This window comes from Coffea arabica, chromosome 11c (genome assembly GCF_036785885.1).
Source record: "Coffea arabica cultivar ET-39 chromosome 11c, Coffea Arabica ET-39 HiFi, whole genome shotgun sequence".
NCBI lineage: Eukaryota > Viridiplantae > Streptophyta > Magnoliopsida > Gentianales > Rubiaceae > Coffea > Coffea arabica.
This window is the reverse complement of record NC_092330.1, coordinates 38,478,673-38,547,726: the sequence shown is the minus strand read 5'-3', so window position 1 is coordinate 38,547,726 and position 69,054 is coordinate 38,478,673. Positions and strand designations below refer to the sequence as shown.

General features: G+C 35.3%; 9 protein-coding genes across 29 annotated transcripts in view; 8 read left to right on the top strand and 1 right to left on the bottom strand.

Moving 5' to 3' along the window:
• The window catches only part of LOC113716191 (calcineurin B-like protein 3), a 6,054-nt gene extending 1,627 nt beyond the window's left edge, over nt 1-4,427 (top strand). For 2 of the 19 annotated variants that reach the window (XM_072070909.1, XM_072070910.1), the window contains 4 exons: nt 1,742-2,012; nt 2,445-2,533; nt 2,704-2,763; nt 2,945-3,328. In XM_072070909.1, coding sequence (XP_071927010.1) covers nt 1,967-2,012; nt 2,445-2,533; nt 2,704-2,763; nt 2,945-3,202 — 453 coding nt within the window. In that variant the 5' untranslated portion in view covers nt 1,742-1,966 and the 3' untranslated portion in view covers nt 3,203-3,328. The other 17 variants (XM_072070904.1, XM_072070905.1, XM_072070913.1 and 14 more) reach the window with 16 other exon arrangements.
• Nucleotides 4,428-11,999: 7,572 nt separating this feature from the next.
• On the top strand, nt 12,000-14,664 carry LOC113715698 (isoeugenol synthase 1). The gene is made up of 5 exons (XM_027239986.2): nt 12,000-12,280; nt 12,743-12,877; nt 13,057-13,285; nt 13,751-13,954; nt 14,239-14,664. Exons 1-5 carry the CDS (start codon nt 12,092-12,094, stop codon nt 14,436-14,438), a joined length of 957 nt encoding a protein of 318 aa, XP_027095787.1. The 5' UTR covers nt 12,000-12,091; the 3' UTR covers nt 14,439-14,664.
• Nucleotides 14,665-15,969: 1,305 nt separating this feature from the next.
• Nucleotides 15,970-17,073, bottom strand: LOC113716190 (putative fasciclin-like arabinogalactan protein 20). The gene has a single exon (XM_027240484.1). The coding sequence runs from the start codon at nt 17,071-17,073 to the stop codon at nt 15,970-15,972; it is 1,104 nt and encodes a 367-aa protein (XP_027096285.1).
• A 1,446-nt stretch (nt 17,074-18,519) lies between these two features.
• On the top strand, nt 18,520-18,912 carry LOC113716189 (NAC domain-containing protein 30-like). Its single transcript, XM_027240483.1, has one exon. It carries the CDS (start codon nt 18,520-18,522, stop codon nt 18,910-18,912), a length of 393 nt encoding a protein of 130 aa, XP_027096284.1.
• A 917-nt stretch (nt 18,913-19,829) lies between these two features.
• LOC113716378 (uncharacterized) lies at nt 19,830-24,222 on the top strand. 2 transcript variants are annotated; one of them, XM_027240678.2, is made up of 5 exons: nt 19,830-19,972; nt 20,160-20,379; nt 20,890-20,984; nt 22,208-22,482; nt 23,080-24,222. In XM_027240678.2, exons 2-5 carry the CDS (start codon nt 20,350-20,352, stop codon nt 23,889-23,891), a joined length of 1,212 nt encoding a protein of 403 aa, XP_027096479.1. In that variant the 5' UTR covers nt 19,830-19,972; nt 20,160-20,349; the 3' UTR covers nt 23,892-24,222. The 2 variants fall into 2 exon arrangements, with proteins under 2 accessions (XP_027096479.1, XP_071927510.1); XM_072071409.1 differs by lacking the exon at nt 19,830-19,972 and having other exon boundaries at nt 19,994-20,379.
• Nucleotides 24,223-32,702: 8,480 nt separating this feature from the next.
• Nucleotides 32,703-34,538, top strand: LOC113715357 (heavy metal-associated isoprenylated plant protein 21). Its single transcript, XM_027239543.2, has 3 exons — nt 32,703-32,926; nt 33,112-33,187; nt 33,830-34,538. The coding sequence occupies exons 1-3, from the start codon at nt 32,837-32,839 to the stop codon at nt 34,120-34,122; spliced, it is 459 nt and encodes a 152-aa protein (XP_027095344.1). The 5' UTR covers nt 32,703-32,836; the 3' UTR covers nt 34,123-34,538.
• An 11,236-nt stretch (nt 34,539-45,774) lies between these two features.
• LOC113715395 (heavy metal-associated isoprenylated plant protein 37) lies at nt 45,775-48,291 on the top strand. The gene is made up of 4 exons (XM_027239576.2): nt 45,775-46,045; nt 46,144-46,217; nt 46,364-46,439; nt 46,856-48,291. Exons 2-4 carry the CDS (start codon nt 46,179-46,181, stop codon nt 47,989-47,991), a joined length of 1,251 nt encoding a protein of 416 aa, XP_027095377.1. The 5' UTR covers nt 45,775-46,045; nt 46,144-46,178; the 3' UTR covers nt 47,992-48,291.
• A 6,326-nt stretch (nt 48,292-54,617) lies between these two features.
• Nucleotides 54,618-60,257, top strand: LOC113717117 (multicopper oxidase LPR2). Its single transcript, XM_027241776.2, has 4 exons — nt 54,618-55,036; nt 57,134-58,600; nt 59,595-59,661; nt 59,873-60,257. Exons 1-3 carry the CDS (start codon nt 54,827-54,829, stop codon nt 59,646-59,648), a joined length of 1,731 nt encoding a protein of 576 aa, XP_027097577.1. The 5' UTR covers nt 54,618-54,826; the 3' UTR covers nt 59,649-59,661; nt 59,873-60,257.
• A 1,244-nt stretch (nt 60,258-61,501) lies between these two features.
• Nucleotides 61,502-68,018, top strand: LOC113716445 (uncharacterized). 2 transcript variants are annotated; one of them, XM_027240774.2, is made up of 9 exons: nt 61,502-61,803; nt 61,987-62,121; nt 62,860-62,976; nt 63,143-63,271; nt 63,771-63,947; nt 64,553-64,693; nt 65,986-66,171; nt 67,034-67,105; nt 67,620-68,018. In XM_027240774.2, exons 1-9 carry the CDS (start codon nt 61,645-61,647, stop codon nt 67,770-67,772), a joined length of 1,269 nt encoding a protein of 422 aa, XP_027096575.1. In that variant the 5' UTR covers nt 61,502-61,644; the 3' UTR covers nt 67,773-68,018. The 2 variants fall into 2 exon arrangements, with proteins under 2 accessions (XP_027096575.1, XP_027096576.1); XM_027240775.2 differs by having other exon boundaries at nt 61,982-62,121.
• The last annotated feature ends 1,036 nt before the right edge of the window (nt 68,019-69,054 follow it).

Below are 69,054 nucleotides of genomic sequence, written 5' to 3'. Positions count from 1 at the left end.
GTCCTTGATGATTGATGTGATAATTTGGTTTCCCTTTCTTTCCCTTTAGTTGACTGTCAGTTAAAATTTGCAGCAGTGTGGCCGCAAATTAAAATAATCTCTAATTTTGTTGCTTTGTTACCTGGCATTTGCTTGCAGTCTATGCCAGTGTCAGGGCTTTTGTTTTTCTTAATCTAAATCTTCTTTTCTGTGTTATAAATGTTGAAAAAATTATGGGATATTACTAATGTGATATTTTCTCGAACTGTTGGGGTTTTTCCATATTGGATCAGCATCGAGGATTGTGGGGTACAAACCGGGTTTGGTGGTTAAGGGCTTCCTTACAAGCATTGGTTTTGGACTATTGAGCTGATCATTATTTGTTGACTGGCAGGAGCACAGCCGTGTAAAAAAAGGAATTTTATGTTCTGTTTCTTCTTCTTCTTTTCTTTTTTTCTTCTCCTGGCAGGGGAGGGTTGGAATTTAGGAAGCAGGATAGGGGAAGGGGGATTTGACCCGGGACCTCTAGATCCTGGGGTCTCAGCATCTGTTCTCTTTCAGAAAGTCCAGACTTTTGGGAATGTTATGTTCGTATGAGCTACTTTGAATTACATAAATGTTAAACTGAAATAATTGATTATCTGGTGGCCATGGTGTCGTTTTTCGTCTGGCTGTTGTAGTCAGTTCACTTTTTTGGTTTCTGTTCTTCATTATTGACTCCAAGTATGCTTGATTTCTGCTTTTCTAACATTGGGTGTGCTATGGTGGATTCTATCCTTTCTTTTTTCTATCGCTCAGCCATACACATCAGCTATTAATTCAATGAGGAGATTAATAAATAAGTTGGTTTTAAGTTCAATTTGTATGCATTATCAGGTTTTAAACATCAGCGTTTGTAGTTCAAAAATTCTGGAACATATCTTTGTATGTTATTTTTTTTTTACTGACATATAAGCACACGAGGATATCATGTTTACTAAGATACTGATTCAATATTGCTATCATCAGTAAACAATTCAACTGTGTTCGTGCTACTGTATGGCCAAATACTTTTATTTCTATTCAAAAAAAGAAAAAAGAAACTATGTTGTGCAAGTATATCAAAAGTATGGAAAACACATTAATGAATTAAAAGGTGATGTCTTCAGTTAAAGACAAAAGTGTATGGACAAGTTACACCTTCAATTGTTTGCAATTACCTATTCTTTTGCAGTCCATTCTTTTGGGTTTTTTTTACTGTTATCTCATTGATTTGTATTCCTTTTAAGTATATCCTATTCTTTGACATATCATTGGATGTTTTTTCACTAATTCAAGCATCAACACTTTTTTCTGAAATGATAGGTCAAAAATTTTGTAACATTTAATTTACAGGTATGGAGTGTTTTGGTTTCTGTAAGATATCATGTTGCGTTGCTTAGACGGTGTGAAGCATTTACTTGCTGTTGTTGTCAATTGCTGTGATTCTGAAATTTATAAGCAACCCCGAGGATTAGAAAATCCTGAAGCTCTTGCAAGGGAGACTATCTGTATGTCACTCAAGACTGATTTCTAGCATTGTACTAAGAGCCTATGTTATGTCACTTGCATTTCTTTTTTCATACTGAAGGAAACGAAACTGTTACTTAGATCACGTAGCCGTATTTTCATTGAATGGCACGTGCTTCATCAACATAATTGTTGCGCAAATTGAGAAATTAATTTTACTTAGTTGAACTTCTGGCATCTGACTGGACTGAAATTTCTACTGCTGATTGGCCAGGGGTGATTTAAATTAACAAAGACTGCAGTATTTGCTCTATGCTATTCTTTTCACAGTGCATTTAAGCTCTGAGTTAAAGCTGCATGAGGCAAAAATAAGTTACCAGTGTCCATATAAATTCTCAAAGACCGAAGGAGTTTCTCTAGCACTTGGTGACTCCTCCTTCCATGTCAATATCAAGTGCCATGTCTTAACTTGATGCAAGCTCAGGCCACAGATTGAACCATGGCTTCTTTTGGAGAATTGGTGTCATATCTAAGGAAAGGCAAAGGTATACAAGAAAGTAGTGGCGTAGAAGATATTAATCATGAAGAGACCACACTTATTTTAAGCACATGTAGATGATTTAAATAGTCTTGAAGATAGTAGACATGATCATCTAGCTGGTTCTTACTTCGCATATCTCCTATGTGATAAATGGTCTAACAAAGATGTTGAGGTTTGCAGACCTTACAAGTGTTTTTTGAAAATGTGGTGCATTTTCTTAGTAGTAGATTGCCTAAAATGGGGCCATCTGGAGAGTTTGTCTTCTTTGTACCGTGCTCAGCTCATTTTCCTTGACTAAATGGAATTTCTAATATTCAGAGCTTACTTCATTTTCGTGCTGATAAGAATTTTTTTTATATCAGTTGTCTACCAGTTGTTCTGATTTGGAAATTTTGCTGTTATTTTTTTTTCTTTTCCCCATTTTTGGAAAATCTAGCTGCAGTCAGTGTCAGTGAGATAGAGGCACTGTATGAATTATTTAAGAAGATCAGCAGTGCTGTGATTGATGATAGGCTTATCAACAAGGTAATAGATTTCACTGTAAGTGGTACAAGTGCTATTCAAACATAGCCATACTGTCAATGTAGTGACTTGTACTTTTTCTGTCTCAGTTACATCCCTCATGTTTTTGTTTTTCTATATTTTGTAGTTGATTTATGTTTTTTCCTTAATTATGCTAATTAATTGCTTTGCAGGAAGAGTTTCAACTTGCACTATTTAAGACAAATAAAAAGGAGAGCTTGTTTGCTGATCGGGTACTTTCTGCAAATGTTGAACAATAGAATTGATATGTTTGATTCATGTCTGTCTCCATTAGGAGTATATAGCTTTTCTGAGCTGTTTTCCGATGCCCCCTGTTCTCTTTGTGCGGAAAGTATTCAAATTTAGTCACCTTCCCTTTTGATAATCGATGACAAAATCATTAAAAATTCCCAGGTATTTGACTTGTTTGACACAAAGCATAATGGGATATTAGATTTTGAGGAGTTTGCACGCTCTCTTTCAGTCTTTCACCCAAATGCTCCGATTGATGATAAGATTGAATGTAACCATCTTTCTTTTTACTTCTTATTTCTTCTTTACGCCGTTGTTTCATGCATATACTCCCTGGTATATCAATATATCTCTTTCAGTTCAGTAAAAGATTCTTATTTTTCTATTCTGTGCTCCTTTTTCATTTTATTTACCTATTAGTTGACATTTAATTATTGTGGCCTGTGGTCGAACTTGCCTTAATTTGAATGCGGATTTTGTTGTTCATACCTTCTCCTCCTTTTCTTTTCACCAAGTCTTCTGAATCTCTTTAGTTGCTCTTTATTGTTTTAGGTTTTGCTTTGCGGTAGAAAACAGTTGATTCTACAACAGATGAAGAGCAAAATAAAGGCTTTTTTAGAGCTGCATATGTAACTTCTTCCTGTATCTATATTTCAACAAGTTATAATTTTGCATATCCTTGCATTCAACTTGAACAGTAGTCTTCAGGTCATTTCAGGGATCCTGCTGGTGCCATTGACTCTCGCGCTGACCATCTTTATGTTTTGGCGTGTTTATCTTATTATGCAAAACAAGACCACAATAGAGGTTTGCATTGGTGGTGATAGTATTTTTTTTTCATCTATCTGGCATCTGATCAAGTCTGATGACCACTTCCTACCTTTTTTACCGTACAGTACCATGAAGGTGTGAGAGTTATGTGGCTTACTGAAAAAGGAGGTTATCTGTATTCACATCCATATGATCTTGGTACTTATGAGAATATGATATCAGTAAGTCGTTTCTCTCTTCTCTTGTTCTTAGTAGCAAATAAGAGAGCCTAGAGTAGGCACTTCATTTGGCTGATCAAATTAGGCTTCTTGTGCATAGAAGTTTACTAACTAATACTGTAGATATCATGGTACAACATGCTCTCCGAGATATGGTCTTAGCTTTCTAGGCATTTATACATGATTTACTTGACTTGCAGGTTTTAGGTCCAAATATCTTTTGCTGGGTATGTCCCACCTCAGAGCAGATTGGTTCTGGCCTTCGTTTCCGCACCAACAATCTGATGGTCCTATATCATTTATTGATGGCAATCAAATTATGGTGTCCGCATGCTTTCTTTTTGGAAATACAGCCATTAAAAAAGTGTCTTGTGTAGCTCCTCCTTACATCCACGTTGTTGCAGAAGTAGTCAAAGTTGACTGGACTTCTGAAGCAGTCAGATGTAAAATAGGACCCTCCTTCTCATGCCTTTTTTTTTTTCTTTTCAAAAGTACCATCCTCATACAATCATGTACAAATGACAGAGTTCCAGGCTAACTCACAGCAACTTCAAGTAGAAGAGATAGGCCAAAAATTGTAACTTAAAGATGTTGTAATGTTGTGACTCTCAGGGAGTGTATGAACCATAATTCATTTAGTTGATGTTTTGATTGAATTTGTTGCAAAATTTAGGTCCCGACTCTGAAATTGGAGAGTTTTATATGGGGCTTCTATTTTCCTTTGTTTGATGAGTATTTGAAATGTGATTGATGAAAGCATTATTACTAGGAGCCATAAACCGCGTGATGTGCATTGGAATGAATAAAAAACATGCCTAATTAAACATAGGTTCATGAAATAAGAATGTTTGGTGGATAATAACCGTTATAGTTTATCAAGAATAAATATTCTTTAGGAGACTTGAGATCCTTGGTCACATATTTGTCTTCAGCTAGCATTTTATCTAGAAGAGATGACATTTTATCTAGAAAAGATGACCGCTGGCGAGTATTCTTCTCAGAAGTTGTCATGGCGGCAACAACAGGATAGTTTATCAAAAAGGGCCTTATCAAAAAGAGCAGCCTTTATGGGTGAAGCCAATGCCTTTAACTACTTTTCAGTCCTACAATTTTCCAGTTTAAAATAGTTTCTTGGCACCCCGCCAGCTTTTCTAAAGCTACTACAATCTCCCAGTCCTGCAAATACAAAGCAACAAAGGAAATTCATAAATCATGATATTTTCCAGTTTATTAGTAGGAGAGAAATGATTGTTAGTAAAGGATTATGTCACCATCAATGAATTACGGAAAGATCTGAAAACAGTTCAACAATCTTAGAACTCTTTGCGTTAGCGAGATATTTCTTTATATTTCACAATTTTAGAACTCTTTTATTGTTAGCCAATTCAACTAAAGAGGAATTCAAAAACTGTACCCATTTCATTTTTATTTCATTGATCAACTCGATTAACTCATAGTCAACTAATATGAGAATTCCATCACTTTTTTTTTCAAACTACTATAATCACAATTGGATCAGTATTGCTATATATAATGAAAATGCCTTCAAATTTAGCTTAGTATTTCCCTTTTTTGTCCTATGAAGCATAATATATACTTGTGGTCACACTCTATGTTTCTACACTTCATGAAAAATAGTAAACTTGATTCTCATGTTAAACAAGAAATGAAGTGAGATAAAAGAAGAATTTCCCAAGTTCCAACGAAAGTAGTTCTATATCTCGACAGTACTTTTTCTCTCTTATAAAGTATGATATATTCAGATCATCACATCCTATGCTTCTGCACTTCATGAAAAATGCTGAACTTTATTCTCATGCTAAACGAGTAATAAAGTAAGATAGGAGAAGAATTCACCAAATTTTAACTAAAAAAATATTAACTTTAAATCCTAGCAGTACCGCTCTATAAATCTAAATAAATATTCGTACTATTTTTATAAAACGATTTTGCCGTCTACTTATTCATGTATATTTATGCTTAGCTGTGTACACATTATTAACCAACAAACATTTTTGTTCCATGAATCCACATGCTTAAGGGGGCATATTTTATGTTTATCCCAACGCGCAACGCGCGTTATATGCCTCCTAGTATAAAAGAATTTCTTAATCATGTATGGTACAGTTTCCAAAACCCACCATTTACACAAAAAGGGAAACAACGAAGCCTTCTTATGCCATTTTCTCAGTTTCGCCAATATTGAAGAGAGTAGCGAAAACCTAGGTACAATTGTTCTCTTCCCTCCTTCTACTCGTAGTTATATTTTTTTACTTGGAATCATTTTCCCTTTTGTCAAAAAGGCGCGCCTGTTGTTCTTATAAATCACCATCAATGATTTATATTTTTTTTTTCTAATTTTTAGATTTGTCTGCATCAAGGTAGAGATTTGAGTTTCAAAGTGATTTAACAAGGTTTGGCTTATTGCATTAAATTTAAGTACTATTATGTGTATGATTTTATGCCTGAAAGAATAAGTGAGATGGTAGTTTTTTGGATTAGGTTATATCTATCTTTTAGATCAAGGATAACACTTACAATTCTTTTCTATACCTGATAGGAAAAGACTCATGCTTATCACTTTGTACAATGAATTTGAACATGATGAAGGAAGCAAAATAGCAAACATGATTAACACTGCCCCCCTAATCATAGTTATGCACATCAAAGTAACTACATTCAATAGTAAAACTTTCTCTATGCATTATAATTGTTTACTAATAGACTTCTAAATGCTTCATATATTCTCTTACTAAAAACTTTCATGATTTCTGTAGTTCTGTCTTACTAAAAATTTTCATGATTTCTGCAGTTTTGTCATTCACTACAAGATAGTCGTCTGATATTCTAATAAATCCTCTACTGCCAGGTGAACTCTTTTTGAGGCAATGGTAAATTTAATCTTCTTTTTACTTTTGACTATAAAATATCAATGCACTCCCATGGTGATTTCTCTATCTGTATTCTGACTATAATCATTTAGGTGTACTTTGAACAAGAAAGAAATCAAGAATTTGCTTGTATATGTACAAGCAGAAGAGTGAAAAGAAGCCATGGCTTTCTAGAAAGTCCATCGCGGAATGAAAATTTACCAGCAAAAACACCATGCAAACATCCAACAGAGACTACTCAGCAGTCTACTAAAGAAACAGCTCAATAGAACACTCCGCCTAGCAATATCTAAGATAGTCCAGCAAAGAAAGTTAAAGCCAAGCAGGTCTGAAATTGCCTAAATTTGTACTTTTGTTAAGTCTTTTGTTAACTAGCTGAATGACTGCCTCCATTGCTTAGACAATCTTTTTTGAATTATGTTACGATCCATTATTCTTTTCACTCAAGAAATAATAGATCCCAATATAACTATTAATAGTTTAGTTAGCAATGCAACACTTCCGTAAGCAATGAATCTTACTTAGAGCTGCTACTATGTAGTGGCTAGCACTAAAGTACATGTCCTGCTAAAACATGAATGGCTTGGTTTATGTAATCTATGGTTGTGATTTGCATATGATTTACCCCTTGAACTGACAAATACATTATGAAGTTTGAGCAAATTATCCTCATTACTACAGCAGACACAAACAACAAAAGAGCTAAATAGACAGCAAAAATTTTTTGGCCCACAATTTAGTTAATGATATTACTGGGCAGGCCGGTGCATGGCACGGCCAGACCCATGCTAGTAAACAAACAAGTGGCGGCGCTGCTTAAAGAAAGAAACGAAGAAAAACAAAAATTTCAGCAGGCAAACTTCTCAATTCTTCATGTCTCACAACCTCTCGTCAATTCTTTATATCTCACAAACTCTCGGCACTTTCTCTTCGTGTTTTTTTTTTTTTTTGGGTGGGGGGGTGGGTTGGGTTTGCATTAGACATGACCACAATGAAGATTTTAGTTTGACAATGGCAATGACGGAATTAAACTAAACCATTCTATTTGCTTATTTCCTAATTCTTTTTTTTTTTTGGTTGTGGTTCCTATTTGTTTAGATTCCATATTAGAGTAGGAAATCTCAAATCAATTCCAAATAAGTTTTGGTTTGCAATTGTGTTTGTTTAGGAAATTTTGCAATCTATAAATACTAGTAGTGTAGTGAGTCGTTATTTGAAAAATTGAATCGAGTCGAGTCTTGAAAAGTAGGTACGAGAGAAAGTCTCTAAGTTGAGATTTGTGAGTTATGAAAAGTTACGACTTAATATTTTTATTATTGAGTACTAAATTTATAAAATTGTTGAGTATTTATTGTACATTTATTTTCTTTCTCTTCCCATACTTCTCATATAATTTTTAATATGTAATGAAATAACTTTTGCTGTGCGCATTTTTTTTTGTACCAACAGTCTGTATGTGACATCTTCGCCTTCCCCTAAGGCGAACCAAAGGGTTCGGCGGATCGCCTGTCCAGCTCTCGCCAGGACTACGGAGTGGAACCACACAAATCCTATATTACGCGCGATAGGACCCAAAAAGAATTGAACGATTGAAGACCGCCAAGCTTACAAGTAACTTACCAAAATCACATGGAGAAAACACTTTCATATATACATGTCGCTAGGTTTACAATACAAGTGGAACCAGTGAAATGAAATACATTTGGAGTTTGCTCACTCTCGAGGAGCTATACAAAAGAACAAAAGATTATCTAACTAGCTCAACTCGCTTCTCAAAATCATGATTTCCAAAAGAGGTTCCTGTAAGGAAAACAAAAATAACGAGGAGGGGGTGAGCTTACGCCCAATGAGGTACCAAACATGTAGCAGAAAAATCATGGCATTTCACGATATACAAATCAGATACACATGCTCGCTATAAAGTAAGACAGGTAAACACAAGAACTCAAATAGGGAGGATACAGGTGGCTCTCAGGAGCCAGTTTTCCAGCGCAGTACTTGATCCAAGCCGGTTGACTCTCCGTCAATGTATATAGAACCAACGCGTCCGTAGACCCCACTTTACATCAAATTCCGTCCACCAAACACCCCTTTACCGGGCCCGCTCACCTCAACAAAAACAGAAATGATAATACTCGAGTATACCCGGAATCAAGGGTTTCAATACCCAAAAATTCCAAAACAGACTACCGTGGTTCGTTATCTAATCGATCAGGCCCTTGCCGACTCGACTCGAGTAACTTGCCACAGGGGTTGAGCTCAGAGGTCACAGAAAGGTCGTTGGATACAAACTTCCAAACGACGTTCGAACAGATACAGATACAGATACAGATAACAGATAACAGATTCAGATTTGTACCAAAATTGACATATAAACAGACAAGAGAACGAGTGTGATAAAGTACACTCTCGTCTCAAACAAAATAAACAGATAGTTCAGACGTTCATATCACAGATTGTATGTTCAGAAACCGAGTTAAACAACAAGTGAGGGGAGTGGTACACTCACCGGTTCAAGTACAGACACTTCAAAAGTTTTCACTTCAGATTGGCTTTAATCGCCAAGAAACCCTAAAATCATCAAAGTAAACCAATTGAAGGTTTCACATCCAAAATCGAGTAAACAGAATGCACATGTGAGGCTCGACTACTAGTCGTATGCCTCGCCAAATAACTACTAATGCAATGGTGTAAAACATGATTTTTTTGGGAACGAAAGGTAATATGAAGGCCTAGGCTCAAACAACCCAAAAGCCGTTCATTTCTATCAAAAGTCAATTCAAATTTAAAGGAACCAAACGGCCTAGAAAATTGGACAGCATTTCCCCTAAATTTGCTTACTTTTCCAGTCGTCATGGCTTCATTATTGTTCTCAGCCAGTCCCAAAGTCACACATAACCTAAGTTCATTCAATAGCCGTTTAGTAGGCTCCAAGTAGAACAAGTACAACTCAAGTTAGGGAAAAGTCCGGAAATGAAAGTCAAGCCCTAAAATATTCAAATAAGCACAATAAGACTCAATTACAAGTCATAAACTAATGCCAAATACTACCGAAATAGGGTTCCAACGTACCTACTAGGGCTGGAGCTAAACCAAATAGCTCGGCTCGAACTCGCGAGCTACTTGGTCAGCAGCTCGAGCTCGAGCTCAGTTGACCAAGCTCGAGCTCGAACTCGAGCTGCTCGTTAGAGCAATCGAGTCGAGCTCGAGTTTGGAAATATAATACTCGAGAGTTCGACGAGTTCTATCGAGTTTTTTATAATATATATTTTAATTTTTATTATTGTGAAATGTCAATAATATCATTTATTTAAAATTATATATAAAATATTAATTTTTATTACTTGAACTTGATTAGGCTTGATTGAGCTCGAATAAGCTCGATTGAACTTGATTTGAATTAATTACATTTAATTAAACTCGAGCTCGAGTTCCATAAATTGATGTAGAGCTCGAGCTCGAATTTTAAAAGCTTGACGAGTTCGAGCTCGAGCTCGAGCTTAGTTATTTTGCCTCGAGTCGAGCTCGAGTACTCGAGTTCGACTCGACAACACCCCTAGTACCTACCATCCTCTATTCTTCATAATATTATCATCATCAAAGGTGATCAAGTGAGTTTTAAGTTAAAAACTGATGATTTGGCAGTATTCAAGCTCTGTCATGATCACAAGTTGGCTGCATTTTTTTTCGCAACAATAGAATTCCTATAATTTAATTAACCTAATTTAAGGGAGAGGCAGAGGGGGAGGGGGATTCGATGTGAGTACAGACTCCATCGAAGGAAACTAATTAAGGCCGTCACATATTGTGGCAAATTTTAGTGGGAGGTCAAGGTTTTCACCAAGTTGGTGGTGACCACTAGGCCTTTAATTTGCCTAGCTAGAATTCACTGTATCCTAATCTTTAATTTGATAGTTCTTTTTTTAGCTTTGCTTATTTGTTCTTCTTTTTCCTTATTTATGCTAAGTAATTATTTGGTATCAGATTTGTCTCATGATAGAGGGCATTGAATACGAAAGTAGAATTTGTACACAAATTATGTATTCAGTCGCTTTTTCTATTTTATTTGCTTTTGATTTATGGTGGTTGAAACGCAATAAAGATAGTCATATGTGTAATGGTACAAGCCTAGTCTTGTTTTCAAAGCTTATGATAATGGAAGTAACGAGAAGAGAAGAGGGGGAGGGGGGATGGTGGATGGCAACATCACGGTCAAAACCTCAAAACCTTATCCTCGATGTCGGTAAACATAATTGTCAGCAAACACAAGCTGAGTAAGATCCAAGAAATTCAGTGCAATTTTTATTCCACTTACAATTATATAGAGTCAGAAGAAGAACACGTTTAGTTGCATGACTAATAAATAAGAACAAAAACATAAGTGAAAAATTCTTCCTTTGGATAATTACTTTTACTAGTTTCGATTATGGACAGTCTTTTGGCAATGGCTACTAGAGAAGAAATATCGAGGAAATCCACTTGAGGGTTGATTTGATAATTAACGTACCATAATAGGATTCTAGATCCTTTTTTTTTTTTTTTTGTCGACGGAGTGGGTGTCCGGGTCAAGTCCCTAAAGGCGGCCCGACTAATTCCACTCCGGTTCGGTCCAGCGCCCCAACCAGACCTAGCACGTTAGATGCACGGAGAAATCGATATTTCTGCGAAGGTTCGATCCCAGGACCTGACAGTCCCGAGGAAAAGACGCCAACCACCAGCCCATTCACGTGGGGGCAATTCTAGATCCTTTATTGACCTCCACTTCTTGACTCCACATTAAAAATACTCGTCATAGCGTAGACTCTTCAACAGATAATAATGACATTGAAAAAGATTATATTACACTTAACTCCTTCGAAGTCCACTAGAATTATGAGTTGGTTACACAAATATTCTTAAATACAAATTTCCTCCCACATATTACAAGTAATATATCATAAACTTAAATCATGTAACAAGATATTGTATATAACTACTCCTTGTAACTGCCCTTTTGATATCATAGATAGAGAAGAGTCATTATGATTGAAGTATAAGAGCAAAAATGAAAGCTTAAAAAGGCTGACAAGTCAGATCAATGTGATTTTAAGAGTTGGAGGGTAAGAAAGATGAATTATAATCAGGAGGTTTTGACTTCAACACCCCCACACTTACCAAAAAAAAAAAAAGTGATTTTAAAAGTTAAGGGTGCATTAATTAAATATGAAATCATGGAGTAGGTAAGTATAATTTCCTGAATAGGAAGTGTCAGAGACTTGTTATCACAGCCACCACACAATGTAACATATTCAGCCAACCAGTCTTGGATGAGCAGTGGAGTCAACAAACTGTTGGTTATAAAAGGGCTTATGCTCTGAAGATTGAAGAGCAACGCAAGATACTACTTGGTAGCGAGGAAGGAAAAGCAGAGGAAAGATCTTTTAGAGAAAATGGCTCCAACGAAGAGCAAGATATTGATATTTGCAGCCACAGGTTACCTTGGAAAATATATGGTGGACGCAAGCGTTTCTCTTGGCCATCCAACCTATGTCTATATCCGTCCACTCAAGCCGACTACTGATTCTACAAAGCTTCAACTGCTCAAAGAATTCGAATCAATGGGAGTCACCATTTTCCAAGTAATTGAATTTATCGTCTTGAATTTTCAGTGTTATTGTAGACAAAAAAAAAAAAAAAAACTGTATCTTTATTTGCATATCAAACTTACGTGCATCAACAATTAGTAGTAATTTCTGTTTGAGGAGTTCTTTTGCCTTTTTTTAAAACCAACTATCAAAATGAATTTTTTTTTTTAAATGTGTTCCACTTAAAAAGAAAGCGCCCTTAAGGACTATTTCTTGATTTCTATTGCAGTCTCCAGCTTCTCAAAAGATTAACAACTGATCAATAGACAACAAGACATTACCTCTGTTGTGCAAAAATTTGATGGATTATGACCTTATTTTGTTGTTATCTTTACTTGTATTCTTCCACACAATTTACTTGCAACCGTACACTTGGCCGTAGGATGAGTGGCTCTCTTCCACATGCTACAGCGATTCAACAAAACCATGCACTGATCAATTGCTTTTGGGATATAGGGAGAACTTGATGAACATGAGAAGCTGGTTTCTGTGCTTCGACAAGTAGATGTGGTCATATCAACTCTAGCCGTCCCACAGCATCTTGAACAATTCAAAATCATTAATGCCATGAAAGAGGCAGGCAACATCAAGGTAAAACTCACTGAGTTTCCATGCTAAACCAAATGGGTTCAAAGAGGAAAGATTTGTTTAATTTGGTGGCTCGTGCTACTAGTTAGTTAGTACCATCTACATACGTTTACAATAGATATAACTATTATGATATTTTCCTAGAATTAGGCATTGTGCGATTTCTCTTGTTTGGGTTTCAGAGATTTGTTCCTTCAGAATTTGGAAATGAAGTTGATAGAGTGAGTGGACTTCCACCGTTTGAAGCTTTACTTGATAACAAGAGGAAGGTGAGGAGGGCAATTGAAGCAGCTGGAATTCCATTTACATACGTGTCTGCAAATTCATTTGCAGCTTACTTCGTAGATTACTTGCTTCATCCACATCAAAAGACAGATGAAGTTACTGTATATGGGAGCGGTGAAGCCAAGGGTACGTGCCCTAAGATGATAATATTTTACATTTCAAGAAAATATGCACAATTTTTTTTTCCAATGAACGAGTACCCAAGAGGTATCAGTAATATAGATAGTTTATGATTTACTTAAAGAATGCTATATACCAATTGAACTTCCCTGGTTCAACATTAAAGAATGATTAATGAACAAATTGTTGAGAGTAAATTGGATGACTTTGGCCAATTGAAAAATGAATCTTCCCTAACACATGCACGCGAGGCCACATTCACAGCATGCAGCAGACAAGATGAATTAAAGATGCCATCGCTATGGTAGTTGCCAAATTGAATGTGCAGAAATGCTAAGCTCATTACTGGAATAATTAATTCACTGAAAAGCAAATGACTACTGCACTTACTAATTGCCTAATCAAATAAACATTAGCTCGGATACTTATTCTCAATTATGTTTGTGATCGCAAGTTTCTTATTGGATGCAGCCGTGTTGAACTACGAGGAGGACGTTGCAATCTATACAATCAGGGCAGCAACAGATCCAAGAGTAGAAAAGCGTGTCATCATCTACAGACCTCCTAAAAATATTGTCTCGCAGCTGGATCTGATTTCTTCATGGGAGAAAAAGACTGGACGTACAATGAAAATAACCCATCTTCCCGAGGAAGAAGTGGTCAAGCTCACTGAAAGTAAGAATACTATTTTCATCTTTTTTTTCTCACGAAAAAACCCTCTCAAGTGTGACAAAATTTAGTTGAAGTTTTAACGTTTTCTAACAATTCAATCTACTAATTCTTGTATGAGTTTTTGTTCATCATGCATATTAGAGATAGGAAAGAAACGTTATGCCAAATGTGTGTTTTCATAGCTATAGATGGACAGAAAAGTTAGGCATTGATTTGATCCCTTCATCGTTATGACACAATTTCATGCACTAAATGAGTAACATCAGAGACTGTTGGTTTTTCTGCAGCGTTGCCTGTTCCAGACAATATTTCAGTGGCCATTCTTCATAATATATACATCAAAGGTGATCAAACGAGCTTTGAGTTAACAGAGAATGACTTGGAAGCCTCCAAGCTTTATCCTGATCACAACTACACCTCAGTTGATGATCTTCTCAACCGGTGTCTGGTTGACCCTCCCAAACCCAAGTTGGCTGCATTTGTTTAAACTGCTTTTTCTAATCCCATTTGTCCAATTTGGTGTTTCCTTTAGCTTTGTTTTCTTCCTCTCTCTCTCTCTCTCTTTTATCCTCTTTTAATCGTTTTCTCATGATTATCTGGTGCTACTTGTATTTCTAAGTCTATTATCTATGACTTGCACGAAAGGTACTAATATGTTATCCCGACTTCTGGCCCTTGTATTAAAAACTTCTTCTCTACTTCATTTTCAGCAATTCACAGCTTCTACTATTTCTTTGAACTTTATTCTCAATACAAGAATGCTACTTCCATCAGTTGGAATTTTTAACGGAAACAAAAATCAAGGTTGAGGGCATCAAAATCTTGAGAAGCATCAAACACAATGAGTAGTCCACACATTACTCGCTCAAATATCAACGTTTGATCCAACTGCATATCAGAAAAAAGATCACAGACCAAGAAAATGAAATCATCAAGACCAAAAATCTCAAGATTCAGAGCAGAAACTCGGGCATTTCGGCGAACACAAGACAGCTGAGAGCATCACGGTTAAAGAAAATATGCACACTTTAAAACAGGGAGAATTGCAGAAAAGTGCTCAACCTTTTAAAACCTGATTCTGCATTATTATTCCTGTTTAGAACCAGTTCAACCCTCAGTTGGCCGGAGTTTAGATATTTATGTGCCTATGCTCAATTATGAAGTCGACAGAATCAAGCTCTTAAGTCAAACCATTATAAAATTTTGAAAGCATTAATATGGGATGCTCGACAAGTACAGTTAAGAATATACTATACATTTGTTTGCACATATACTCAAAGTCAATAAGAATATATATACACTTAATTTGCTTATTTATTCAAAATAAAAAAAAAATAGAAATTATCCTTAATGCAATTTCTGCGAAAGAGTCGGTATCTCAGCCCACTCAATTCTCAAAACTTTACCCAAAGCCAAAAAGCCTTTGTAAGACCCTTTACTAAACAACTTAAGCCCACTAATCAACACCAATGCCCGATCTTCTCCAACCCAAAGTCCCACCCACTTTTCTATTCTTTTGACCTTTTTGGGGAGACAAGTTTGGCCTAAAGATTATAAGGAAATTCATTTATTTATTCTTGGTGCATTTTTCTTACATTGATTTTATCCAAGTGATTTTATTTATCAAAATTTTGGGATATTCATAGTATAGCATCTAAAGCTCCACCTCAATCTAACTACAGATCAACGAGAATTTCATTCAAAAATTTACTTATCTAAACAGCAGCCAACTTCAAGAAATTCAATCAAGAAGAAAACACTGACAAAAAGATTTACGTTTCATATCCTGATTAATCCTTTCAAATTTTACAGCACAAAACTCTCCAGTTCCCTTTTGATATCATGATTGATCCTTTCAACTTTTACAGTAGAAGCTCTTCATTTTCACAAATATTGAATACAAAAAAAAAAAAAATCAATCAAAAGTAATAAGGGAAAGCGAGGAAGTCTATGCCAATCTTTCAACACCCATCCTGCTGAATATACAATCGACAAGAAGAAACAGAAAAACAGAGAGCTCAGAATTCACTACGATCGGGGGAAGGACAATTTCCCTCAACTTTCTTCTTCTCAAATTTCATGAAAGATGTCTCTGCAGTATCCTCATCTGCACCGTCCAATACTGGTATCATCTCCCTCACACCGTGAATTGCAATCCCTTCATTCTCGTATAATCCTGGAGCAGTAATCTCAACCCCATTAATCATCACTTTATCACCAGATTTCTGGATTTTCATGCTAAGCTCCTCAACATAGTTTCTGAAAACAGTCTCATTTGCAATCCCATTGAGCTCATTCCAATTAAGCTTACAGGGTAACAAATGCCTCAAGAAAATGGATGAATACAGAAGAAAATTCCCGGAATCCCCAATCAAAGCCTCATCCACAGGGGCAAAAATAGTCAGTTTTGTCTCATTCTCAGAAGGGATTTTATCGGAATCCACAAAGCCCATCAATTGCAAGTCCAGAAAAGTGGCAAAAATTGAATAACCCCTTGATTTTAGTACCCCTGATGCCTCCTTATACCGTGAAAAGGTACTGAATTTCACGCATTCTGGGTTGGAGTTTATGACTGACTGAGGAGCGGGAAGAGCGAAATTAGGCTCAAAGAAATTTTCCACTGCAAAAACCACAACAGAGCCATCATCATAGACGGGTGAGCCGGAAATTTCAACATTGTTGATGGAAATTTTGGTGGGGTTTTCGAATGAGGTGGTGATAAAGACGGAAGCATGGGTTTTTGACAGGGTTGGGATGGGGGAAGAAAATGGCAGAGAACTGAGTGATTCGAGGGAAAGAGAAAGTGGCGAGAAGTGGAGGAGGAGCAGGGAGAGTGAAGGCTGGCCTGCAGCAGCAAAGGCGGAATCAGGCGGAGTAAATATGGTCAGCGAAGATGGAAAGCTGATGAAACGGGGTTGATCAAGGAGGAGATTTAAAGTGAGGGACATGGCATTGTAGCCTGAATTCGATAGGGTCTCTGCTGCATTCAAAAGAGACTGTGGCGGCGACGGTGGTGGAGGCTGTGGTTGTGGGGAAGTTGATGGCGGCGGGGATTGGAGTTGGGCGAGGGAGAGGAGGGAAAAGAGAGTGAGGAGAGAGAGGAAAACACTGAGGGAAGCCATGCTTTCTCGACTGTGTGAGTGTGTGTTCTGCGTGTAGGGAGGGACGACAAATGCAACTGTTTACGGTTTGGTGATGGTTTTATTCAGGCTCGTTGGGCGGCGGAGGGGATTTGGAGGGAAAATATTGTGGGGACACGTGTTCAAAGGCTATTGAGTCTGTTACTGGTTAGTTACCTTTTTTTTTTTGACAAATTATTTTTCTTCACATTGAATAGTTACCCATGCATTTTCACCACTTTTTTTTTGGGCAAATATAGGATTTGTCCATGTAATAGTTTCATTTTTTTTCTTTCTTGAAATGAGCTTTAGAATTAGTTATCTTGGATATATTTTTGAGAAAATGACATCAATTTTTTCTCACATTTTATCTATGTTAAAATTTAGTTTCTCACATACAAAATAAAGCATATTATCCTCTCACAAATCCAATATATATATATATATATATATATATCTTTGAGCACATATTCGCTGTAAAAATCGTGTGTATCGGATTTTAGGAATTTAAAGGGCAAAATTAGAACTTAATCAGATTCTCTCTCTCTCTCTCTCTCTCTCTCTCTACTAGTCTATGACTTCTTTAAGCCATTTTTACCATTATTTTTTCCTCATAAAAATTTAAAAATCCTCATGATATTGAAGAAAACCTCTACAGTCCAAATATTTGTCAAACAAACCAAAACCTTGATAAGAAGAAATATGAATATGATAATTGGTATAGTAGTTGAATATTTAGAGTCCAAATAGTTTCTAAAATAAATATGAATTTGTAATGCTTAGTGAACCTATACAAGTAAATAGTTATTAAATAAATAATAATCTATAGTTCCTTCTTCTTTCTTTTATATTTACCATCACACGAATTTAGTAATCATGAGTAACAAATAAATAGTTTTTCCATTTTTGATCCTTAAGTACTTTTCACTGCTATGCACCGCCTTAGTGTTTTTGTTACTCCACTGATATGCTGATCATTCTCTTCTTATCAGTTATTACTCCTACACTTATCAACTCATTCCGTAAACTGCATGGTTTTGTATAGAGTTACTATAAATCCATGCAAAGAAACTTACTACTACTAGTTCTTAAGTCCCAAACAAACATCTTTACTAAGCTGAACTACCAAACAGCGTTGTAGTTAAGCACTCTAATCCTTCGCGAATGCTTCCACTTTCCAAATCTCTAATAGGTTTCCCAGATCTGTAGCATAACCACCACTATTTATAGTCATGTAGATTAATGCCCTAACCTTACATATTTTCTTCCGCCATTCAAAACTTCAGGTATTTATCTAAGTGCTCTCGTTCTTTCTTTCTTTTTTCCCCTTTTTCCAAGTTCTTCAGCTAGGATTACTAGTGCTAGATTCAATATATTTGAATAAGATATCGATTGGTAAACTTTAGATATTTATTGGATTTGCAGCAAGATATTGGTAGTGGTTGATATATGGTTCGAGATTGTCCATTAGGGTTTCGTTTTAGGCCAACAGAGGAAGAATTAATAACCCTCCTCTGGTTCAAGGCTACAAACCAGCAGCAGCATATCACGGATGCTGTCCCCAAGAAGAAACTTTACGGTGTTGATGCCTTGCCCTGGAATATTTTTGCCGAAGATGATGTTCGCTGGGAATTGTCTGATGACAGTGGAAAGAAGCGTACGAAAAGGGTGACATATGCGGTTACTAAGCTATCCAAGATAAGTCCTAACAAGGTTGCAAGAACTGCTGGAAGCGGGATGTGGGAGGGCCAATCTAAGGGCAAAGATGTTCTTAACTCTAGAGGAGAGACCATCGGTTCGATTAAGATGTTGAGCTATGTCCTGAATTCTGGTTCTCCTTGAGAAGGCGGATGGATCATGCATGAATATTCACTCACTGACTCTCTGTTGGATCATATAGGCGGCATCGGTTATGTTGTTTGCAGGATCACAAAAGATGATGAAAAATACACGAGCAATTTACCCAAGTGATTTCAAAGAAAGGGAGGAAGCAGCTTTCAAAAAAAATAAAACAATACAAACACGTCAAGATGTTAAACCAAATTCCCATGCTCGCTCACAATCCCACAAATGTGGGGCAACCTCACGTGGATGATTTCATTCGATTTATCTGTTATGTATTTGAATCGTAGATTTTTCCATATGTTTGATCCATAGTTGTCTTTTTTTTTTTTTATTCAACAGAGGTCAGGTTTGACCTTCCTCTAACTCGATGTACTCTTTTTCGATATAAATAAATTCAGTTGCATCTAAAAAAAAAAAAAACCTGGAGGTAAAATTAGATGCTTTGCATTTACAAAGAACAGAAAAGGTTGTAAGTTTACTTATCCTAAGGATACTGTCCGATCCGTTCGTGGTTAGCTGTACTTTTATGATGCCATTCTTTTTCTTAAGTAATTTGTATTGACTGGTTAATTACCAATGCATTTTCATGTTATTTTTTCTTCCTTTCTTTTTTGGTAAGTATAGGATACTTTCGATTTTTTTCTTGAAAATTTTAAAATAAGTTGTCTTGGGTATATTCTTCTGTTTTGTTAGTATTATTCTTTTTAGAAGTCCGTTATTGGGTTTAGTGATGGGTTAATGGCCATAAATTCTGGTTTCAAGAGAGAATATGATTTCAGCCAAAAAGAAAAGGTGGTAACAAACTAAGAATATTGGGTATCCTCAAGTGTTGTGCCAAAAGCTAATGCTGTGCCACGTTAAGTTACAATAATTTCTTTTTATCCCCACTCCACTAAATATATTGTAGTGTGTCAATAACGAAAAATTGTTAACTTACAAGTTGATTTATATTCCTGATTTGTGTGCCAATAAAATTGTTTCAGTTAGTAAGGAGGACTGCTTCTTCTTTATAGAAGATGGTGTATTCGAATTCTGTTGTCGTGGATATGAGAATTATGTAATCTATTAGAACTTCTGTTTCAATTTTGTTGATTGTCGGATGCAAAAATTGTGTTATGGAAATTATATTGATGCATGATTTATAAAAACCTGATAAAAGACCAATAATTTGTAGTGGTAATTTTCTCTTGCCAAAAAATTAAAATTACAAAATTTTACGCTCACAGCTTATAGTAACAAATCAGCAGGTTTTGCAAACTCCAAACTGATGAGCGCCCAAAAACAAGCGGAAGCTGACCCCTTCAGTGATCTCCTTTTGAATCATTTCTAACCTTCACAAATTGTCTGCACCAGTGACAAAATGTCTACACCGGTGTAGTCACGTGCTGCAAGATTTCAACTTGAGCAAAAAGAAATAGCTAACTCTTCTCTCCCATGGCCTTCCTATTTCAGAAGTTTCAGGAGGTATACTTTCTGTGGCTCTCTCGCTCGACGGTCTAATACAGAAAACACTAGATTCCTGTTATGGCTCATCCATGATTTCTACATTTAGTGTTAGTATTCAACCTCGTAGGTCAATGGCCATCACCTGTTTGACGGAATGCCCGTATGAAACTGGTATTCATGAGGTTGTTAGTTAATTTCAGAATACAAAAGTAGATTCGGATGCTGCTTTTGGGATTTCTTCAGACTGTTAATGAAAAACAAAAAGGGTTTTCCTTGTCAAGCTTCTATTAATGTCTAACACTGGTAAATGAGCATCATTATGACTTGAACTTCGGCCCTTTGATAGTTTCCACATTGTCACTTTAACTTGCTGACTAGATTCTTTACTTTCTTCAGAATGAATTCACTGATGAATTTCATAGCTTTTGTTAAATTTAGTGTCCTTTCTTTTCTTCTTCTCTTAGGCACTGAAGTAACTAATTGTATTATGCAATTTCCATATTGTTGGAATGCTAATTCTGCTTCTAGGCTGTGAAAGTTCTCGCTAGAAGTCCCACATTTGCTAGGGAGCCAAGGCACCTTCAATTTGAAGCGGATATAAACCGCCTCTTCCTTTACACGAGGTGAGGAACTTTTTGAGCATTGCTGAGTTAAAATTTCATATTTTTTTGAATAAAAGCAAATGTGCAGATCATTTGCAATACATGATGAACGTTTCGTGCTTTTGTCAAGTTATTTTTGTCATGTGAAATATCACAATGATGTTCGGCCAACTTGATGTGGTTGCTATGGCACCGTCAATTTTTGTTGACAATATCCTTGCTCCGCACATATTCCTCCTATGGGTTTCATTACTTCGTGAATTCTGTTGATTCTTTCTGCTCCTTGCTTTTGATTGTCCATGACCATAGATAGTCATAGTCATGGGATGCATCCAATCTTTAATCATCAATGGACTTGGATATTTTTACCCTGCTTTTGTTGTGGTACCACTATGTGGTATAAAAGTGTCAATTCTGTTTGAGATGTCATCTTCATTGATATTCCTTTGTTTCAGTTGGATTTGACTCAGTTTATGAGATTTAGATCTCTAGTTTTATTGCTTTTGTCTCCTGGGTTGATGCTGTATGGAACCCATGGAAAGAACAAGCAAAGTGAAAAATCAGATGAAGTATATTATTCAAAGAATGGGCCGATATAATAAGGTAAAGTTTCAAGGATATGACTTTGTTGTTAGGTGTTATCACGCAAGGTTTGTAAAGTTTGTTCTAATTAACTAGAGTAAAGGCTGTAGATAACTTGAGTTATGCCTTCTAAGCTAGACTGAGTGAATATTGTGTGATGAGAACACGACATTGCAGCATGCATTTTACACCAAAAACTATATAATGATTATATAGTGACAATTGAAAAGTCTGGAGCACTCCACAAGGTTGTAGTGAAACAGCTCTGTTTAGTTTTTAGTTGTACAGTTTTATATGTTTGGGTATTTCAAGATTGAGTATGCTGTAAATGAGAAATTGATGTTGAACAGGGTTGTCTGTTTTCACTTCTGTATTTTTTATGATAGTAGGGAAGTTGCTAAATCTTTTAGTTACTATGTTACTTAGCAGAAATAAGTGGACCTTTGAATTGCAAACTGCGTTAACATCAAAATGGTTGAAAGTTGCATTCAAAGATGAAAGTTTCTATCAGAGGAAACAACTTATCTTTGTTGCAAGAGAGAGAACAGTATCTTGTACCTTGCCTTTTATTTTCATATTGTGGATTTGAAACAATTAATTCACTTTCTCTGGTTGTTACTGTAATTCAGTTTTGAACTTCTTAAAAAATCTTCTATTTTCAGCTACAAGCTTTTGGGAAAGGATGCTGATGAAGCAGATGCCGAGGAGATCATTGACATGGCTAGTAAAGCATCACTTACCGATCAGCAAAAGCAGGTCCAAGAAAATATCCATTCTCAAATAGAAACCTTCTGCACAACTATGGATGATATTGTCCTTCCAAATTTGCAAAGTACAGAGAAGGCACATGAACCGATTGAGGAAAAGAATATTACTTCTCGACGAAGTGGCCTTAGTCTTGCTGTTGGTCGGAGTAGTCCACTGAACGAACATCTTGGTAAGGAGCAAGGGCCCATGAGGCTCAAGTACTTGAGAAATGTTTAGATTTTGTCATATCAACTTCATGTTACTGATAAAATGTATGACATGTCACATGGATAAAACTTGAAATGATACCCCACTTTTACTCTGTCCAGCTCTGGAGTTTTTCATAATCAAGTAAGTCTTAAAAGTTTCAGGAAAGACTTCAGAAACTTATTGGAGTTTAAACTTACCTGACCAATTGACGAGATATGAACTGATTTTACAACTACAATGCAAAGCGTGAAAGTACTAATAGTCTGTTTGACATGTTATGTGTAACATGACAAATGCTGACTAACGGGCTCTTGCCCTTTAACTAATTAACAGGTCACAAGTCCTAAATATGTCAGATGACCATTCTGGCTCCATTTGTATAGAACTCTCTCTTTGATTTTTTTCCCCTTTTTGGTTTGGTTTTTGTCCAAAATATGTGGTTTAGATTGAAATGATAACTTTGTTTTGAAGTCTTTTAATCTGCTGCATTAGAAGCTGATTAAGGTTAATTTATTCTTTTCACCAATTCAAGATAGTGTATGTTCTGAAATCTGATTTCCGATAATTTTTCTAACAGTTGGTTCAGAAACAAAGCCATTAAGCCAATTGGAGGTGTCACAAAGGTTGAAGGACCTCAGGGGTTACACCCTTGAGATCAAGCCATCTGAAATTCCACACAAGGATGCTGGAAAAGGCTTATTCTTAAATGGTGAAGCTGATGTAGGCACTGTTATAGCATTTTATCCTGGTGTAGTGTACTCGCCAGCATATTACCAGTATATTCCTGGCTATCCAAGAGTTGATGCACAAAATTCTTACTTGATCACTAGGTATGATGGCACTATAATTAATGCTCAGCCATGGGGTGCTGGGGGTGAATCTCGTGAAGTGTGGAATGGCTCTTGTGTTTCTGAATCTAGGCCTAAAGTTGAAGTTACTGGAAAGGGTTCAGATAGAATGTGGCAGTTGCTTAGTAAACCTATGGATGGTTCCAAGATAGGCATGAAGGGTGAAATCTTGGAAAGGAGGAATCCTCTGGCCTTTGCTCATTATGCCAATCACCCAGCTAAGGATATGGTTCCCAATGTAATGGTCAGCCCCTATGACTTTCCACTTACTGAGAAGAACCTGAGAGTGTATATACCTAATATCTCATTTGGAAATGGAGAGGAAGTGAACATGAAAAGGTTTGGCAGTTTTTGGTTCAAATCTTGGAAATCGGGTAGCCATGTATCTGATGTACCTATTTTGAAGACTCTTGTACTTGTGGCCACTAGACCGCTCTGTGATGAAGAGTTGCTCTTGAACTACAGGCTGAGCAACTCAAAACAACGGCCATCATGGTATACTCCTGTGGATGAGGAAGAGGATCGAAGAAGGTGGAGCTAACGTTTGGACCAATTTTGCTGCAAGCGTCTTCACCAAAAAATATTTTTCTCTTTATGGTTCAAGTTCACTTCATAGGTTTGAACACTAATCTTGTGACCTGATACTCCTTCTAAATTTACCGGTATAGTTTTTTTCCCCTATTTTCAGTATGCTTAGACTACGATATGCAGTTTTATTTAGCTGACTCTTGTGAAGAATGTCTCCTTCTCGGGTCATTGAAAGGTGTTTCGAGAGCACAAATAAAAGAACGGAGAGCATTGTTGTAAAATGGATGTACGTTTAGTGAGATCGATTAATGGAATTGTCATATTCAATCTCTCTCGTAGGTAAACTGAAGTTTCATCTACCATATGTTTATTCATTAAAAATGCATCTCAACCTATCGATTTATTTTTTCTTTTCAGGTCAGTTATGTATTACAACTCAGGGATCAATGGAAAAAATTAGGCATTGATTTTTCCCATCAAAATCAAAAAAGCAATATGAAGTTTAGGCCTATGTAGTTCTCGGACGGATTAATCTTAATGTGTTACGCCCTGTCAAATATGACCTTGGAGGAAATGATCATCGAGGGATAGATTCGGGTTAATGGTAAAACATCAATTCCCATGAAATAATTTTCTCTAACTTTCGACAAATCAAAGTGACTTTTTTTTCCCAATAAAACAAAATTATTAATGGACTTTAAGTCTTTAAAACGTGAACTTTTACATGTAGTAGGTAGCTACAAAGTTGATTTATTTCTTTCTTGATCAATTGATATTCAATTATTATGGTAAACGTGTGTGTATATATTGAAGCTCTAGAACTAAGTGGTTAAGGTTAAATAAAAATTTTTCCAAAACCCCATATCTACCATACATATTTTCCTAGGCAGTGGTGGAACGTGCATCGCATCTTTGTCATGAGATCTTAATCTTAATCACTAAATCGGGGCATCATTGGCTAGACATAAGTTTCTTTGCATGCATATTAAAAACATTGTTTAGAGTCCTAAACAGGTTTAGGTTGCGAAGTATGTTCTTAAGATGTGCAATAAAGTAGAAACAGAATTAACAGGGAGAATCAACCATCCAATTCCTCATCATTCTCAAAATGATCAAAGTAGTGTTACACTGATGAGAAACATAGAAAAGCCTAGCCAAGTTCAAGCTAGGGAATCAAATTCTAGGCTTGCTAATTCTCATTATTAGCTGAAAAAAAAAAAAAAAAAAAAAGAAGAGTGGCTGACAGTGCCATGCAGACTACGTAGTGAAAAGGAAAAAGTACAATCAAACAACCATGCAAAAACAAGGGTTACGAAAACCATACAAGCTTCGCATCTTATTAATGCAAATAGACTAGCGCTTAAATATTATTAGGAGGAAAGCTGATCGAGGTCGGTGATCCTCAAAGCGGTAAAGCAGTGATATTTAACTTCAATCCGCCAAGGCAGTAACTAGGTTGAGCAGTGAAGTAGAGCTGCCCAGCTTGGAGTAATGGGTAGATGCATTCAGTGCCCCCAGCTTGCTTAACAAGAAGCTCGCCTTGCCCAGTGCAGTAAAGGAAGGCATTAAAATCTATGTTGATCACATCAAGTAATTGTTCCAAAGCTTCAGGCACGAAATCTAGCAAGATAAGGTGAATGATTCAGTAATATCTAACTTTCGTCTGCAATGTTGATTCCTTTGAAAAGAACCAAATCAGATCTAGGATAGTCATCATGAGATAAACCGATGGAGACATGCAATATGCATGTTAGTAATGCTTTCCGCACATACTTTAAAAAGATAACGTAATCACAGATTCAAAACGACAATGGTTGCCTAATGCAAGGTAAATGCATGCCCGACACTTCGAAAGATTGGGAGAATGTTCAGTTTTCAGGGGCTGGGCACATTTAAAATATAGAGATGTCTACCCGATCGCATGAATCCTTTTGTAGATTAGATTGAGAGTGAAACACCATCAATAATTAACATCTGGAAGTCTCAAAGTTACAACGTCTCTATATTCTTGATGTTTTCCTATTCAAAATAGAACTGGATGCACAATTTTATGTGTTGCAGTTGAGGTAACTAAAATTTATGCGTGGAATCTGCGATAGTAATCCTTCCGTGTGATGGAGTTTTTTCAGAAATAGTGCAATTTTCCAAAAGTATACCACTGATAAACGCCAAACTGGTTCTTCATCTATGCTGTTATCTCACAAATATGGTTCAACAAATTAGAGGCAGTAACTTACGAAGGATATCGCCAACGTGGAAGATCTTGTCCGTTTTCCATAGATCAAGATTTGCAGTTGGCCATCAGGGAACATCGTAATCAGTGGCCAAACTTGGCACAACAAGGCCAGTGATGATGAATAAACACATGAACTTGACAGAAGAACTCGCCATATTGGCTTAATTAGGAGCCAAATATAATTCTAAAAAGATGTGACAAATTAAAGTAAGATTTCTGGAGGGAGGGGTACATTAGCAGGGAAGTATTTGAACCCTTAAATAGACGAGCAAGGGTTTCTGCTGCCTTAACTTGCATGCATGTGGTTTTCTTCGATTGGTACGAGGCATCATTTCCAAGTTCTAATTTTCACGAATACCTGGAGGAAACTTCCCTATCATGATGCCACCGCCCACCGGCCCATGCGTCCACTAGGAATTTTTCTAATACTGTTCAAGTTCCTGGCTTCACAAAATGGAAACAGTTATAGCATAGAGTTTATTTATCAAGGATTTGTTTACAGACTAGTCCAGCATTTCTATTCCATTTCCAAGCAATGCGGAAGCTGACAAATTTTACGCACAACCCGATTACAAGCTACTAGTCAACTCTGAAAAAATTATAAACAAGTTTTAGATCCCGACTATTTCAGCGTTTCTATTGCCGCTTGACATTCTATAGTAAGCTTGTGAAGTTTCTTGCTTCATTCGCTGCTGTACCAATCTAATAAATTGCTTGGAGTAATGGAGAACACTAAAGACATTAAAAAATAAAACCCGTGTAAACGGCAAGCCCATCTTCAACTATTAGAGAATGGCAAGCGGAGTAGAAATAGGGTAGTATATGTGATCTATTATTGTTCAATTCTCCTAGTACCTTGGGATTCTTTTTTTTTTTTTTTTTGGTAACTAGAAGGCCTTAAATTCAGAACTTTTTACTTATAATCATTTCCACCTTATCATTCAATACCTTGGGATTCTTTCGGGTCCTTCTACAAACAAATAAGCCTTTTTGAACAATTAGACTGGGATAAGTTGTGCTTGGATAATAACTTGGCTAGTTATAGTTAATTTCTTGCTAAAAATCAATCTATCTTGATTGTGAGAACTCTAACTTCTTTTAACTACCCAAAATAAGAGTTCAGACACTCCATACTCTAACTTTGTTCAGGACTAATAGTTTGAGATTTTTAATCTGCATTTTATCTCAAAAAATTAAAGATTATTAGTAGCCATAACAGTTAGTGATGAAGACAAGACATAAGAGTGCAAGTATCTAAATCTCGTATGTCCTTCGAACAATGGTTATGGAATAAATGAAGGGTCTGTCTAATGGGTGTTCATTACGCACTCATTAAGGTATATTTCAAGAGTCATATTTACAAGGAAGGGTTGATCAGATTAAATAAGAAAAGTATATAGATACAAGGGAAGATAATAATAATTAGTATGTATACATATATGATAGGTTATGTGAATTTTAATTTTATTAACTAGTGCTCATTTGGCACCTGTTAAAAAAATCCATAAATGAAACAATTAAGGTTCTAGTTATCTCATCCGTCCCCTCTCAAAGTGCACAGGTTTCGAATTTCTAAGCAATAAACAACGTTGAAGGATAGACTTGATCCTAAATTTATGAGTCAACTTGGAAAATTAAATCGTGAATATTAGAAATATGTATAAGCTGTAGATCTCGAGTACTTAACCACGTGTCCAAAATACTGTGTTAATAAACAGCTTTCCGTACCAATCTCAAGAAGTGAAAATCTTTCTGATGACATTTATCTCTCGAATTGGTACAAGAAGAACTTTTGAATGCTAGTACTGTTACAGAAAGTTGCATTTCAGAGCAGTATGATATGTACTAGAAATTTAAACAAGGTCATACAAGATTCTTGTTTTGACATCAGTGCATAGCTGATAAATCCCTGAATTAACTTTCCCCTAAAACAATCACGAAAAGGAAGACTTCAAGAAGTAGAAAAGAAAAGTAGTCTATTTCATGGAAATAACACAAGTACGGTTGCTACATGAAACTTACCATGCTTTACCAAATAGTGGGAGTGTTTGGATACCTCAGTTATTTCAAATAATATTTTGTTTGCATCATAAATACATTTTCCAACCTACCTTTTTATATTTCCAATCACCTTTTTATCTCACATACATCACATCACAAAAAGTGTTACAGTAATTATTCTAAATAATATTTCAAATAATACCCTATCCATAAATCAGTACCAGAAGTAATATTCTTGGGTTATTTTTACTATTAACGCATGAAAACTTGTCATTGGATTTATGGGCTTGTACATGCTGAAGTGTGCTTCACGGTAGGTGCTGCAAAACCACAAGTTTGAGTCCAGGTGGCTTATCGTAATCATAGCAATCAGTTCATTGGTTTTCAGATTGGCAATCAGTTCAAGAAAAAGGCCAATTTGCAGTTTTGCTGTATAGAATCGTGTATCCCTGGTTCATAGAGAAGAAAAAAATTGAGAAAACAAAAGAATCGTGTAGCCCTGGGAAAGATGGATGGCCCTTCTTAAATTTTTTTTTTTTATTCTTCTTTGATATGTAGTATCGTTTTCAATTTTGCCGGAGAAATCTTTCATGTATGTAAAGTCAAACTGTGACAGTTCTGGCATCTTCATTAAGTTGTCCAACTTCAAGACTTGAAAATTGAGAAATTCCCCATAAAACTACAAGAGCAGCTTGGCTGAAATGAGAGTAATTATACGTGATTTTTCTGCAGCAATTATATGCCAAATTGGAAGTTTCACAACTTGAACTTGTAGAGAAGTTTCGCCATAGACTGTTAATTGCCAAATGAGTCATGAACTTATATATTACTAGTATATTGCAACAAACCCCCCCACCCCCCACACACACAAAAAAAAAAAAAAAAAAAAAAACAGAATAGAGGAAGTGGAAGATGTTCTACTTGAGGTTTACGAATTAAATGATTTATCTGAGGGTTACAATCAATACCATTAATTAGAATTAAAAAATTGACGTTTGAACACCAAGAAAACTCATGCATGGTCAATCAAGTTACGCCGCGTAAAAGGACGTTTACCAAAATTCTTAACTAATAAGTAAGCCGTGTGAGGGCCAAGTTGGCCTCCAATTCGTAGTAGGGTGGTCATGGGGAGGGACTATACTGCGGGCTTGCATAGAGCCGGTTTCCATTGTTATTTTCTGAAGTTTTTTTTTTTTAGAGAAATGTATTATAGTGAATTTCTATATAGGAAATAAAAAAAATAATTAAAAAATATGTTCACAGAAAATATAAAAATTTTTTGAAGCAAAATGACAATTCAAGTTAGTTTTTTTTTTTTTTTTTAATTGGTGCATGCATGTCAATAAACCCGGAACAAGTTTCCATGAATTTGGAGGAAAATGAGATTCCTGACCTTAAATATCTTTGCCTCAATGATTGTTGAATAGGTTATATAATTATGATGTAATTAGCAACATAATCTACTTTCCCGTTCGATTGGATCCCTTTTCCTAAAATCTGGGGGTAATGGATTGGTACGTAGTAGGTGGGATCAAAATTTTGATTTGGCACGAAAACTATATATATATATATATATATATATATATATATATATATAGTGTGCAAACAAACGGAGCAGGTCATGATTCAGATCTGGTCACATCTCAAGCTTGTCGATCTAAGCCAAAAAACGTCAAACATTCCAATGATTATATAGAAGGACAACGTACGTGTATATTTTCTACTTGCTCTTTCCTATTCCTTCAATTGGCCTTTGTCCCTTCCAAACCTAATTCTGAAAATCAAATTCTGAATATTGGTAATACAAGAAAGGATTGTACAATTGAAGGGGTAAGAGGAGAAGAAAGGGAGCCAGATATTTTCAAGATTAGAACGCGCGTGTATATATATATATATGTATGGTTATTAGGTTGTGTCGATCAATCATGAACTTCCATAGATTTATATATGTGTATGTATATTAATCAATGTGAAATGACAGAATTTCGATTGTGAAAGCATAAGCAATTTAGTCCATAAGATCTTCGTGTGCAGTTGCAGGAGGGAAAGGACGGAAATGATCTGGCTACATGAGGATGATAGCTAGTCCCCATGGAAATTTCTGCACCTAGGAATTTAAATGATGTATGCAGCTCAATAATGTATGTTCCCCTCATAAAAGGATACTCTAAATAGCATATACCTGCGGCATAAAAAAGAAGTAACACAAGAAACGTTTTAGCTAGCAGAAGATGTGGCTTGTAACTCTCATATTTTATTTTGATATTAGGGTCTGTCTAATGAATCTGTTTAACGGGTATTCATTAGACACTTGTAAAGCTGTATTTCAGATTTAGATTTTTGAAAAAATAAAGTCAATTTTAGAAGATATATAAAGGTAAAGGAGAGTATTAATTATTAATGTGTGCATGTACATTATAGATTATGTAGAATTTAGATGCGTTAACAAGTACTCATTGACCATCTGTTAAAAAAAACCCTTTATTTTATTTTATGAGGAATGTGCACTTCAATATTTGATGTTAACTTGTGTTGTGAACAACGGCTTCATTTAATGTGCCATGACAAATTTTTATAGCTATTTTTTTCCCTTATTTGTCGCGGCTTTTGTTATATGTTTATATGTAGAGAACAGCTTGTGGTGTAGATCCGGTCAAATTTCAATCATCAATTTTCAATACAAATTTTTCTAAGAAAAAAAATTGAAATGAATTATTGAAATCTACTCGACTTGATATGGTTCAATTTTGAGCCAAAAAAACTTGCACTTTGCAATTGCCACTTAATTGCATATGCCTAAATTTTTCCCCCCTAGACCTTATAAGGTAAGAAAAGGAGAAAGAAAATGATGATTTTTCGAGACAGAAGTGGTGAACTTTGGCCATGGGATAGACATGGAGGTCACAATCTGTTAATAATCGTGGACTATGAAAGGTAGCTAATATCAACATTGGGCAGCCAACTCTTCCAGACAATAATGCAACAAAATTGGGCTCCAGATCATTAATTATTTGATGCAGTGACCTTTCTGAAACTTAAATATGAAAATATTTGTAACGTCTTTTGCTAAATACAGGAAATTAACTAGTTCTTCTTGCAAGAGTATTTCTCCGAGTTGTTGCTGTCGCTCGAGTCATAGCTAATGTTCAGATCAAAAAGTTTTCCAAGATGGGAAATTTTCAAGATCAAGCATCATATAGGTTATACTCCCAAGATGTAGTAGCATATGCAAGTTAGATAAAGGTTTTCATTTTTGGGTCCTCAAAGTAAAACATGAATTTTGTACCTCTTTTTATTTTATTTTTTGGACAAATTGTGTCACCTTTTCTTGCAAAAATATAATTTTTTTTCACTTGCAAGGTGCAATGCTGCGGTAAAAAGCTCGCAGACTATTTCCTTTTTTTTGTTCTCTCCATTTATTAGCCTCTAATATTTAACTTCACTCATATCTTCAGCCGCCTCAGGTATTCCCTTGGATTTCTTATTATTTGTTGTTTTGAAATCTCAATCTAATCAAATTAATTAATTATTATCTGCTTAATTGATGAGAACATCTATAGTAATGAATATACTAAAAGACAATTTAACTTCACTATGAATTCCCCCTATCATTTCTTATAAAAAAAAAAAAAAAAAAAAAACGTCCCTTTTGGTTGAGACAATGATCAGCATCGTTCCTTCAGAAACGATTCTGCTTCGAAATCAAAAGAGAAAGGTACATCAACTATTATAAGGATAAGCGTTTTGATATTTAGTCATTTCAGTTATTTAGAGGTCGTTTAGCTAGGGTGCAGCCTCTTTCTTCTATCTTTTATTTCTCTTTTATCTTCCTTTCTTTTTTTTTTCCCCTTGTTTCTTTTTTGTAATCACATTGAAAACTGCCCTTCTAGGTAGAAACAAGAGCATGAAAACAGAAGTATTTTCCTTCAGCGTTTTTCTCTTGTCAGTTGTGTAAAATTTAATGGCTTAACCGATTGGCATCCTATATAAAGCTCTGTTGGATTTTTTCTACGAAGCCTTTCCTCGTACGTCCCCACTATACTGTATATATTTTTGTGTTGGTCTTGTTTGCTGTAGTAAGCGTGCTTTTTTCTTCTATTTAACAGTTAAGACGAGAATAATGCATGAATAAGTGAAAAATCACTGTTGATTCTCTTTTATTTAAAAAAAAATAGAAGAAGAAAAGGATGAGAATAATGCATTAATTAGCTGTAAGATAGATGAAATTTTTCTAAACTTACTGAAATTTCAACTGTTCATGAGACCGTAGTTTCTTCACAAAATGACTGCCAGGAGTGATTCTACTAAAAAAGCAACTAGCTATACCAACCCACAAAAGCCAAAATAAATTATTATACAACTGTTAATTGATTGAGCCCCCAAGTAATACAGAAGTTCCCAGTTGTCCGGCCTGATATTTTGGGTGTTCATGGCATGATTAGCTGACACAAGTCATTTTCTTGATTTCTTTAGTTTCAAATTACTGTTTAGGGCATATTCAAAGGACCAGCTTGTGTACAACTATTACTCGTTCACCATCTTCCATATATTCACTTACTTTCTCTTCATATAAATAGGCACCTACAAAACCAAATCGTACCTACACACGCATCAAAAACTTGCAGCAGTCCTGCTTCTGGCTGGCTCTTCTAGCTCTTTTTTCTTAGCAAACCACTCGGAAAAATAACACCAGAATTTGGATTTTCCTCTAAAATAAAATCATGGGTTTTCTTGATCACATAGCAGACGTATGCTCTGATGCAGCTGACGATGTGAGCCACAACGTAAAGCGTAAACGCAGGCCATTGCAGGTATCTATGCCAATGCCGCTTATTGGTTCTTTTTAAAAAAAAAAAAAAAATTTCTTGTAGACTTGAAATTTTTCAATATGCATGTGGTAGCTTTTTTTTTCCTTTCTTGTAGGAGTTGTTTCTTGTTGCATCAGATGTTAATTGGTCCATGGTTAACATGCTTGTGCTTCTTTATATTCTTTCAGACAGTTGAAATCAAGGTAAAGATGGACTGTGATGGCTGTGAAAGAAGAGTTAAGAATGCTGTTTCCCATATGAAAGGTATTCCTCTCTGTCTATTGTTTGCTGAATATGTTGCCTACTCGTACAGGATATATTACATCTCTCGAACAAAGTAAAACTTAATATAGTTGTCAAATTCTTAGTTTTTCTCTAGAGGTTTAAAACCTTTAGTGGTTTCAATTATCAAGATTTTGCAGCAAATAGATCACAAAAACCCCTTATTTGAGCCAAGAGAAAAGCTAAAATGTACACTATTCGGTTTTATCATTTTTAGTGTTGGAACATCATTGTTTTCTATGAATAAAAACACAAAGAAGAAAGCACTTTAATTACTTAGCAAATCTTGTCAGGATTGAACATGTTCCTGTCTGTTGCCTACCATACACAGATATGTTGTAAGCAAAAAGTTTTCTTGTAGATGGAGCATGTATGATTCTTCGGAACTTAGTATTTACACCATGGAAACTATATTAGAATAATTGTCATAGTAAAGGAAATAGCTGCGTGGTAGAAAAGCTTGAGCTAGGTATCTTTCCTTTATTCCTTGCTTCTTGGACAGTATGTATAATTTTGATACTGAATACATATATATAAAATATGCCATATTGACTATAAATATTTATACGAATTTTTTTCATTTTTTTTTAATTAGTGAATAATAGTTTTGGGCTTTGTTGTTAGGTGTGAAATCAGTGGACGTGAGCAGAAAGGACAGCCGGGTGACCGTGACTGGAAATGTTGAGCCGAGTAAAGTCTTGAGCAAAGTGAAAGGCACAGGAAAGAAGGCTGAGTTTTGGCCATATGTTAGATACAATCTGGTGTCTTATCCATATGTTCCACAGGCTTATGACAAAAAGGCACCAACTGGTTATGTGAGGAATGCTGTTCAAGCAATGCCAAGCCCAAATACTCCTACTGAACGCTACGCTTCACTTTTCAGTGATGACAACCCTAATGCTTGTTCAATTATGTGAAGAAAATTAAGGGGAAAAAATGGTGTGGCACAATGGTGACCTGCTGGATGTTGATCCCTTGCAAAATTGAGGTTGGAGAAATTGGCATTTGTTGACACCTTGCCGTTTGGAGACACTAGAAGAAAAACATTGAAAAAGGCCATGGCCTTTCTTCTCAATATCGGTTACGTGCTTTTCTATCTTGTCTATTGCAGATAGGAATAAATGCAAGATACATGAAGAAGATCTAGCAGCATCCTTTTTTTTTTTTTTTTTTTTTTGAGGAGGGGTGGGGGTTGAAGTGGAGGGAAAGGGAAAAGGGAATTAATTTTGGTGTAATATACATCTTGTATGATATGGTTTGGACCTTGGAGTCAGCTTATTATCAAAAACAGGAAAATGCAAAAAAAAAAAAATTTGGAGTAGTATTTGAATTATTTGCTATCCTGAAATGATCGTTTTGGCTGTGAGCTAAAAACAAGAGCTAAGATTAAAAAGAGGTTGGAAAAAATAGAATATGACATTTGGAATGGCTTTTTTTTTAGCGCAACTAGAATGTTTCGAATCCAAAATCTCTCATTCATATTCTCTCTTTTCAGACCACCCAACCCATCCATATATAGAATGCTATAGTTACTCCTATTACATGCACAGAGGTTTTATTTTCCCCATCAAATTTTAAGAGAGATATGCTTTGCCTTGTATGCATTCCGCAGCATTTTGAATTGCATTCTCAACTTGTATTCGTCATTTGCTATTTAAAAAGTTAAGTGAAGCCATCCATGCATGGCAAGTCTCAACATTTTATTAAAGAATTTCTTGAAGTGGCTTTGTGAGATACATATGATCCTAGAGTTTTGAGATAGGAGATGATGTGGGATAAGCTACAGACTATTATTCAAGAATTGAAAATTTTTTTTTTTTTGGGTAGAAATACTACAATAATTGATGATTGAGGCATGGTTAGCAAAAGTGATTGACTGAGTTTTGAAAGGAAAAGGTAGAGAAAGCAATTGAACTAGAAATTTGGATCAAACAGTTGGTTTAAAACATGAATGTGCCCATAGGACAAATAATTGACCTCACTCCGCTAAAGATAAGATTTACTAGGAAGCTAGGCAACCTATTAGTTAAATCTGATCCAATTGTATCTTTAAAAAAATGTTCTGAGGGAAGGGTGGGTTTGGGGGGGGGGGGGGGGGGGGGGGGGGAAGGGGGTTCCATTTTCCTTTCTTGGGTGGGAATCTGATAGATGACACTCATTTCCTCACTTCTCATCTCTTTAGGTCTGGCAGGCTTTCTTGTGGAGGTTGATATCCCACATCGGGTTGGGGAGGTTTGGGTGGTTAGTATATTAGTTTCCTGTAAGACCTTCAAAAGTTACCGGCTTTTGAGGGTTCTCACGGGATTAAGGTTAGTAAAAATGCTTCCAAAAGTCTGCTGACTTTGACAAAAAAAAAAAAAAAAAAGGTCAAAAGTAAGAAAGGAAATGGATGCCCAAGTACCTCAAACAATTGCCTAGAATACTTAACCGTTTACTCTGTGTCAAAATATCACTTGTTTTCTCAATCAAACTTTGGTCTATAAAACTACAAAGTTTAAAATAACAAAAAACTGTTTTCACACAAATAATTGGCGCTTTAGATATTCAATCTTTGCCTACAATAATCTCCAATATGATGACAAAATGATGATTTATCCAAGTTTTCCATGGAATGAACATTGAGTTGACATATTCACATCTTGTCGCCTAAAGCAATGGAGAATTGGTTAAGAAAAGGAAATAAAATACAAAATGCTTTTATCTTGAATTGCATTACCTAAGATGTGGGAGAATAATTTATTGGAGCATAATCCTTAGATTGAATATACTTTTTTAGGTCATGGGAAAGAAACTTCTTAGTTGGATCCTTTATGTCTGTCACCATTAACATACTTTTGGCAACTATATTAGGTTCATGATTAAGACCACTAATCAACTATCAATTGTTAAATGTAATAGATAGCTATCACTTAGAAAAAAAATGAGATACCTTGAGATTCAAAATCAACTTTTTGGTAAACTTTACGGTCATCAGTAAATTAAAAACATTTTATAGTGGCTCAATAATTTTGGGTTTGAAGAAGCATGAAAGACTGCAAACTCAATCTTATCCGTTCCCTTGGCTTGAATCATGAGAGAGTCCAATATCCCAAAAAATCTTTTAATGAAAAAGGAAATGAGTGTCTGTTTTTTTTTTAAACGATCAAGAGTGGTTCTTCACTTTTCCTCTTACCTTGAATCCGTGATCTGTCGGTTACTGGTGAAACGTCTTATTAATTAGGCTACACTTCGTTGCCAAATTGATTATCTAACTTATTTATATGTGGATTTTGTCCAATGCTGAATGAAATTAAACATAAAACTAGTAATTCCATGTAACAAGAAGATTCGCATCGACAGCCTCCAAATTTCATGCATTGTTGCGGTTGGTACTCTCTATAGAAGTCGAAGATGGAAAAGAAAAGTCACAAATATTACGGAGAAGAAATTGTTAATTACCCAATAATTAGTTAATTAAATCAGCAAGTCAATTAGTGGAGCTGAATATTAGCTAAGACAGCTGATGCCTCTAAACAACTTGATCTTTACATAGGGAAAAGTGTACAAACCAGGTTGCCCATAAAATGTTAGAATGATCCAGATACTGAGAGAATCGAGTGGTCGACGTCAAACAGACTCTCAAGGTTAATCAAAAGATGGGCTCAATCTGATCAGCCCATTTAAAAATGTACTCATTGGAGTTTCAGAGCCCAAAGAATTATTATGTAAGAAAAAATATCCGCAAAACGTACAAGTAACGGAGGGAAGCTCAAAATTTTGTCCAATTCCCCAATTCAGGGGATAACAACAATAATAATGATTTATCTATAATCAACCTTTTTTCTTACCTCCCACTCCCAATTGCAAAATTTTGTCCAATTGCCCAATTCATGGGATTGGATAGCACTATTATTTCAAATAATATTTCGCTTGTATCATAAACACATTTTTCAACCCATCTTTTTATATTCTCAATCACATTTTTATCTCTTTTCGTTGTTTTCGGTATGTCTTTTTTTTTCTTTGGGAAGCCCTCTCTGACTTTCATTGATATGCAAGAAATAATACACGAAAGGAGGTGTATACGCTCAAACTATTACAGAAAAATGAGCAAGGTAACTATAAAATCTACAAATATCAACTAGGTAAAATAGGAAGCACTATCAAGCAATCTTATAATGGTTAATTTGATTATAAAGGAAAAAAAGATACAAGGCTTAAAAATCTGAGCTCTCGAACCCTCTATCACTGCATATAAATGCTTTAAATATGCATTTGAAAATTTTCAAATTTCAATTAGCACCCCAAAAAGAAGAAAGAGAAGTCCCCAAAAGGATCCCATTTCGTCCTAGCTTTAGTCGATGTTTATTGTGTAGTTGTAAATAAAGCAGTAATTTCGCCAAATTGAGTAGGTGAAAGGGTTGACAATCATCATCTCTGCAGCCAAAAGAGCAGTTAAAAGAGAGACTTGTCTCATTTGATCAGTAGTGTCCTCCTCCTTGTCATCCCAAATCCTTCAAAAATATTGGTGCATGCTAGTTGGAACTTTGCTAGTTGTTTTTTTCCTGCCTGTGAATAAGCGAAAACGACACTTACATGTGAGAAAATAGTGCAACATCTTAACAGGAATGTACCACTAATTGTAGAGTCTTGGCCTACTTAGCTTTAAGGTACAAATTGGTAACTTTTTGTGATTAAAGAGTGGGGTGAAGGAGAAAGACAGAATAGGTGTTGAGTCGTACGCTTGATAGAGATTTGAGAGTCAAATTGTTGTGTGTCAAAAGTTTTTCGGTTGTGCTGAAAGTGAAAGTGTCCAGATATGAAGAACAATCACGGAAATTTTTTACCGGAGTCAATGGAAACATATACATCCATGGGTCACATTTTAGCCTCAAGTGCTTGTCTTCATCTATGTATTCTTTACATTTTTTGTCTACCTATTTGCATTGTAACTTCCTTGTTTTTAAATTTGGTTCAGAACCCAACATAATAACTATAGTGTGTTATTAACAATCTAAAGGTTCGTCTGAAATGCCATTTTTAGGAGTTTTTAAGAGTGTTGAGAAAATGACACTACTGTAATATATTTGAAATGTAGCAAAATGCGAGATAGAAAATAGAGCCCTATTATAATGTGAAATTTGGCTATGTTAAAAACTATTCTGCACTTATCAACTCACCATTAGGTAATATCCAATTTACTCTTAAAGAGTACCTTGTACGATATTAGATACTCATACATTTAGGCCATGTTTGGATTGTTACCTTCTGTAGACAAATTTTACATTTTCTGTAGATATTTCTTTTATGTATTTCTCAATCATCTTTTGCCTCACATACATCATATTCTAAAAAGTGTTATAATACTTTTTTTTCAAAAAAAAACTCTTGAAAAATTATAATCCAAACAACCTATTCCTTTTTGGCATTTTTTTTTTTTGTTAAATGCACTAAATCCCCCTAAACTTTACTTTCAGTTGCACTTTATTCCCTTGAACTTATTAAATAGACATTTCGCCACATATTTGATGTTTTAAGATAAAAGTGTCCTTACTATATTATTTCTTTTTCCTTTTGTTTATTTATTCCTTTGTTTTTTTCTTTTTCACTACTTTTTCATTATTTTTTATTTCTCTCATGTCACCATTCCCCCTATTTCCTATTAGCATTATTTATTTATTTACACTATTAGGAAATTCAGGAGAATCTATATAGCATGAGAACATAGTATATGGGTATCATAATGAAAAGGTATACGTAACTAGCAATTTGACTATTTAAAAAGATATTGTAAACTAAAACTTTAAATTACTTAACTATTAAAAGTATATATCAAGTAAATACAGTAACTAATATCTTTATTTATTTTTTATTAAGTATAGTTGGTAAACTATATGTTATTACAATCTGCTTATTTGTTACCGTTGTTATTAAAAATTAATTTATTTTAAGCTTTATATGTATTATTTTAAATAGTATATGAAGTATTCTATGTGCATAGCTAACATATATTTTGTTATAACATAGACTTTGTAATATTATTAGTTGTAATATTATTTTTTGTAATAACAAATTGTAAAAAATATAGAAATAAGTAAAGAATAAGTTTAAAAACATTAAAAACAATATATAGATAATAATAGCAAAGAGAAGAAAGCAATCTGTCATATGAAAGAATGGATAAAAATTAAAAATCTAAAGAAGAGGGACAAGTAGAAAAAGGGTATAAAAGGAGAAAAAAAAATAAAAAGGTAATCAGTAGGGGGCACTAATGTCTTAAAACATCAACTAAGGGCAGAAGGTGCCCATTTGTTGAGATGAGTGAGGTAGCCTTGTTTGGAAAGGGATTTTTCTTTAAAAAAATTTTACGTTTTTTGTGAACACATTTTTTAATCACTTTTTTATCTCATATATATCAAATCGTTATAATATATTTTCTATAAAAATTTCAAAAATTTACAATCCAAACATGACTTAGAAGGGTCACTTCAAGGGATTTAGTGCACTTAACCCCTTTTTTTTAAAAAAAAAAAAAAAAAAAAAACTATGGGGAAGGAGGAGCCAAGGGGCTTTCACGGGTGTTTATGTTGGTGGGCAGAATAGACCCCTCAACGGAGCACTTGGTGGAACTTTTAATTCCTTATTGGTGGTCACTTTTAATTCCTTATTGGTGGTCAATTCACCAACTTAAAATAAATGGTTTCTCTGTACTCTTATGTAGTGTCAAAAGTACCTTTTTCGATACTTAAGAGCCCCGTTTAGTAAATGAATTTTTTAGATATTTATCTAAAATTTTACTGTAAAAGTTTTTAAAAATTTTTTTGAAATGTGTAAATATTTAAATATTTTGAAGTGTATAGTTTAAAAATTTTGAGAAATTTTTTGAAATTACTGTAGATAAAATTTTTAAAAAACTTGTAACAGACAAATTTGACAAAAAAACTCGCGTGCCAAACAAGGATTTTGTGAGAAAATTGCCATATCGAAAATGGCTCTTAAGTATGGCCTCTTTTACAGCCATGCATCCGGTTAGACTTTCGAATGGTGTAAAATGCCTTTTCTTTCCCTTTTCAAGAGTACTAGTAGTAGTATAACTATTGGTTTGTTTGGATTGCTTCATATTTCCCCAATTTTATTTGCTTACATTATTTTTACAATTTTCAATACACCTTTTTATCTTCTCAATATCTTTTTATCTCACATACATCACATCACAAAAAGTGTTACAGTAAAAATATCCCAAATAATTCCAAATAACTTACAATCCAAACAGACCCTATATTTAGTTCCCTCCCATTAACGTACTTCGATCTACTTTTGATGAAGAGCTGCAGTGATAGGAAAACTAGAAATAATAAATTCCACGCTTATTCCGCAATTGGATTTGGTAGTACAAACATGTCAGCCATAGTACCTGTTAACAAATCCAAAGAAGATCACTTTGATTCCCAACTTAAGACCACCAGATGGACCATTTATAGCTGTGGAAATGAAGATCCACCGTGCCAATAAAAAGTACTAGTAGCTGTTGGTGGGATTCATCGAATTGCACATAGTAGATGTGACGAAACAGAGAGATTCTTTTGAAATGCATTTCATGGTTTTGTAATGAGTTTGAATAGCAAATCGTTTAAAAAAAACATTGAAATGTATGTTGATCAAGAACTTCTACTATAAGAAATTTTGTAGAATGACTCGTGTGGCTGAAAATAGTCCGTAACTAGAAAATGGCCAATCGATTATAACGGTGCCCCTTCTATACTACAAACAAATTGCCACAAAATCCTTGGATTGGTAAACCATTACATTCATTCATTTCATGCCAAGACAAACAAAATGTATGTGTGGAAGGGCTTCAGTTGCTTCATATTGGCTGGGGGGTTGGGGAAAGTGATACTTTGGGAAGTGGAAACAAATTGGACAAAGGAATCAGTGACAGTTAAAGGTTATTATGAAGGAGTTGAAAGTTGAAAACAAAAGAGAGACTTCAAGAATAAGCCGAGTTAAAGTGAAGGGGAAAAAGGAAAAATAGGACAGCATTGAGCAGAGAAGACTTGCAGGTCCTGTTGGGGTGGGGGGAAGTAATGATGGACGTAACACTCTTTCTCTTCTCTACTACTGGCCTCTACACTACTACTCTACTGTGCATGTATGTATGAGTATGACTCCTACAAAACAAGGGATCAAAGAGTACTATTGGTTTTCACCCCTTTTTCTGTGTGTTTGCGTGCAGCCAAGTGCTGGGATGCTGCCTCCCAACTCCCAAGTCTTTAATCCTCAGAAAGTAAAACAAGCCCCTTGGGACAGGGGAGTAAAGCTATGCCCTCAAGTCCCATATCCCCCCCCCCCCCCCCCAAACAAGGGAGCCTTGGGGCTGGAGAGTATGCACAAATAGGGTTAGAATATTGGGAGCATGTTTGGGAACAGTAGTGATCTATTGTAAAATGTCAAAACATGTGTGCACTTTTTGCATTCTTTTCTTGCTTTGAACTTTTTACCCTTTTTTTTTTTCTCTCTTTTCGGATCAAAGTAATGTGAAACTGACACTAAAACTCAATCCAATTAGTAAGACTCTCTATTATGCACTCAAGTCGTCAAGAGTAAGCAAAAAATTATTGTCTATAAATTAAAGATAAAAATAAAAGATTATGAACCTATAATGATTATTTAGTTGATTATCTTTGGATTGGACAATCATTTTGAAGGAATTTATAAAATTGTAGTAAATAATTTAGGAGAGTTTACAATTTCTTTATATAGCTCAAACTTGCTACGGTTATTCATTAGGTTGTTGATTCCCTTTCCAATACTCTACCTTGTTTTATACTACAAAAAAAACTGAGCTCCTTCTTGGTTCTACACTAGGCTATACATAAAGGGGTTGATAGTTGCTTAAAGTTGACCACTAGACTGTCCATGCTCAAGCATGAATAAATTGCACAGTTTACAGAGTAATGTGCTTCTTTCTATGTGTTTGAATGGTTGAATTGTTTTAAATAATATTTCTCTTGTTGAATTAAATTGCACAGTTTATCAAGTGATGTGCTCGAACGTGACAGTAAATAGGTGTGTTTGGATTGTTGAATTATTCTAAATAATATATATATTTTTCATTATAAATATATTTTTAATTCATTTTTTTAATATTTTTAATTATTTTTTTATTTCACATACATCACATCACAAAAAATATTACAGTATAATTATTTCAAATAACATAATATTATATCGAAACGCTAGCATCACTAAATTATATGATATACGCATAGTAGAAAGTTATCTTAAAAAGTTAAAATAGTTTAGAAATATTTTAGCAAATATTCCAACAAAATTTTTGCCAATGGTGTCCTGCCCTTGTGCGCTTATTACATAAGTTCTAACTTAAAAGCAAAACTGCATAGCTTAGGCTTGGTAAACCTTTTATCTTTTATCTTTGTACTTAAATAAGCCTAATCCTCACTGTATAAAGAATGTTTCTGTCCATAATTGAATATCCTGCAGACAATGTACTCAGTTGTCAGTCACAACTGCCATGCATTAAAAGTGCTCAGTCTGCTTTCAATGCATTATTACCACGGATCCGGCCGGAACGCTTGTCAGTGCAATCGAAAATTTGTGTGTATTTTGCATTTATATATGATGTAATATTAGCATAATAGCAAAAAATATTAATATACTCCCTCCGTCCCACTTTGATAGTCATGTTTTCCTTTTTCGTCTGTCCCAAATTATAGTCCACTTTCCAATTGAAGAATGTAGTTGTATTTTAATTTTCTTAAAATACCCTTATTCAATGTAAGTTGTTGTTACTATAAACCTACTCCATTTAATGAGAGTTGATTCTTTTTTTACCATCAATTCAAGTTCCCATAAAGTTGTACTCTAATTAATATGAGGGTATTTTAGGAAAATAACTACCTAAATTGATTGTTCCAACAAAATTAACTACTTTTTATTAAACTGTGTGAAAAAAGAATCAGAACTATCAAAGTGGAACGGAGGGAGTAATATTTTATGAATCTCACACGTGTTAAAGTCTGGACCTTACAAATTTTGTTGGTCAAATCTTGGCCCTTAACTGGCCATTAACCGTCCCTGCCCCTCTCCCTAGCACCACGTATGGAGCCAAGTCATAAGCCAGTCTTTAATTTCAATGCTCAAATGGAACTTTAATTTGGGTATACGGTCTTGAAATATGTATTTCTTGTTATAAAAAAAAATATGTATTTCTTACAGGGGGTCTGTCTGGATTCATGTTCTGTGTGAAAGAAACTTATTCTAAGTGTTGTAACTTCTAAGATGTAAGCTGACTTTAAATGCTTGTTTTTAAAGATAGATTTGCACTGCAAATTGTATAGAAGTTTGCTAAGATGTTTCTCTGCAACTAATGACATGCCATATTACTGAAATGCTAAATCTGAAGCTTACTTAAAATTATATACAAGGTTTATTTGGATAATGACTGTCATTATACAAAACATGAAATTTTGGAGGATCACAAACTGAAGAGTCATACTAATGCAAATGCTCCATGGTAAACGTGATTTTTTGTAAAAATATTTTTACGTTTTTGTGAATATATTTTTCAGTTACTTTTTTATCTTACATATATTAAATCGTTATAATAATTTTTTTTATAAAAACTTTTAAAAATCACCATCCAAACGGGATTGTGGTACCCCTATTTTTACTTAGGGAGGTGAGCTAAATCTACATTCAAATGATTCACGGCATGCTAGAAGCTTAGGTTAGTTCATTCTCCTAGAAAATTTCCAAATTTTTAACCAACAAAAGAAGGAGGGAGGAAGAAAAAACCGTCTAAAAATTGAAGAGAAATGAAAAGAGAGAAAAGCCAAAAAAAAAAAAAAAAAGAGGTGGGTGGAAATTATAAAGAAAGAAAGAAACCTTCCACATATATTTTTGCGCATATTAAATGCAGCCAAGTCACTGACTCCCAAAACTACATACGGAGGGAAGGAGCGTAGGAAGAAAAGAGAGCCGTTAGGCTCAAAAAATGCACAGCCAATCATCCAAAAATTACACACACTCACACACTAATCAAAACAACCAGAAACACATAATGCATCATTACTACTTAAGACGTAAGAGATGGGTTTTAGTGTGAAATTTGATGGTATTTGACCGTTAATATTTCACAGAAGAGAATTTCAGCAAAACAAAAACTTTGGTTGAGTTTTTTTGGGGGATAATTTCAGAAACCTCCCCTGAGTTTTCTGAGAGTCTCACTCACCTTCTTTAAACTTTGCAAAATATCAGATACCTCCCTTGTCAGATTATTGTGCCCTATTTGTGATATCATTGATGATGAATTGACAGATATACCCTCATAACTTATGATATATTTTGAAGTTATTTTGACAGAATTAGTTAAATGAGTAATAAAGATATAACTTTGGATATAACTTATGATATATCTTTTATTCCACTTTATACTTTTTTTTCGTAGTACAATCACCAATTAAGAGTTTAGCACTAGTGTTACCTTTCTCTAAAGTCATGTATTTCATTTTTGTTTTTTGTAAGACAATTATCTAGTGTAACTCATTACTTATATTTGGGTAAATTTGGTTTTCAAAAATTCAATGGCGTAAATTGTATATTACATCATCTCACAAGGTGATGCGACACAATTTGGGTTATTGAATTTCTTGAAAATTGGATCTACCTAAGTTCTAGTATTCAAACGAAGCTTGTTGAATAAATTCGACTAATTACAGTGTGAATTAATTTTTTTTTTAAAAAAATCTCAAGTAAAGTATCTAGCATTAAATGAAATGAAGTATCTTGCTACTTCATTTCATTTTCCACAGAGAAAATCGCAAAAAGAGTTATTAAACTATTGAGAATTTGGTTATTTGATTGTTACACTATTTATTTAACTGCAGTTGCCATTCACTCAATTAACCAAATAGCGAAAATTTTTTTGTCACTTAACTAGTAAAAATTTATACTTTTAATCACTCAAATAATATTTTTTTATGACTTAACTAATAAAAATTTATACTTTTAATCACTCAAATTATAAAACTATACATTTTTTTTATATCATCAGAAGTATGTTTCAATTAATTGAATGATCATATTAGTTAAATAAATGTCTAATAGCTAAAACAAAAAAAATATAAATAGCATTGTAACATTGTTTGGAGAAGCCATCTACATTTGTTTCTATCTGGTTCAACTTATCACTTCTTTTTTTTTGCTTTTGCTTTAGCTCAAGTTATGGATAAGCCAAAAGGGCATATGTGGAACACAAATATCATCTCACTCCTCAAAATATTTTTTTAATGTTCATTTTTCTGACATGGGCTGATCTTGTTACTCCAACTATAAGTTCAGGGGAGGTATATGATATTTTGCAAAGTTTAGAGGAGGTGAATGAGACTGTCAGAAACCTCAGGGGAGGTTTCTGAAATTATCCCTTTTTTTGGAGGGAGGGAAACGAGAGAAGTACAAAGAGGCATGTGACAACAAAGACAGAGACAGAGGCATAGAAGAAGTCGGCTTGTCAAGTCGCTGTTCTTCTTTTATTGTTTTTCTCAGTATTTAACGTTAAATCACATCACTTCAGAACTCAGACTCCCAACACAAATACAAACACTTCACTCCTCCACCTCCAACTTCACTTCCCCCAACTCTACTCTCCCTCTCCCTCCCCCTACTGCTTCTCTGTTCCTCCTTCTGACTTTCTTGATCACCTCTTTTTATTTGCATTGTACCCTTTAGTCCTTTCTTTTTTGTGTAAGGCTTTTCTAAGGCACCAATCCCCCCATGTGCTCTTTATTTGTTTGTTCTTGACACAACCTCAACAACAACAATAAGAAGGAAGGGAGAAGACGGGTCAAGAATCTCTGCTCTTTTCCTCTGTTTCTTCACAAAAAAAGGAGCATTTAAGGTCCTTTTCTTTTTAAAAAAAATTTCCTTTCCTTTTCTAGCAGGAAGATCTTTCATTCCAAAAACCAGGGAAGAAGATATGAGTAAAGATGAGGACTTTAAGCTCCTGAAGATCCAGGTAATTCTTTTTTCCATTTTTTGGGTCTTAAGATGCCACTACATTTTTTATTGTTTACAAATGTAGTAAAAGTTGTATTGTGCCATTTCCTAAAATTATCTTGTGACCCTTTTCATTTTTTCATGTTCTTTCATCTCTTTCTATAGACTTGTGCCCTCAGAGTGAACATACATTGTGATGGGTGCAAGCAGAAAGTTAAAAAACTTCTCCAAAGAATTGAAGGTACGCCAATGTATATTTTTTGCCTTTTACATATTTCAATACTGTTGTCCCATTATTCGGGTTAGCGTGACAAATTTTTACTTCCTGGACTTAGCTTTGGTCTGGACTTATTGTGTACCTTGGGTCGTTTGAAAAGGTTAAGGTAATTTTAGTGGTTATTCTATGATTATGGGATGGAAAGTTTGGGACTTTATGCCTATACTGACACTATCTGAGGTTAATATGATGAAGTTCACTATGAAGTATAGTTCTTTTAAGGTCCATGGATATTTGGGATTACTTTTACCTGTTGAACTAGAGAAGTGGAGGCATTCTCTTTATTGCTATGCTTCTTAGTCCAAAAATGGATCTTTTTGCAGCCTTGGGCTTGTCCATTTATTTCTTCTTTCTTTCTGAGCCTTTTTAATTTTCTACAGGAGTCTACCAAGTGAGCATAGATGCAGAACAACAGAAAGTTACTGTTTCAGGAGGTCTAGATTCTGCAACGCTGATAAAAAAATTGGTTAGAGCTGGGAAACATGCTGAGCTTTGGTCACAGACAACTAACCAAAACCAGAAACAACAAAAGGCTAATTGTAATAAAGATGACAAGAACAACAACAAAGGTCAGAAGCAGCAACAAGGCCTAATAAAAGGTCTCGAAGCTCTAAAAAACCAGCAGAAGTTTGCTTTTAACCTAGAAGAGGACGAGGATTTTCTTGATGAGGAGGAGGATGAAGATGAGGAAGAAGAGGAGCTGAGGTTTCTGAGGGAGAAAGCTAACCAGATAAATCTGCTGCGGCAACAAACAGCTGCGATGCAAGGGAAGAATGCAAAGAATGGTTTTGGACAAGCCATGGCTGCTGCAGCAGCAGCTTCTAATAATGGTAAAATGCCGAACAATTCTGGAAATGTGAATGCTGGAAAGAAAGCGAATCATCAGCCTAATCAGAATATGGGAATGAAGGGAAATCCTGGTGGGATTGATCAGAAAACAATGCAAGCTCTGAAGATGAATAATGCGCAGTTTGCAGGTGGTGGAAATATCATCAATCCTGGGGAGGCGAAGATAGGGAATGACATTAGTTCCATGATGAATCTTGCTGGTTTTCATGGTGATGGTGGGGCTAATAATTTTGCTTCTGTTTTGGGAGGCAATGCTGCTAGTACTGGCTCCGGAGCAGTTTATCACCATCAACTTCAGCCAAACAACCAAGCATTTGTGAATTCTTCTCCTGCTGGATTCCCTACTGCTGGGATGGCTGCAGGCCATCATCCTTCAGCCATGATGGTGAATATGAATGGTAATGGTGTGTACAACCAGCCCTCCTCACAATCAATGCTGATGAACTTGCAAAACAGGCATGCTATGCAACAGCCTCAGATGATGTACAACAGATCTCCCTACATTCCCACCAGCACTGGCTACTACTACGGTTATGGTCCTGCAGCAGTTCTTCCTCCATATCATTCCTACATGGGTAGTGACCCTAGTTACTACAACACTGCTGATCAATCTGCATCAGCTCATATGTTCAGTGATGAGAACACCAGTAGCTGTTCAATTATGTAATATGATGGAGAAACAATCCAGTGGCCTCTTTTTGTTTTTTATGACTAAATATTCTGTAATTGGCGGGAGCCATGGCTGGCCGATGGACCTGTATGAAATCTCCCATCTTTCAGACTTCTACTTTCCCTTTTACTACTACTAGTTGTTGTGTAGTATTTGTTAAGGTATAATTTACTTGTGTTTCTTGATTATCACTCATCAGTTGTCTTTGGCTCCTCAGGACTGACTGACGACTTGATCATTTCAGCTTGTGAACTCTCAGTTCTTGTAATGTAATCAATTGAAGAGTGATTAGTACTAGTTTGTGTGCTTAATTTGTAAATGTGGGGTTCATGGATTTGAGAGGAGCAATTTGCATAGTCAACTTTGGATTTTCAATATCTTTCGTTGCAGACAAGGTGTGAGTGAGTGACATTGGTTACTGTAATGATACAGAAACATGAAAGCATGGATGGATGCAGAGATTGGGGTAGGAGGAAGGAACAGTTTGTGTTGAAACTTGTCACATTTATGCGGTAAAAAAAATAGTAAATTAATAGTAGTAGTAAAAGGTTGTAGTACATGTTAGGTAGATTATCACGCGTGCATCACGTGCTCTCTGTCAACTATTGTCACCCCTTAGGAGTTAGGACCACGGTAGGTACAAAAAGTAAGTAGAGTAGACACAAGGGAATGGCCTTAGAATTGGAAAAATATATATTTTATTAGGTTAGGTCCTGAAGGATAAGGACCAAAATAACATAACACGCTACTGGTTGGTTTTTTTCAAGGGCATTTGCTTGAATTGGAGTCGGATTGCCAAATTGACTTCTTAATTTTAGGCACATTCTTCGAGATGTCAACTCTTTAAAGGATATGCATTACTCAATGAAAATGTTTAATCCACACATAGAAGAAGAATGGTTTCACAGATAAGGGCATAAATGTTTAATCCACACATAGAAGAAGAATGGTTTCACAGATAAGGGCATGGCTTAATATTATCTTAATGACAAAAAGTTCAACAACAAAAGTTGGATGGTTGATTCTATAGCAAAATAAAGTTATTATTTTTCAACTCTCTTTTTTAACCTAAAGTTGGAGTGTTTTTTAACCTAAAGTTATTATTTTAAAGTTGGAGTGTTTTTAATCTAATTGTGTGTGTGTTTCTTCTGTCTATGGAAAAAACAGACCATGTTCTTGGTGAGGGTGGGCTCGGGGGGGGAGGGGGGGGATGGGACACTCCATCCCACATAGAAAGATCGTGGGATAGTTACTCTGAATTTAAAGTTCTCAGCCGCACCTCCTGTCACCAATTGGCTGGATAGTGTTGGTTTGTGGGTCCCCCATAGACTGACCTTGGGTTCGGTTTGGCGATGACTTCTGAGTGTTTCTAATCTAATTGTGTGTGTGTGTTTCTTCTATCTATGGGAAAAAACTCTCTTTTTTAACTGTATTTGTGTTTTTACGTACATCACATTATGGAGAGTTAAAAGGAAATGACAACCACAAAAATTCAAATAATCTTCACTCCAAATTCACATATTTTTATGTCAAAATCATGAAGAAAAAAAGTGAACTAATTTAATGCTGTGGATTGCAATTTTTTTTTATCTAATAAGAAATTGAGATAAATACAAGCATGAATCTAGCAGTCTAATCAAAGCGAACATCCTAGTGCTCAAATTTATTTTATTATTTTATCGAATTTGAAATTTTGTTCACTTTTGCCTTGTTTATTTGTCAAATCGAACTTGAATGAAATTTTTTTTCCATTGAGTTTGAAGATTATCAAATATTAAATATAGGTCAAATTTAACTTAACTAATCAGCGAACCAATCTAGATTCGAGTACTGATTACATTGATTCATCTTTCAATGCCATATGAACCGCCAAATTTATTAGATTATAGCAGGTTAGAAGCATTTCAGTTCCAACATTTGGTTGAATCCATTCAGGCCAGTCGTTTGGATTTTGTACAGACCCGAGACAGAAAGGTGGAGAAAGAAGTGCAGACCTATCTTGCTGAGACAAATCTTGAACTTGATCCAAAAACTCCATTAATGGGCCCATTTTCGATTGATCATTAGAAAAATGTTGACTAGTCCATTTGAAGTAGTATCGGAATTTAATGATGGGCGGGATGGACTTGTACTGGTTGTGGAATTCCAAAGGTGCCTCATCCGGGGCAAGCTTCTTTAAGAATCAGAGAACTTTGCAGAAAAATTATCCGTTATTTTTGTCTTCTAATATAAAATTTAGATTGTTTGGATTGCAGTTTCCCATCGGAAAATTACGTTATTTTCCATGATCATATTTTTCTATTACATTTTTCCCTCATATACATCAAATCGCTACGGTAATTTTTTCATGAAAAATCATGAAAAATGCAATCCAAACACTAGAAGGGAAAATGACCTGTTTCATCCCTCACATTTCGTAAAAATATTCTTTACGACCCTTACTTTTAAAATGAAGCAAATTCATCTCTGACATTTAAAAATTAAAGCTATTACATTCTTGAACCTAATTTTCAATCTGAATCAAACCATCCAATAACCCAGTAATGAATTTCGAAAATAGAATTGATAGATCATTCGGTCAACTTCATCATATTCACATGACATTTATTAAACCAAAAAAATAAAAATTATAACATAAAAGACCATTCTTTGTCATGGAATAGTAGAGTTTTTTTTTTTGATAAATCTTTTCATGCATTGTTAGTATATCCGCTTGCTAATCTAGATGTGTATCATAAATATAAAATTTGGTGTTTAAATTTAAATTAAAATGATATGGCGGTACATAAAACCGTCAGTGTATACAATGATAATGTAGAAAAGATTAATCTTTCTTTTTAATGTTATAATTTTTTATTTTTTCTTTTAGGTTCATTAAATTTCACATGAATACCAAGTTGAGTTAACCAAGTGATCTACCAATTACACCCCCAAAATTTATAATTAGGTTGATTGGTGGTTTTATTCAGATTGAAATTTGGGTTCAGGGATGTAATAATTTCAATTTTTAAATGTAAAGGACGAAATTGCTTTATTTTAAAAGTGAGGGACGAAAAGAATATTTTTGTGAAATGTGAAAGATGAAACACATTATTTTCCCTATTTAGAATAATAGTATAGAGGAAATTTGCCAATTTGGTGCCTCACATTTCCAAAAAAAATTTTATAGTCTCTAACACTCAAAATCAGCCAAAATAGTCCATCAAATATGAAAAAGTCTACCCGTTTGATCCCAAAACTCTTTTTTGCTTACTTCTTAGACCAAAATACGCACGCCTCCCTTACTTGTTCATAATTTCAAACATAGGCCATGCTCACAAAGATGAGCACATGAGGCACACCTGCGGTTTCTGTTCGCAGAAGTGAACAAAAATAAGCTTTAGGACCAAAAAGGCAGACTTTTTTTTTAATATTTGAGAGATTATTTTGGCCGATTTTGGATGCAAAGAATTAAAAAAAGTTTTTTTTTGAATTTGAGGGACCAAATGAGCAAAATTTTCAATATTATAGTATTTTTTATGATGTGATATGTATAAGATAAAAAAATCAATAAAAATTGTGTTTATGATGCAAGTTGAATAATATTTTAAATATTTTTTTTTTGTAAATTATGCTAACCAAACTGGTCTACTTATTCCTTGGCTCGTGGATCAACTGGTCTCCATTTATAATTTGGTGCATGCATGGCCGGCTCAGATCATGGTATATTTCTCCAAAAGGACACATGAATGACGGGCCTTCTGGCCATCATCCAGATAAACTCCAGATAAACTCTCAAAAACAGAAAAAGGAAAAAAAAAAAAAAGTGTAGCAAAGACTCGCAGAAAACTGCAATTATGATTCCCAATTGATTGGTTTAGTGCATGAGAAAGTAGATGTATATATGACGGTGGATTGTTCTTTTTTTTTTTTTTTTTGGGAAAAGAAAATGGTATAGACAGAAACAGGAGTTCCTACTTCATTTCTTTGTCAAATGTAAGTATTGGAAATATGCAGAACATCTAGAGCTATGTTTTTTTTTTTTTTGCTTTGGTAGTGTTCAATGACGATAAGCATTGGTCTGGAATGTCTTACCTCTCCAATTAGCTTCACTTTTTTCTTGAAGACCATAGAAATTTGCCTTTCTTTTCCCTCCCTGTTTCCTGATCATCTCATTGTTACATTATCCTGCAAAAGCTTTTTATTGCTTCCAATATCCCGTAATTCATATGTCGACAATTAGTCAAATGAATTTCAAACATTGTGAGACGAACCTGAACTCATTTAATCCTTAGCTTTTCCTATGAAACAAAACATTTATTTTTTTGATGTAATATATATTAGATAAAAAGATAGTTAAAAAATGTATTTATGATGCAAGCAGATAAGATAAATTTGTGTAATTAATTTTTCATCTGCATAGAATTCAAAAGAAAGAAAGAGCAGATTATCCAAATAATCACTAAACTTCTCGAATAGTCAAGTTTTGGCCACTCAGCTATTACTAGTATATTTTCACTCACTGAATTATCAAAAGTGTAAATATTGATCCAGTCCATCTAATCTCATCGTTAACTTTGCCAAATTTAACTATTAATAATATGTCTCATGAATTATGTGAATACCTAAATCTGATAGAGTTAACGGTGAAATTAGACGGGATGACTCAAAATTTACACGTTTAATAATTTAATAAATAAAAATATACTATTAATAATCAAGTAGCCAAATTTTAACTATTTAAAAAGGTTCAATCGCTCTCGAGGTAATTTGCTTCGAAAGAAATGGAGCCTAAGTTGACTGACCATTGGCCCAAGATTTGGCCGCCTATGGCTGTTATGTGGATGAGAATCGCCAACGTCTGTCGTTGGAAAAAGTTACGAACCATTGCTATCAGTAGTTCGTCATGCCTTCGATGTTTTCTTCTCCTAGGAAAGCCCAATTCGTTTTCTTTCGTTCCTGCGCCCGTTTAACTAAGAACAGCCGTTTCCAATTGCTAAGAAGATTTTGCTGATCATCTTTGAAACATGTCTAGTGAAACAGATCCCTTGATTTGAGTCCCTAAATTTCACAAACTTCGATCATTTAATCCTAGGACTTTTATGTTTAGTGACTATATTCATGTTTTCTTTGATGAAATGTACCACGAAAGAAGATTTTACTATTGACCAAGAAACCATAACCTTTGGGCATCCAAACTCTAATAAGTATAATGGACCACACGAAAGAGAGGAAAGGAGAGCTGTCTAAGCTACTTGATTTCCAAGTAGAAATAGGTTAGATGATAGATAAGTCTTTTTGGGTGCTGCTGCTGCTTCCCAAATGCGCATCACTTTCAACAACTTCTTGACCAGCTCTTCAGTCTTCCCTTTGGATTGGAATCTTAATTGCAAGTTTGAAAGTTTATAACTTTGATCAGCAGTGGATTAGCATTAGAGAATGCACTGCGGTACACTAATACAAGAAAAGACTTAAGGACTATGAAGTAATTCCAAAATTGATTTAAAAAAAAAAAGACTAACACAATGATTAAAGTTTCAGTACACTTGGATCCTGTGCAGTTAATATTTCGCAATTGACAGTGATAGCAGATTTAAACATATATATACTGCACCTGCGGAAAAAAAAAAAAAGAATTCAATATTTGAATAAAATTTTTGTCATAAAAATATTTAAAAATTATGTCTAGCATCCAAAATTGGTATAGTTAAAAAAAATTTTATGCTATCGATTAGCGAAATATTAACCCATTTTATAATATGCAAGTAAGAAAAAGTTTGAGTCATTTGACATCTGAGGTGTGTTCATGAATTTGACGCCATTCGTTCTCTATCATTCTATGTACCTAATACTGAGATTTTACCTGTTGGGACAAAATCTCCCACCTTTTCTATGTTAACTTGTTCAGGGGTAATGAACCCACAAAGCCATTTTTATTCACTTTCTCTTTGAAGAAAATTAGAAGTTGAGAACTTCCCTTTTTCTGGATGGGTGCTAAAAACTATACGTAATTACTTATGTTCTAGACCATAAATACAGTAATTAATTAATTATTCATAACGAGTGCTTAATGGGCACCAGTTAAACAGACCTTATAGAATTACTAAATTAAAATGCCATATAACAAATCTCTCTATTTGTTTCCTCGCTATGAGTCCATGCTGCAAATCATTATCAAAATGTACATCCATTTTCACTTCTCAAGAGTGAAATGTGTATACTATTTTGACAACCCAAACCCCAAACAGGAATGATGAGTATGTTGTCCTAGCTATACAATCAACAACTTTTTAAGCTACTTTACAACTCTACAAATTAATTTTCGTTAGCTTGCTGTGGGACAAAGGTAAAAAAATGCTTCTAACATTGATAATCTCTATAATGATTTCATTTTGCTGGACAAGTATAAAAAGATCTACTACTTAATTACTCACCTTTAATTCCATATATACCTTAGTATATTAGATTTTAACTACTTAAGGGATAATTTCATCTAGACAACCAATCAGAAAGATCAAAGGAAATGGACAAGCTTGTGCCATAAAAGTCACGGAAGGACCATGCATGGCCTAGATCCGCCAACGCTAGTTTTCTTTTCATTTCATCTATAAATATTCCTTTGCTTTTGTTTTATGCCTTTCTGGAACCATCACAGCCAGTCAGGCTTTCATTCTCACACCCCCATGTATTCTCTTTGGTTGTGTCAATCTTAAAGAGTAAATGACTCTCTCATTATCATCACCAACAAAATACACGCACAACACACACTAAAACATAATATACATGTTCCCCAGTCCAACCTTCTTTTTTTGTTTTTGTCTTTGTTGAGTTTGTGAACTCAAGAAAACTGAAGATGGTGGGACTGGAGAGGTTCTTGATAGCTTTTCTTGCTTTGTTGGCAATCTGCAAAACTCCATGGGCAGATGAGAAGCTATTAGATGCATCCCAGTTGAAAATGTTCGTTGATGAGCTTCCTGATATGCCCAAGATCAAAGGATATGATGTTGTCAATGGCGATCATGTTCCTAAATCACTGATTATTGGCATGTTTCACAAGAAATGGGTAAGCAAACACTTCCCTTCTTTTCGTTTGTCCCTTTTTTGAGTGATTAATCGTCCTAGACAGATTTTAGTTTCACATATCTGTCAATTGTCGGTTACGTTTTCTCCTGCTTTTTGGACTTTTGAGGGCATCATTGCTAGCAATTTTGCAGTTACTTCTACAAAAACTGCTTCTCTTCCGGCTTCTTTTTGTAGGTAGCATCAGAGTATGTGACTGTTTGTCAAATTAGTGATTTATTTATTTATTTATTTATTTTTTTGGTAATAATGAAAAATTGGTCCGCCCTATGATTTCCTTATGAATATTGTTACGTAATTTGATATGCTGATTAAGATATTGTCTAAGCGTGCATTAAAGGAAAATAGATATGCTTTACGGCTTTGAAGACCTGGACAGCTTCTTGTCTGCCGCAAACATATACAGATTGAATTGCTTTTGCATTATTTCCCCCTACAATTTCTCTTATGCAATGCAATATTTGCCTGTTTGAGTTGTTTTATCTCCTCCCTTTCCTTTGCTTATATATGGCTTTTTGCAAATCTGTTTTGTAACTTTACTTTTCAGAAGACCTGTTAAAAATTTCAATCTTATACTTACAGGCATCCTCATCCTAATTACTAGGTTAATCACTGATTATTGTGCAGTGTGAATGTGTTGATACAAAAATTAGGATGAAAGGTAACTAATTTGGCCATTCTTGAACAGTCAAAACAGGCCTAATTGTACCTAGTTGGGATACTTGAGAAGAGCATTGCTTAACTGGTTGAGTATTTTTTGCAGCCTTTTCTTCTTCTTCTTGTTTTGGGAGTTTGAACTTTCATACATTACGGTAACGGTCCCCTTCATGTCCAATAATTCTCTCTTGTCCTTTTGTTTTTGTTTGTGTTTGATATCAAAGTCAGGAATAGGCCCCAGTTAATTAATTGCCTCCTAAGACCAAAATGTTCCATATTTCTGATCAACGAATTGGTCATTTTACCAACCACTAACATTTCTATTATACTTTTCTTGACTAACCTTTCATTACTTTTCATTTGAAGAATGGATTGTCTACTCATCTTCACATTTTTGTCTTTGACGGAAACCTGAATCAATATCTTATTCCAGACAAAGCCACTTTAGTTTTCTTTTGAAACTATTGTGAACCTGTGAATTTTCCCATAAGACCAACAAAAGATTGTGCTTGTATATAGATTTCTCCAAACTCAGGATCATGTTACCAACCACCAACAACATATGTGATTGCTTTGGGATAAGCACTGCTTTTTTGTTTCTTTACCATCTTTATTGCTTTTGCAATAAAAGATTAGGGGTAAAAGTTGGCACCTCTAAGAGATGATGGACAAATGCCTTCCTTGCACTCACTATAAAACAATCATTTCTCTCAAAAGGTACAAAGCGAATTTCTTATACAAAAGATCATAGTTGTTCCTTTTTTTTTTTGGGGGGGGGGGGGGGGGGGGGATGGGGGTGTGACCCTTCTAATAATTTAATTTATCCCCTTTTGGTCATTTCTTTCAAAAATTAACCATATTTATTCAAAATTTTACATCACTAAACAGATGAGTAAATCAAGATTCACGAACTATGCTAGCTTTAAATCATGTATAATTAAGGTTCTTCCCCCCCCCCCCCCCCAAAAAAAACCACAAAAAACAAGGCCCAGGTCGATATGTTTTGATTTATTCCTGTTTGGATTGTCATTTTCTTAAGAAAAATAAATTTTTAATCACTTCAGAACATAATAATCCAATTTGGTTTAGCTTCTTTCTTTTACCTATACCTCATAAAAACAGATGGCACTAACTTATATAAGAATATGCTTGAAATCATGGACGATGGCAACGAACAATTACCTTCAACTCAGCAAAATGTCTTAAACATGTACACCTTGATTGTACAACATGTTTTATTAAACATGTGTACCCTTTGAATAAGATTTGGCTTTAAACTATTTGTGCAATATGAAACTTTCTTATTTATTAACAGAGTTTATTTCTGTATACTTTCTCTGGTATTAGCAATTAATTTCTGTATACTTTCTCTGGAAAACTTCTGGGGAAATAATTACCAACAATGCTCGTGAATTTGCTGCAGAAATTCCATAGGGATATCCCTGCAACACCAGTGTTTGCGTATGGTACATCGAGACATACAGCCACCGTCCCTGGACCAACAATCGAGGCCGTTCACGGGATCGGTACGCATGTGAGTTGGCGAAATCACCTCCCTTCAAAGCACATACTCCCATGGGATCCAACAATTCCAACGGCTATACCTTCTACGAAGGAGGGAGTTCCTACGGTGGTGCACCTTCATGGTGGCATTCATGAACCTGAGAGTGATGGGCATTCAGAATCATGGTTCACTAGGAATTTTAAACAGAGAGGACCCACTTGGACTAAGAAAAAATACCATTATCATAACATCCAACACCCTGGAACCCTATGGTACCATGATCATGCAATGGGGTTGACTAGAGTCAACCTCTTGGCTGGCTTGATTGGGGCCTACGTCATCCGCCAACCGGATTTAGAGGTCCCACTTGGGCTACCGTATGACGATGAATTTGATCGGCCGTTGGTCGTATTTGATCGTGGCTTCCGTGTAGACGGTTCGATTTTCATGAATTCCACCGGAAATAACCCTACCATACACCCTCAATGGCAGCCGGAGTACTTTGGCGACGCGATCATAGTCAACGGTAAAGCGTGGCCCTACATGATCGTACGGCGGAGAAAGTACCGATTCAGGATCATCAACGCGAGTAACGCTCGATTCTTTAAGTTCTATTTCACAGATAATTTGACGTTCATCCACGTGGCATCTGACTCAGCGTATCACGAGCGGCCGGTAACCCTTAAAGAAATGGTATTGGCCCCGTCCGAGATTGCTAACGTGGTGGTTGACTTTTCAAAGTCAAAATCCAATTCAGCTATCCTAGCCAATGATGCACCATATCCCTACCCATCAGGAGATCCTGTTAATGAAGCTAACAGTAAGGTGATGAAATTCATCATTAGCACACATCACGAAGTCGACGAGTCAAGAATCCCGGAAAAATTGATCAAGTATCCGTCGTCGTCGTCGTCCGATGCATCTCCGGTGGCCCACACAAGGTACATTGCCCTGTACGAGTACACTAGCAACGTTGATGAGCCCACACACTTGTACATCAATGGAAAACCATACGAGGCGCCCGCAACCGAGATGCCAAAAGTTGGGAGCAGTGAAATTTGGTATGTGATCAATCTGACGGAGGATAATCACCCATTGCACATCCATTTGGGGCTTTTTGTAGTGTTGGATCAGACAGAGTTGGCTAAGGAAGATGAATTTAAGGATTGCATGCTGAAGTACAATGACGCAATTAAGTGCCATGTCAGCAAATACGCACGTGGCAAAAAGGTGTTGGTGCCAGCTCATGAAAGAGGGTGGAAGAATGTGTACAAGATGATGCCTGGGTATGTTACAAAGATACTGGTGAGATTTTCTTTCATACACTCGAATGAATCCTACCCCTTTGATGCAACTTCAAAGCCTGGCTATGTCTACCACTGCCATGTGAGTATATATCATCCTTTTTCTCATTTATTGCAAACAAATCTTTGCTTATTAATTTGATAATGATTATAATAAGGTCTAATTTCTGGGATCAGCTGCGACATGATTTCTTTGTCTTTTAAACTTTTGGTAATGTATACTGGAAAATTTATGTTATGTTATGTGTGTAGAAAATTTACTCTCAAGTATACCTAACACAAAAAATTGAACCCAAAAAATTTACCATGTTATTGTATTACAGTAAAAAGTCCTGATGACTAGCATTCTACTGCATCAGCTTCGAAAGAAAAAGACAAAAGAATCCGATAGAGCGCAGATAAAATTGAGAATAGCAAGATCATTTTGGTTACGAGGACAATTTTTTATCCTTTCATGGATTCTCTTTAGTCTTCAATCTAGAGAGAGAGAGAGAGAGAGAGAGAGAGAGAGAGTTCCAAAATTTGCCTTTTTAGACACTTTAATTTGTTGATGAAAGTGCTTCCATTGGAGAAAAGCTTATAGCCATTTAAAGGTCACATTGTAAGAAAGTGTTGGCTTGTGTTTGTCATTTAATTAGTTATGCTTCCAGCTAATGAATGGAATTATGGAAGGAAGAAAAGGATGGATGTACCTTTTTTTTTTCTTTTAATTTCATCACTTCACCATCTTCCTCTGGGAATCACTTTACTTATGTTTGTCATTTAGGTGTGGTTGCAGCAAATGAATGGAAAGAAGAAAAAGTTGGATGTACTTTTTTTCTCTTAATTATTTCATCACTTCACCATCTTCTTTTAGTTATTCCCTTGACTGTTTTTTATGTTCCGCCAATTACTAGTTGATTAAAGAAGTTTAGGATGCATTAAATCTTATTTTCACAGAAAAGGTTAGTAGAATCTACATTCTTGTTTGTTCTTGTACAGTTAGGTTTTGGTCTTTCCACTGAAATCGGCAAACTTAACAGTTAGGTTTTGGTCTCTTGATTCATTTTCCTCTTGATTTGGGTTTAATTCTTCAGATCTTGGACCACGAAGATAATGTGATGATGAGGCCCTTGAAGCTTATTGCTTGACGAGTCAAAGCAGGTACAGAATAAATTGGAAGATCAAAATTTCCAAATGAGGAACCTTGGCTTCACCTCGAAATCTTTGCTCTTTCTTTAATTCTTTTTCATTAGAATATCACTGTAGAAGAAGTTGCTTGCTTCTATCAAGTTAGGATGTGATGATATGCTTAAGCATTTTATTCTTATTATTGATTCCTTGAATTTTTCTTGTTCATTTTCTTTTCATGCAGGATACGTGAATGATGTATGGTGCTGTATTGAGCGCTAAATGCATGCGTACGTAAATATTAGGATGGGAAAAAGAAGGAAAACAAGTTACAGAAAAGTTTTGTACTTCCATACTAAGTTGATTGGTAGTACGTAAATTTTCTGTAAATACTTCCATACTAAATACGTACGTAAATTTTCCCCCACCTCCTCCCCCCAAACACCAAACACACACAAAAAAAAAGGGGTTGATTGATTGGTAGCAGAGGAATCATTCTGCAGGAGGTATTTCATGTAACAAGCCAGTTTGGGTGGGAGATTATTTGAAAAAAAAAATCTGAATAATACTGTAACACTTTTTGTGATGTGATGCATATGAAATAAAAAGGTGGTTAAAATTAGTGTTTATGATATGAGTAAAGCAAAATTTGAAAATTTTTTTGGCAAATCTTGATTATTCTATATTATTAAAGATATATAAAATTGTTGATCCCCGATTAAAATATGCAAGTGACATTTAATTACCGTTAGAATGAGATGGCGCTACTACTCTAGTTAGGTTAGGTTAGTTTTAATCACACTTTAAGAATTAAACACAATATGACACATTTGATCTCCTGCAATTTAGAAAAAAAGGGTCTATTTGAAATAAATATAATTGAAGTACTTACATTTTGGAAAAAAAAAACTTTTTCATGTGTAAAATTCAATATGTTTCATGGTCCTGAATTTAATTACGATAATGATCTTTGAATATGAAAGATATCCTCAAATATTTATATGCATGTAGATATTCTTTGAAAGAGAAGATTCTAATACCAAGATCAATTTAATATCTGCTCATACGCCCTTAGGATAGAATCCCGAAAAATGTATGCGTTTATGTCTCATATTCCTTGTGAAGTTGGCAAAATCTTTGATTAGAAAAAATAAATCTACTGCTCATCAATGAAAATCTAATAGCAAATTTATCAGCACATAGATAGAGACGAAGAAAATTAAGGTCAATAATTGCTTTACACTAAAAGTTTGAATATAGTAAAATCAATTGTAGTAAAAGACCAAAATCTCATTTCAAAGAACAATTTTGTTGAAATTATATTTAAACTCGAGTTTGAAAATAACTAGTATAAAATAAAAAATGAACCAAGTTACTTAATATTTAAATCAAACTTGACTAAAGAAAAAAGAATTCATATTCATTTTTCACTTGATCAAACTAACTAAATCCCAAAAAGATTTTGTACATCATAAATTTAACTAAGACCTGACTTGTACTAAAGCATAACATAAGATATTTACATAACATATATATATATATATATATATATATATATATATATATATATATATGAGTTTGGTACGAGCTATGCCTACCAAACACTTATTTGAGCTTGTTTAGAACTTAGAATATTATCAAACAACACTCAAACGAGTTTAAACTCACTAAAACAAACAAGAAGATTGAGTTTCTCTAATGTTGAACCTAATATCAAAAAAATATTTACACCTCCATTGGGTTGAACATATGCAAACTCAATTGAATTGACTTTGAGTGGAGGAGCACTTTGGATCATCCCTAGCTACTAGTTATTTCTAGTGTGATGTCACATTCATAATTTCTAGTACCAATATGCAATCTACCCTTTCTTCTTTTTTTTTTTTGTATTTTTATTTTCCACAATTTGAACAAAATGTTAAGAGTTTCATTCATTATCTCTTTTTTCAAATAACTCCTCCATCCTCCTTCCCCTCCCCGGAGCGCGGGGACACAATCTTGAAGACCAAAGCAGCTATGACACTGCTATATCCCAGCCGTCCATTCTTCTCTTTTGGCACCTCCACCTCCACCGCCGGCCATACCCTTCCTCTCCTCCGCCAATCCCACCGCCCTTCCTTCCCAAAATGCAGCAAGTTCTCATGTTCCAACTCACTCCATCTTCCCAACAACAAGGTCAGTCCAATTCTTCTTCGTCTTCTCCTGTTTTCTTTTTCCGTTAAAGTTTGCATTTTTATGTTTAATTAGGCTGTTTTCAGTGGTCAGTTGATGTTAATTTTTCGTTTCCTTTGGCGGCCTGATGTTGAATTTTCCATTAATTTCAATTATTGTTCTTTGGGGTTGGTTTCTGTAGAACAGTTCAAGAGGGCATACACAAGTGTGATGATAGTGCCGACTGGAGTAGGTGCGGCCATTGGTGGCTATGCTGGCGATGCCTTGCCTGTGGCTCGAGCTCTTTCCACTGTTGTTGATTGCCTCATCACGCATCCTAATGTATCTTCTTCTTCTTGAACTTTATGTGCAATTTTTTTTCTTTCTTTTTTAAACACACATTCTTATATCTCAGCTCAATGGTTTAAAATTTTTATCCTTAGTGGTGCAATGTTTTGCAGAATATGTTAAAATATCCTTTTTGGTAATTGATTAAACAAGAGGCGCATTATTTTTTATGGAACCTTTTCGGTCTGTACCAATGAGCTTAATTCAAGAATTAAGCATGGTGCAAACTATCAAACCATGTCTGAAGGATAATCTTGGATTGGTTATCCCAAAGTCAGTTCCTTTACATCTGAATTCGGATAGCCTAGTTGATGGGCTATTTATAAGATAATGATCGTATCATTTATCTAAATTATAGAAATTTGATAGTTTTATTTGGTTGCCATAAATTTATGGAAGTCGATTTTAAGGAGGTGGACTTTAAAGTGGATTTTGGAAGATGACTTTAAAGTCCTTGGCCAGTCTACTTTTCTTGTTATTCCATTTTCTACTTACGTTTCTTCTTCTTCAACATACAGCTCGACTAATCTGATATTCAAATTGTTGCTAATAATGTCTTATTGTTTCACTTATGTCCTCAGCTGTGATCTTAGTATTAACTTACGTAAATATGCTATAGAAAACTTTGTGGTGGTGCAACTGAATGTTGATACAGGATTACGTTTGAACCAATGTGCAGACCTTTGGGTCTGCATCACCACTTTTCTGCTGGTAAATCTGTAATTCTTCCAGGTTCTTAATGCAGCAATGCTTTACTGGCCGATGCCAAATGTACTATATGTTGAGGGATACGCTCTTGATCGGTTTGCTGAGGGGCTCTGGGCTTTACAACCAGTTCACCAGAACAGGGTATGCTTGAAATTCCCTGTTAACATTTCATTGTTGAATGATTTGGTTAGATCATCTTGTCTGGTGATTCTGATGAGAGCTAATAAATGTATTATTCTCTGACACTTTGTACAGGATGCTTAGCATTTAAATTTAAACATATGATGCTATTTGTCATGTGAACAAGGTTGGATTGATACTTGATGCTGGGTTGGAGGAAGATCTCCGTCTTCGCCATCTGCAAGTAGCTGATGCAACAAGGGCTTCCCTGGGCTTGCCAATTGTGGAATGCATGGTAACTGACACTCCCTTAAAGGTAATATATGGTATCTGCTAACATAATAACCAGTAATGATCCATGAAATTGAATTAGTTCAAAGAGGCTCTAATTTTACCTTTGGAGATAATTTTCCAAGCTACTAGGTCATTGTTTCTATAATTTCAAATGCACTTCAAAGCATAATAAGAAACTTTAAAAAGTGGAGTTATTAATATGTTGTACTTACTTGGACCAACTAAACTTGATGAGCACGTATCACCACTACAGCAATCTAGCAGTCCCAAATTTTCACTTCCTTGCTCTTATATTTGGGTTTATCCTGTACAAAGCACTAGTGTGAGTTCATTTAATCGACTTTATTATTGGGCCATTGTCGAGCAATTGCCCATGCTCTCCCCGTTCTCCCACCACCCCCCTCCTGCACGGGTGGGCCTCTGGGAACCCCAACCAAAAAAGGGAAAAAGAATTCATTGGGTTTTGACCCATTACGTAAGATGCCAGGATTGCTTTGAGTAAGGCATGTGAAATCTTACAGGTGGAGATATGGATTGATCCAGAGAGTGGACAATCAACTGGAAGGATAAAACATCCTGAATCACTATTGAGAGCTGTAGAGACATTAATTACAAGGTCCAGAGTGACTGCAGTTGCAGTTGTGGCACGTTTCCCTGATGATGACATTGGAGATATTGATGCTTATCGACAAGGAAACGTATGCAATTTTCTGATTATCATGGTGCTCTTATTTAAGGAAAATCTTTTCAAACATCAGTTTCTACATACTTGAGGTTTTTCCAGTTATTTCTCAATTGTAGAAGTGTTTTATCTCTACTGAGTTCTTGTTATTATCATTTTATAGTTGGGAGGACATAAGTGGAATCTATAACTCCAAATAAACTATATTCTGTATGTTTGTAGCGTTCGAAAGAGGTTTTATTCCAGTGTGATCTTTCACACTTCATGATTTATAAGTATCAATGCAATTGGTGGTTAGACTTCCTGCAGTATTCTGTGTCTGTCACGGACAACACATTTTACAGAACCCCAGTAATTGCTGCATGTTATGAAAGAAAAGCAGATGAGATGCATCTAATGGATTGGGTGGATGCTGCTGTATTGTCAGCTATACATGTTTGCATGGAACTCCTATCAGATGAACTTCTAAGCATTTTTGTTTTTCTTCTATTTTATGAATTTAATATCTACTAAAAATTGTACTATGTCCACCAGAAGAAAAAGAAAAATGAAACAGTCTCATTTTTGAGAATTCTAAACATCATAACTCCTTCTCAGGCTTTCTTCTCATAATGTGTGTAGGGAATAGATATTTTGGCTGGAGTCGAGGCAATCATAAGCCACTTAGTCGTCAAGAATTTCAATATTCCTTGTGCCCATTCTCCTGCAGTATCACCTGCTCCAGTAAGCTATCCACTATGTCCAAAATCAGCTGCAGAAGAGGTTGGTAGAAAATCTGCTAAGTGGATGCCAAACATGATTACCTATTGTGTCTGATTGATAAACATTTTTGAGAACAAATTTGAGCCTACATGGTGCTTTACAGCTCAATCTTGTGGTAGTTTTCTTTTATAGTGCTCGTATAACAATTTGATCTTCTTGTTAATTCCATGAGGGAAAACTGAATGAAAAACGAATATAACTTTTAGAAATGCCTTTATGCAAATATATCTGAGTACATAATGTGGATGTGTTTCTAGACCTAAATGATAATTGTGTTTCAATTCAGCCAATAAGCTATTCAAGAATAAAATGAAATGTACAATGGGCTCAATGTGCTGATAATCTAGTAAAAACTGGGTCATAGAATTCAAATGGGGATTAGACTTTTTGGTTACATAGCTTTTGGATTGTGTTATGTAGTTTTTAATCTTGGCTGATCTGAAGGCCTTTGTGTACACTATGCTGATTTTAATAGCAATAAGGGATTAAGCAAAAGTTGGTTCCTATTACTTTGGGTGGAACACATAGCGCGATAGACGTAATAGCTTTGAAACTTTGCACTAATGTCGCATGTCAAGATCTAGTTTGAGAATAAGAAGAAGAATATCTTGTTATTCTACCTGGGGCCTTTGTGTGCACTATGCTGATTTTAATAGCAATAAGGGATTAAGCAAAAGTTGGTTCCTATTACTTTGGGTGGAACACATAGCGCGATAGACGTAATAGCTTTGAAACTTGGCACTAATGTTGCATGTTAAGATCTAGTTTGAGAACAAGAAGAAGAATATCTTGTTATTCTACCTGGATTTTCAAAGAAATGAACCTCCTAAAATAGGTTGCTTATAATACCCTAGTGATTTAAATAGTAATATCTAACAGTACAGATCATGATATTCTTCACTTATCCTAGAAAAGGAAAGATTGATATTCTTTGCTCTCTAGAATTGAAAGATCGATTACGCATTTTTATACTTGGTGATCATACTCCCACTCTCCCAGTTGGCAATACCACTGGAACTACGAGTTGTGTCAACTTATGGTTGTAAATTAATGTAACTTTATCTATAGGCAGCACATAAAAGGTTCAATCATTCAGATGCAGACTTGAGTAAGTTAAGAGAATTGTGGGCTCACAAACTATATAGGATAAAAAAGTGTGTAATGCGAGCTTTTTCTGTAAACGTCTGCTTTTCCCTTTTGTTGTATGTTTCTTCTTGATTTCCTTCTCCTTCCTCCCATGCCCCCGCCACCCCTTCTTTAATTGACTACTCCTTATTCTGAATGTCTAACAGATAGGATACACTTTCTTGCCATGTGTGCTTGCTGGGTTGAGTGGTGCCCCACAGTACCTAGTCAAGACCTCTGAGTTCCTTGAAAGAGGTTGCATAACATCAAGGGATGTTGATAGTGTGATTCTACCTATCAATGCATGTGGAGGGGATGGTGCACGTGCATTTGCAAGCAATCAGAAAATCAAGGTATCTCCTTTATTTCATCCAAATGATTTTAAATGTCTGAGCAAGGATCCTTTATTAAACAAAATACTGACTTGCTTCAAATGTTATCTTCTACGGAGCTGCAGTGCTCAAAGACCTAGGCTAGTATTTGTTCTACTTGTGGACTTCTGACTACAGCTAGCAAGTACCCCTGATACATTTGATTGGACAAAAAGCATTTTCTGTCGCACAAACCAACCTACGATGTTTTTGGGCTTAGATTGTTTCTTCATCTTCCCATTTTATTCTTTACTGAAAATTTTTGAAAGATTATTGAGTCCATAAGGTATTTTGGAGGATAACGCAAAAGTATCACTTATGTACATATACCAAGTTTTGCAGCTGCGTTTACCAAGTTTATTCCCTTTTGGTTCCTCCCTTCTTTGTTTAAAGCCCACATCTCAAAAAATGTGTAGATATTTTGGTATCATATCTTACTGCATAGTATAATTACATTTGATTTTTTCCTTCCATTATCACTTGTCAAATTCTTCAAATTCTTAGTTTCTTCTAGTCAATAATATCTTGTACCATAAATTTCAGAAAGGATTAGTAACAATTTTAGTAGTGGCTGGTGTAGCCAAACACCAGAAGTTGGTTAGAAAGCTGACTTATTCTGCCTTCGATGTTGTCCACAAAAACAATTTTCTTGTGTAAAGCATTTTACATCTGACAAAATGGGTGTGAAATGAAGTAGCAATAAAACAATAATGCGATTCACCAAGTTAAAAGACTAGAAATGAGGAAACCATACAAGGTTCTGAATGGAAACAGATTATTTTAAGAATAGCAATTTCTGTGAATACCATAGATGCTTTTGCTACTAACACTATGTTTATTGCAGCCACTTATTATAGCCGTGAAAGAGAATGAAACTGTTCTGAGTGATACACCCACTAAACTCGGAATTGAAGCGGTAAGCTCATCATCTCAAGAACTTGGCCTCATTTTATTTGTGTTTTTCATTGTTTTGTATTATTGTCGTGTACAAGGCTATGATATGATTAATGTCTCAAATTGAATATCCCTGTGAACTTTCCCATGTATGTGGTTATTTTTTCGTTACATTCCCCTGTATGTGGTTATCTTTTCGCCTGTAATGTTAAGTGGGGCCAAAAACCTTTTGCGGAACTAGAATTCTATGGATGGTACAGTCCAGGAGAGAGAGAGGGATGGATAAAAGTATAAGTTTTGAAGGATTCTTGGAATTCATTTACTTAAGGCGGTTGAATGCTGGAGCTCATTTTCCATTTCTTTATTTTCGTTCTAGGCTTTCTGATATCTGCGCTACTTGTTGACACACATGCTCGTGAAATTTTAAATGATCAAGGAAGTGGCAAAACAATCAAATATGGGCTATACCCATTGTAGTTCAATTTTGGATTTGTGCATCATATTGGAGCTCATCTCGTATCGATTTCGTCTTGCAGGTTACTGTCTCCAATTATTGGGAAGCCATAGGTGTTATTGCAGCTCATAAGGCGGGAGTGGAGCCAATTTCGCTTAGAAAAAACAGAGTTAAGAACATTCAGTGCACTTCTTTAGAATCTTCAAATCGCTATGCTGCTTTAGGAGTCAGATAATTATCTAAGCAAAGCATTCATTTTTTTAATTATTATTATTATTTTTTATAATTTTCCCCTCTTTGCTTGATTTGTTTTGAGAGAGGAGGAGGTGCTACTGTAAGGGAATATGTTTTGCCAAAGAAGGATCATGATTCCTTGTATTCCAGTGCTGCAAATTCTATGCCATAGTTTGAAATATAAAGTAAACAGCATACACTGATCTGCATTTTGGCTATGCTGCATTCCTGGCATGCTTTTATGGCATTTTCTTGCTATTTGACACACTAATGCTGGGAACTATATATATATAGTCTTCAATTATGGCACAGAGGGAACTCCCACTTGAAAATGCTCATCAGAGTATGGATAGTGTCCTTGAATTGCTCAAAACAGAAATTTGTTTTCAAATAGCCATTTCGAGCTTGTACAGAAAGCACTGGAGAGGTAAGACCAATTAATGTATGCTGCATTGCCGCTTTTCCTTTCACTAGACATCGTAGCTGTATAACAGTAGTATCCAATGTTGGGACAGGAAGTTGCTAGTCAAAATTCTGTACAATAATTCATGGAACAACTGGAACATTTCCATTGTGGCTGTGACTGTGTCAATTTGTCAGCTCAAAATGGTTTCCATTTTGTAAGATGCTTGTGCACCAATTGTAGATACTAATGAACCACCCAGACTCTTCGGTGACTTGGCCACTGCATGGCAATTAAATTAAGTGTGTTGTTGGTGCAGGTCAAGAATTCAAATCTCGCCTCTCATACTTCTTACTATTCATTTGACTTTTTGAAGATTTAAATCTAGTAGATGTAATATGCATCCTTCAACTTAGTCTAATTTGTGGGGTAGTTACTCTGGGTTTAAGGTCCATGGGGAGCCCTTCCTGTCACCAATTGACTGAATGGAGTTTCTCTGTGGGTCTCCCTTAGACTGTTCTTGTGGCCCGATTTTAGCGATGCCTTCTGCATCGTTTGAGCTTAGTGGTGTGTGTGCGTTTTCTCTAACATTTGTGGAAGAAAAAAACCAGACTTCTGGCGAGGGTGTGTGCGGGAGGGGGATGGGTGCACCATCCCACATCGAAAGATCGTGGGATAGTTACTCTGGGTTTAAGATCCATGGGAAGCCCTTCCTATCACCAATTGGCTGGATGAGGTTTCTCTGTAGGTCCCCATTAGACTGTCTTTGTGGGCCGATTTTAGCAATTTTAGCAATGTTTTCTGCGTCGTTTGATCTTAGCGGTGTGTGTGCGTTTTCTCTAACATTTGTGGAAGAAAAAAGTTAGTCTAATTTGAAGGT

Bases quoted from the DNA above. Each gene is read 5' to 3' on its own strand.
- LOC113715698 (XM_027239986.2), top strand. From the start codon at position 12,092: ATGGCTCCAACGAAGAGCAAGATATTGATATTTGCAGCCACAGGTTAC. The intron at 12,281-12,742 runs GTAATTGAATTT...TTTGGGATATAG, and splicing joins TGGGAGTCACCATTTTCCAA to GGAGAACTTGATGAACATGA. The intron at 13,955-14,238 runs GTAAGAATACTA...GTTTTTCTGCAG, and splicing joins AGTGGTCAAGCTCACTGAAA to CGTTGCCTGTTCCAGACAAT.
- LOC113716190 (XM_027240484.1), bottom strand. From the start codon at position 17,073: ATGGCTTCCCTCAGTGTTTTCCTCTCTCTCCTCACTCTCTTTTCCCTC.
- LOC113716189 (XM_027240483.1), top strand. From the start codon at position 18,520: ATGGTTCGAGATTGTCCATTAGGGTTTCGTTTTAGGCCAACAGAGGAA.
- LOC113716378 (XM_027240678.2), top strand. From the start codon at position 20,350: ATGGCCTTCCTATTTCAGAAGTTTCAGGAG. The intron at 20,380-20,889 runs GTATACTTTCTG...TTCTGCTTCTAG, and splicing joins TATTTCAGAAGTTTCAGGAG to GCTGTGAAAGTTCTCGCTAG. The intron at 20,985-22,207 runs GTGAGGAACTTT...TTCTATTTTCAG, and splicing joins CGCCTCTTCCTTTACACGAG to CTACAAGCTTTTGGGAAAGG.
- LOC113715357 (XM_027239543.2), top strand. From the start codon at position 32,837: ATGGGTTTTCTTGATCACATAGCAGACGTATGCTCTGATGCAGCTGAC. The intron at 32,927-33,111 runs GTATCTATGCCA...ATATTCTTTCAG, and splicing joins GTAAACGCAGGCCATTGCAG to ACAGTTGAAATCAAGGTAAA. The intron at 33,188-33,829 runs GTATTCCTCTCT...CTTTGTTGTTAG, and splicing joins TGCTGTTTCCCATATGAAAG to GTGTGAAATCAGTGGACGTG.
- LOC113715395 (XM_027239576.2), top strand. From the start codon at position 46,179: ATGAGTAAAGATGAGGACTTTAAGCTCCTGAAGATCCAG. The intron at 46,218-46,363 runs GTAATTCTTTTT...CTCTTTCTATAG, and splicing joins TTAAGCTCCTGAAGATCCAG to ACTTGTGCCCTCAGAGTGAA. The intron at 46,440-46,855 runs GTACGCCAATGT...AATTTTCTACAG, and splicing joins ACTTCTCCAAAGAATTGAAG to GAGTCTACCAAGTGAGCATA.
- LOC113717117 (XM_027241776.2), top strand. From the start codon at position 54,827: ATGGTGGGACTGGAGAGGTTCTTGATAGCTTTTCTTGCTTTGTTGGCA. The intron at 55,037-57,133 runs GTAAGCAAACAC...AATTTGCTGCAG, and splicing joins GCATGTTTCACAAGAAATGG to AAATTCCATAGGGATATCCC. The intron at 58,601-59,594 runs GTGAGTATATAT...TTAATTCTTCAG, and splicing joins GCTATGTCTACCACTGCCAT to ATCTTGGACCACGAAGATAA.
- LOC113716445 (XM_027240774.2), top strand. From the start codon at position 61,645: ATGACACTGCTATATCCCAGCCGTCCATTCTTCTCTTTTGGCACCTCC. The intron at 62,122-62,859 runs GTATCTTCTTCT...TAATTCTTCCAG, and splicing joins GCCTCATCACGCATCCTAAT to GTTCTTAATGCAGCAATGCT. The intron at 62,977-63,142 runs GTATGCTTGAAA...CATGTGAACAAG, and splicing joins AACCAGTTCACCAGAACAGG to GTTGGATTGATACTTGATGC.